Source organism: Oncorhynchus mykiss, chromosome 12 (genome assembly GCF_013265735.2).
Source record: "Oncorhynchus mykiss isolate Arlee chromosome 12, USDA_OmykA_1.1, whole genome shotgun sequence".
Lineage (NCBI taxonomy): Eukaryota > Metazoa > Chordata > Actinopteri > Salmoniformes > Salmonidae > Oncorhynchus > Oncorhynchus mykiss.
In genome coordinates, this window is record NC_048576.1 from 44,478,092 (window position 1) to 44,550,180 (window position 72,089).

General features: G+C 43.3%; 1 protein-coding gene across 2 annotated transcripts; it reads right to left on the reverse strand.

Annotated features, from left to right (window-relative positions):
• Window positions 1-1,751: 1,751 nt before the first annotated feature.
• Window positions 1,752-41,131, reverse strand: nova1 (NOVA alternative splicing regulator 1). 2 transcript variants are annotated; one of them, XM_036937630.1, is made up of 4 exons: window positions 41,054-41,131; window positions 33,251-33,394; window positions 15,552-15,718; window positions 1,752-10,381 (listed from the first exon to the last, which is right to left on the reverse strand). In XM_036937630.1, exons 3-4 carry the CDS (start codon window positions 15,630-15,632, stop codon window positions 9,362-9,364), a joined length of 1,101 nt encoding a protein of 366 aa, XP_036793525.1. In that variant the 5' UTR covers window positions 15,633-15,718; window positions 33,251-33,394; window positions 41,054-41,131; the 3' UTR covers window positions 1,752-9,361. The 2 variants fall into 2 exon arrangements, with proteins under 2 accessions (XP_036793525.1, XP_021479543.1); XM_021623868.2 differs by lacking the exon at window positions 41,054-41,131 and adding an exon at window positions 36,287-36,966.
• Between the last annotated feature and the right edge of the window lie 30,958 nt (window positions 41,132-72,089).

Here is a 72,089-nt window from a genome sequence, read left to right on the forward strand (position 1 = left end):
TTCCGTTTGTGACAAATCCCAAACGTCACTGAGTAAACATGTTTTGGAATATTTTTTATTCTATCCAGGCTTCCTTCTTTTCACTCTGTCAATTAGATTATTATTGTGGAGTAACTACAATGTTGTTGATCCATCCTCAGTTTTCTCCTATCACAGCCATTAAACTCCGCAGCTGTTTTAAAGTCACCATTGGCCTCATGGTGAAATCCCTGAGCAGTTTCTTTCCTCTCTGGCAACTGAGTTAGGAAGGACACCTGTATCTTTGTTGTGACTGGGTGTATTGATACACCATAAAAATAATAACTTCACCATGCTCAAAGGGATATTCAATGTGTGCTTTTTTTTTAACCCATTTACCAATAGGTGCCCCTCTTTGCAAGGCATTGCAAAACCTCCCTTGTCTTTATGGTTGAATTTGTTTTTGAAATTCACTGCTCGACTGATGGAGCTTACAGGTAATTGTGTGGGTACAAAGATGAGGAAGTCATTCAATAATAATGTTCAACACTATTATTGCACACAGAGTGAGTCCATGCAATTTATGTGACTTGTTAAGCAAATGTTTACTCCTGAACTTATTTAGGCTTGCCATAACATAGGGATTTAATACTTAGACTCAAGACATTTCAGTGTTTCCTTTTTAATGAATTATGTAACATTTCTAAAAACATAATTCCACTTTGACATTATGGGATATTGTGTGTAGGCCAGTGACACAACATCTAAATGTAATAAAATAAAAATTCACACTGTAACACAACAAAATGTGGAAAAAGTAAAGGGGTGTGAATACTTTCTAAAGGCACTGTAGATCAAGGTAACTTCAACAGATTCTGGCCTATTTGAAGAACTTCACAGGTTCACAAAACAGATACAGGTGTAGGATATACATTTTACCAGTTTCTCACAACAGGAAAATAATCCTGCATCAATAGAAAATGTGAATTATTGTGTGGATTATAATTCATGGAGATGTTTAGTTAGGGCAAATCAAGTCTGACATTTTGAAGTGGAAATGACTAACTTTAGAAGTCTTTTCAAACCTTGAATACACTACAAGTTTGCATTTCCTGCTGTGCAGGGAATTTCCTGCAACAACAGGGTGTTTAAATTAAGATCTCAGCTATATCTGTAATGCTCCAACATTCTGCCCACACACCACTGTACTAGAACTACCCACTGGGCACACAATGGTTGAATCAACATTGTCTCCACATAATTTCATTGAAATAGACGTTGAATAGATGTCTGTGCCAGGTAGACACTAATTAGCTTAGACGCTCACTTTGGCTTTCACCAAGACCTTGAACAACGATTAGGAACATGCACAATAAAACCACAGTTATGATTTGGAGATATAGAGTGGCTCAGCATTTAAAGGCACTGCATCACAGTGCCAGAGTCGTCACTACAGACCCTGGTTAGATTCCAGGCTGTTTCACAACCGGCCGTGATTGGGAGTCCCATAGGGCGGAGCGCAATTGGCCCAATGTCGTCCGGGTTAGGGTTTGCTTGGGGTAGGCCGTCATTGTAAATAAGAATTTGTTCTTAACTGACTTGCCTAGTTAAATAAAGGTTAAATAGAAATATGTACATTTTTCATGATCTACTTCATAAACGAAGTTTCAGCACTCCATTTAGAAAACAAACATGTCGGTGAGCATATTGCATGCAGTTTTATCAACTCAAGACCTTTCACTCCAATGAGGCAGAGAGTAGAGGTGGAGGAGAATAAAGGAACAGAAGACAAGTGATGCTAAAATGAACATTTATAATGACTCTTTGTTGCTGTTGCCGTCGCAAAAATAATCTTTAAAAAACAATTCAATATATTAACACTGAAATGCTGACTTCACTGGTAGTCCACGAGTCATAAAACACAACTCACAGATTTTTTTTTACAAACACAATACTACAGTTACATTATATAGTCATTACCCTTAAATCTATTAATGAATGATGTTCAGAATTTATAATAATAATTAAAAAAAGTTCACAAAAATGACACTTTAAAAATCCTTTCATTCCCTTTTCATAGTTGCTGTTGTCATTAATCAACAGTGTATCGTTATAAAAGGAACTGCTTCTGAGATGTTTCACTGAGGAAAGCAGTAAATAGACTGGCAGCATATAAAAATAGTGGCATGTCATGTCAAATGTCAAACAATGAAGTGTTTTCTGGGAGAAATGGGATTGGGAAGTGAACCATCCCAGTGCTACCACAGCTTCAGTGTGTAGGCTGGCTGGCTTTTGGCTTAATGGAGATTTCATTTGGCACTCGTATTGGCAAATATCTCGATTAAAAAGCTCCCATACGTACTTCACTGAAATGGCTCAAGGAAAGACAGTATTGCCCTTGCATCTTTCAGATTGAGACTGTGTCTGTGTAAAGGCATCCAAGCAAATGCTTAAGTCAAAGGACAAGTGAGGCCTAAACTTTCAAATGGTATCTTCTCTGTCTTAATATAGAGACACTAGTCATTCAGATTGACAAAACTCTTTTTTGTTTTGAATAACATTTAACTTATGCTGACAGTCCATTTCTTGAAATGGAAAAACAAAGAGTTTTACAAAATTAAAAACCTAACCCAAAATAATATTTGCAATGGAGCCAAAGAGGTGTGCAAGGCATTGTCATGCTTTTTTCAATCAACATTTTAGTTAACTTTCAACCCTTCAGAATGATCCGGATGACAAGAAAACAAACAAACAAAATGAAAATTCATACAGTTGTAGTCTCAGCAAAGTTTGGCAATAAACCTGGGGTCAAAATAATAAAAACACACAAAGGGTGGATAAGGTCAACTACGTTCATGGGAGGGTCAAAAAAGGGTCAAAGATAAGGTGCCAGACAACACCACACATAATCGTAATGTCATGTAGGCTGAAAAGATGATGAAGAGAGTTGAGGAGAAGCGGGGGCAAGCAGCCTGAACCGTCTTAGTCCTGTGTCTGATAGTTCAAAGGAATCCCCCCCGAGGAGGAACATTGGGAGGGTTAGGTGAATATCCAGATGATTATTTGTTTTAAATAATATATATATATTTTTTAAATGTTTGGAATGGTGTTGACTTAGTTTGGCACTCAGTAGTGGAGAGGTTAGAACATTGGTGGGGGTTAGTAGGCGTGTATGACAGAAGAATGAGACAGACACTCAAATCATGCATGTGGTAAATTAGTTAGGCCATCTTAGGTTACATAGGGTTCTAAAAATGTTGTTGTCGTCAAATACACCAACACTGACAGCGGTATGACCGAAGCGATCACATTTTTCCGGTGCTGTATTTGTCTCTGATCTAATATTATATCAGCGAGACCTTGGGATAGCATTCTGTAACGTAACAAACATGGACTCTGATAACAGAACATAGAGACATTGTATGAGGTTTACCATGCTTTCAATGCCAATTTGTTCATAAAAATACTCCCATCGCTAGATTTCAAGTGAGCAGAATACAACATGACAAGGTGGAACAGTTCCACTCTTAAGTTCCCTCTCCCTCTTTTAAATCTAGAATCCTTCATTGAAAAAATGACAAAGCTGAGGGATGGGCCTGGAGAAATGTAACAACTCAAATTCATAGACAGAGCAATGGATGCAAGGACCGACCATGCATGATATTAACATTTTAGTTTTAACCATGTTTTGAGGCCATAACGCGTTTGTTTACATCTACATTGTTAACAAATGTAGATGGAGTAAAACAAGCGCATATTTGGGGTTCTGCTGTGATACGACAGTTGAACTAAGCTTATGAGGCATGTATAAGTTATATTCTTCAAGGATCAATGGGTATATATTATTAATTTATAAGTAAAAAAAATGTATGTAGCAACAAAGGATTCTATCTTCAAAGAGAGATTTGCTCATTGCGATTAACACAAATCTTTGCTAAAAGGAAATGAGAATCGATATTGTGAGGACTCGGGTGCCAACTTTTCAGAGAAGTCTGATACACAAAACCCTCTCATCATTCACAAAAAGTTTCATTTTTTTGTTTGTTTGTTTGTTTTTTTACTAAAACAATAACATCAGAGCAACAGCAAAGAATGACAAAAACGGCAGAAAATGAACATGGTTTGCTTTGTTTCACATCCAATAATAGGAGATGTAATTTGTAAAAAGTAAAGTGCATTTATGCAACACCAAACATACAGGATAATGTTTACAGCGAATCTGAAGTGTTGTTGAAACATATCTGGATTATGACTATGGCCATGTCAGGCCTACCTGACTATAGCTGAAATTGGTTCTTGACACAATATGTTAACGCTACATGTAGTTGACATTCCAGCCTTGAATTCACATTTAAAGACTGATAAACATTCAACAGAAATAATGAGCAAATGGTAGTACATTCATAGATTAGATCTGGGAATTCAAGCTGTAGTATAAAAAATCGTAAAAAATATTACGCAGGTTTTGTGAGGTTTAACCTGATCCTAAAAAAATGCATGCCTGGTATTCTAGAAAGCAAAACACAAGAATAACACTGACTAACATTTTTCGCATTTGTAATACTCCTCATGGTACCTTAAGAAAACAAAATCATATCTGTAATAATATAAAGAGATGGACTGTATGAGAATTTGATCTGAAATATGTTGTATTTGGACCAACATGACAATAATAGAACCCCTCCCAACTTACGACAATAAACCATTTTTTAAATATGAGGCGGTTTTAACGTAAGTGCTCTACAACTGATTGCATGCAACGTTATGTCTTTGAATGTTGCGAGAACACATTTTTTTTGCATTCATTTTTTCCCCCTCCATATTTCACTTTGATACCATGCAATAGAAGACGTGCAAAAAGATAACACCTAACTCCACGAAACACATTTTGTCTGATAATGGCTGGCTATGTTATGAATGCTTATAACATGTTATGCTAAGTCCATGCTGGCCTATAGAGACATTTGTGAAAAACAGCAGTGCTTAAGCCACAGGTCAAATGAACACACAGGGGATGCATGGAGTGTAAAACAACATGGATCCATAAAAATCACAATCTTTAGCTCTTACTCTATGTAGCTATGGGGTAAAACAATGCACAAAACAGTTATCCATCCTTTGTTTTCTTAAGTAATGTATTTGATTATCTTTTCTTAACTTAAAAACATTGTTTGATTGGCACCTGATCAGCACTTCTAAACAAGTTATTAATATCTAACATTTGATTGCACATCTACAATTTCAAAAGCTGCAGAAGTCTAGTTTGGCACAGGTTGTACTATAGAGTCTATTATTACTGTTACTATCTTACCAATACTGTATAGTATTCTATACACCTAATTGTATGCCCTGTCTTTTAGAGCATGTTTCTAATCAACAGACCAGACATCTTTTCAACTAAAATGTTTTGTATATTTTACTTATCAAATAGCAGCATTTTCATAATTTACAAAAAGTACATGTAAACCTATTAATTCAAAATCTTAGTAATTTCAAAGGTTCATACGACAAACATAACCAAAACACAAAACAGGACAACATGCTACTATATTGCTTCCAATATTCTTTACATTTTTCTTACGGTCAAACTAAATGACAGAAATATGGACGCCATATGATGAGTCATCGTAATGCACAAACAAATAGCGAAGCTAATCTTACTCAGGCTTAGTTGGCACTCTTCATCATCCACACAAAGATAACATAGAGTTTCACATTGTATTGACGAGACGCTGGACTGCATTTGGACTACAAACTAGAATAGCTACAATAACATACATATACATCATGTTGACATGACATATTCCACAGAAATTAATTTCTAGTCATTTTTCAGATAAGAGGATATGCATAAAGGATGTCACTGTTTCAGCATGAGGTCACGAACGAGTTCCCATCTTTCTCTTGCGCTCTATCATGAACTTTTTTTGAAATAAACTCCTGTTAAAAGGCTGAAAAATAAGTTATGTTTGGTCAACCAACAGACATTTGCTCATTGAACAAAGATTTGCTTACTTATTTTGCTTTCCAGTAGAAAAAAATACATAACCTCTCCTGTTCCCCTAAAAGGTCATATATTACAATATAAGCCTGTCTAAATCCTACTTGTTCCTCTTTTAGTAGGGAATTTGATACCGTAGTTTGAACCAATGTTGCTTGTTGGTCTTGTGGGGTGTCACAGTTTGGAGGCAGTTGTTATCTGTGCATTTTTGCCTGGTGAACTCTATGGGCTGTGAAAATATTTGCATACCCTTATGACCTATAGTGCATAACTGCTATCGATCACTTCGGCACTCCCTGCAACCCCAGACATCAGCGCCTATGAGTAGACAGAAAAAAGGAGAGAGAGGGCGAGCAGAGTGGAGGAGAGAGAGAAGGGAATCTGGATATAGGAGCGTTCTAAAATATTCTAAAAATACCAAATGAAGGGTGGGAGAAATGCCGAAGTAAGTAATGTAATGAACGTAAAAAGAGGACAATGTATAGATCAGACAGCTCTAGAGTAGTCCTCTAAACCAAGTCTAGTTGCATTGCTTATATTACTAAATTCACCTTGATTTGTGCTTGTATTTTAAATCACGTAAACATTTTGTGAGGTTAGGGGCTAAAATATGAAGGTTTCTGAACCCCACGGGTGGAAGTTACAGATATTTTAACTGGAGTGCCATTTCAAATAACCAGTGCACCATTGAGTACTGTTATAAGTCACAGCACATCCCTTCAGAAATACAATGAAAGGGAAACGTGTATTCAGTGAGTCAAGGTAATGGGGCTCGTGGCTAGTGCCATGCCATGCGGAGTGCTCAAACACATAGTTGATAGTAAGATGAGGTAAAGGTAACTTCTTTCTCGAGCAAACATTCCTTAGGATAACTATTGAGTAGGTAGGTATGGTGGAGGAGGGGCGTTGTCATTTCACTCATAAAAAGGGAGTGTTGCTTTTTCTTTGATTCTCTGCTGCTATCCCTTCCGGTCCTGTATTACTGAAAGCCAATCACAGAGCTCTGGTTACATAAGGATAAACGTGTGAAATGGAAAAGAGGGTCAGAATAAGATTCAGGGACTGCTGTGCAGGAAAATAAATGTATTAGGAGTCATTTGGGTTAATAAAAGACAATATGGTTGACTGATGACTCTGGACTCATCAGTAGAAGAGACTTCCATTAATATGAATGTGTAGCAGCTCTCTGCTGTGCAATATTATTGGTAAACCAAAACATCTCCAAGACATCACATTATGGATGTTCTTGTGGAGATGTTCCTTATCTCACTGCTCGGCTGGTTTTGCTCTAGAACATGCAATGCGTGTGTGTCAGCTGTAGGCCTATTTCTTGGATATGTACATCAAAATATGAACACTTGGCTCAAGAAGGGACAGGCACACTGCGTTGTGTCTTCGTTGTGTCTCACAGTGCAGTCATAATAGACCCAGTGTACTCGGATGAAAACCAATGTATAGCAGCGCAGAAGCAAGCAAGGGTAATCTTTGTTTGTTTGAGAATTTTCTAGGAGACAATTAACCCCCCCCCCCCCCCCCCTGCAATTATCCTTACAGAATGTCAGCAAAATGTTTCAGCAATGCATTATGCACTACTGCCAACATAAGCTAGTGTCAATGTCTGCTTTAGGCTAGATAACAAGTTCGACTGACCAACTGCATAAACTGTTTGACTCCATATTGGTATTTACTCTGATTGGGAAGAATGGTTCACAACAAACTCCAAATGGTTTCAGTCCAAATGTGTTTCATGGTGACTCCATTTCTTTCTCATTATTGTCTCTCTTGACTACCAGCCACCCTAAATCTAAAGCAATCGTCTTCTTGTTCACAGATAAGGTTCAAACTGCTTTTCTTAACAAAACTGCTTTGTAGTGCTTCGTTCCCTTGGGGGACTCTTCTGGTTAGATGTTTCTTCAATTGAAAAGATAATGTAACATACCTCAAGCTGTGTATAGTGCCGTCTTCCCTTTCGGATACAATGCTCCTTCCCATGGGGGTTTAATCATATTTCTACATACTGTCGGAGTATGTCGCAAGGAGCAATATCGTCTGGCAAACTCAAAGTACAGGGCCAATTTATGACAATAGTATAAAATGATTGGTTTTAAACCAGTAACTACGTTATTTGGATCTAAACTGCCCATGATGGTACAAGAAACAGTTTGCCATGGCAACTAAAGGACAACTGATTTACTGGGGTAAAATATTAAGACTGACAGTCGTAGCATGAAATCCAGTCTTACTTTACTCACATAAAGGCAGAACTAAATCCCGTAAACTATAGATGAGTGGACAACGCTTGGCATCTCAAAAGGGATTTTCAATTTAGGTAATACAGGAGATATAAGCCTATCTGTAGTTATGTTTTCGTAGCACCAAAAGTGGTGTGTATGTGGGTGGCGGTCTACATGTATGAATGATTGTCTATGTGTGTTCCTGTGTATGTGTGTGTACATTCCTGTGTGTCTCATCTATCCTCTCACATTGAACATTTGACCCCTGATCTACACTCATATATAGTTACTGTGCAGTTCTGGGTTAAAACTATACATATCTGTCACTGCAACTCAAAATGTGATCCTCGTTAATAAAAAAACAACAATAATACTGTCTTTACATTCATATCAACCCGAATTCACAGGTTAAAATAATCTATACGTGTTTGAATGAGACCATATTTCAATAAATAATTGATGAAAATAAAAATTATAACAACCAAAGTGTTAAAATCTTAATCTTGATATGAATCATACAGTGGCATGTCATTAACAATGTGATATCCGTTAAGAATTTAGAATAAAATGGATGCTTAATGGTCTTGGACGACCTCTGGTGAGCATCATTTAACCGCTCTCATGTAGACAAAGACTTTTTTGCTTTGTTCACATGGAGCAAGGTTAACATCAAAGGAAAAAGGCATGAGCAAACATCCATCTCTGCTCTTTTAGCTTGTCTGGAACCTCAACTGACTCTCAACTCACCTGGAGCGGAGGTCTGCAACTGAAGCTGAAAAACCCACACAATGATAGAAGAGTGAAACGAAAGAGAACGAAACCCAAAACAAACCCAGCTATGAGGTTTCTGAATGGGGGTGAACTCATGTGCTCACCCCTGGATCTGCAGCTTGGCAGTGGACCAGTTCAGCTTTACTCTAATCGCCATCATCAAAAGGACTCCTCACAACTTTTTAAAAACATCAGGACCTCGGTCCTAAAAACACAATCACATATCACACAAACTTATCTTGGTTTTCTCCCCACCTCTTCCTCCTTTGTGATCTTCTCTTTTTAATACTGAAATATTGAACGGATATTTTGACATTTTTTTCCCCTCGCCGTGACCCTCGATTCCCTTTTATTTTCTCTGTCTCCATCCTTCCTTTATTTTACCATTTTTTCCCATTTAGCCCACCTTCTGTGGGTTGGTGGCACGCACACCCTGCTCATACGTGATCCGCTGGCTGATCAGATACTGGGCAGCTTGTGTTGCCGCGGGCGACCCTGTTATGGTAACTTTACGGTTTCGCGTGCCGGGGATGAACTCTCCCTTTTTGGAGATCTGGATGCGGGCGCCTGTCAGCTCCTGGTACTCCACCAGCGTTTTACCACCTTTCCCCAGGATGGCGCCCACCAGATTCTCGGGCACGGCAATCTCCACCACGTCCTTGGCCCCGTCTCCCAGCTTCTCTGTGGCCAGCAGGGAAGAGGCCATCAGTGGGGATGAGGCGTTCAGGTAGCCGTTGGAGGCCCCTGTGGCGGCAGCCAGCGAGCCCAGGGAGAAGCCGCCCAGGCCGACAGCGGGGTGGCCAGAGCCGCCGGAGGCATCGCTGGCATAGGAGGCCAGGAGGTTAGCGGCGGCAGCAGCGGCTGGGTTAGCGCTAGCAGCCACGGCGGCCAGGACCCCAGAGGCGGCAGCGGGGTTGAGGCCCAGACCCAGGGTGTTGGTGTTGTAGCCATAGCTGGCCAGAGTGTTGAGGGCCGAGGTGATGGCCAGCAGGTCATTGCCAGAGAAGCTGGACATGGTGCCCGGGAAGCCGCCCATTCCTGCCAGGCCGGCCTGGCCCAGAAGGCTGGAGGCAGTGGCGGCAGCTGCGGCTGCGTTGGGGAGGACCTCGGCTGAGTTGGCGTAGGGGGAACCGGTGGGGTTGGAGTTGGCCACGGGGCCTGAGATGTTGGAGTAGCTGATGTTGAGGCAGCTGCTGCTCTGAGGGTCCTCCTGGATCTTCTGCACGATGATCTCCACGGCTTTGCAGTTCTGCTCGGGTTCCCCGCTGATGGTGACCACACGCTCCTGCAGGTTGATGCCTTCAGGCTTCTGGGACAGCTGCACCCAGGCACCCGACTGCTCCATCACCGCCTTGACCGTGGCCCCGCCCTTACCGATGATCAGCCCAGCCGTGCTGTTGGGCACAATCAATTTAGCCTGCAGAGGAATGTTGGGAGCCAGAGGGAGGAGGGGAGGAAGCAAGGGAGAGAGAGAGTGAGTGATTGTTAAGTAGGAAAGAGAGGTAGATAAATATATCTCTCACAGAGTCATTCTACTATCCCAGCCCCCCTGCTTTACTCAGCAATGTGTTAATCCCAGGGGTTAAGGCTACAGCTGTCGTCCAGCTCTGTGGCAGTGTGGAGGACCTAGTGGGCGGTTGGCCGTTAAAAATAACCCATTGCCTTCACATGTTCCTGACCCTGTCAGGACTCGGGTTGTGGGGCAGGTAACCGGTAAGAAGGCTCGCCCCTGTCAGAAAAGGTGTGCGGCAAGTGTGACTGTGTTCTTGCCATGTGCTGACCATGTGTCCTTATGACCAGGTTTGCCATGTCCAAGGTTTTCCATCCAAATTGGGCTACTTTGAAAACGATGTTGTGGGTAAAAATGTTTTGGTGGCGGGCTGCGGGTTTTTGGGCTACTTCTAAGTTGCACTGCGACCTCCATTGCATTTCTCTTTATAAACAAAAATGTATTTCAAAGTGACCTAATGACTGTGAGGCAGGCCGTTGCTGAGTGAGTGAGTGGTGGGGAGGGCCGGAGGGGTATTTGTTGAGCGAGCGCAGCAGCAGGCAGCTGAGTCCACTATTGGCTGAGTTTACATGAGTGAGAGGATACATAGGAGCAGACGCGCATGTCATGACAACTTTTTTACCAGTTGTAGGTTATTTATTTATTTTCAACCTTTTTTCCATAAAACTTTAATATGCTAGAACTGATGCGCATCAAGAAATAACACAAGCACTGGAAAACGACTTTGGGCACATTAGATAAAAAATTTGCTTGGAGGTAGTTTAAAGTCCATTCTAAATGTCAACTTTGCTTATGGAAAACCATATCAAACTAAGTGTTTTATGCATGTTCAGTTCTTGGGTCTCGAAGGCTGCGCGAGTGGAAATCTGAAATGGAAGTTATGGATCCCCCTCCTGTGCTTCTGTTATGGGGAAGTCCTCAATGGTACTGACATTTAAATGTGGAGAATGATATCTGTTGGCCATCAAGTAGCCTATTAATTTATCTGCCATTGTAGGCTACTGTAGTCTACCATTTGATACAATAAATATGTTAAAATGTCGATATCACTGGAGTCATTACAAATCAATTAGTGCCACTTGTGTAGCCTACCTGGAGCTGGCAAACCAATTTAATAAATAGCCTATAACTTCAGTTTATTGTTATTGTAGCCTTGCGTTATTATGCAGTTATTAATTCATTAAATTGGAAGTTATCAAAGCTCTATCGCAATTGATGATTAGTAGTTAGAATGCATTTTATTTGATTGACGGTAACAGTAGTCAGATTAGGCTAAAGAGAAAAAAAACACTGTCTGTTGTTGACAAGCATATTCAGGTCATATCCATATTCTTAATATTTGGTTCAGTGATTGAAAGTATTACCCCATCCTCAGTAGCCTATTCCAGCAGGCTATTGGGCAGCACAAGCACTTCTTACCTCGAAATCACCTCGCTATTCATGTTGAATAAATTAGTCTGTCAATTTGAACGAAGCAAGCCGCTAAATCATTCTGCTTACATCTTGCCTACATCTTGGCTAGGCTACTGTAGGCTATCTGAAATTAGATGTAGGCCTATCAGGGCTATAGGCTACCTGCATATAGCTAAGATCCTCCTGATTCCTGCTTACAAGCAAAAATTAAAGCAGGAAGCACCAGTGACTTGGTCTATAAAAAAGTGGTCGGATGAAGCAGATGCTAAACTACAAGACTGTTTTGCTATCACAGACTGGAACATGTTCCGGGATTCTTCCGATGTACTTGAGTATATCACATCAGTCACTGGCTTTATCAATAAGTGCATCGAGGATGTCGTCCCCACAGTTACTGTACGTACATACCCCAACCAGAAGCCATGGATTACACGTAAAATTTGCACTGAGCTAAAGGGCCACTTTCAAGGTGTTGGACTCTAACCCGGAAGCTTACAAGAAATCCTGCTATGCCCTGCGACAAACCATAAAACAGGCAAAGCGTCAATACAGGGCTAAGATTGAATCATACTACACCGGCTCCGACGCTCGTCCTATTACAGATTCTAAAGGGAAGCACAGCCGCGAGCTGCCCAGTGACATGAGCCTACCAGATGAGCAAAATCACTTCTATGCTCACTTCGAGGCAAGCAACACTGAGGCATGCATGAGAGCATCAGCTGTTCCGGACGACTGTGTGATCACGCTCTCCGTAGCCAACGTGAGTGAGAACTTTAGACACAAGGCTGCGGGGCCAGACGAATTACCAGGACGTATGCTCCGGGCATGTGCTGACCAACTGGCAGGTGTCTTCACTAACATTTTCAACATGACCCTGATTGAGCCTGTAATAGCAACATGTTTCAAGCAGACCACCATGGTCCCTGTGCCCAAGAACAGAAAGGCAACCTGCCTAAATGACTCACTCACATCCGTAGCCATGAAGTGCTTTGAAAGGCTGGTCATGGCTCACATCAACACCATTAACCCAGAAACCCTAGATCCACTCCAATTTGCATACCGCCCAAACAGATCCACAGATGATGCAATCTCTATTGCACTCCACACTGCCCTTTCCCACCTGGACAAAAGGAACACTTACGTGAGAATGCTATTCATTGACTACAGCTCAGCGTTCAACACCATAGTAACCTCAAAGCTCATCACTAAGCTAAGGATCCTGGGACTAAACACCTCCCTCTGCAACTGGATCCTGGACTTCCTGACAGGCTGCCCCAAGGTGGTGAGGGTAGGTAGCAACACATCTGCCACGCTTTTCATCAACCTTGGAGCCCCCCTGGTGTGCGTGCTCAGTCCCCTCATATACTCCCTGTTCACCCACGACTGCATGGCCAGGCAAGACTCCAACACCATCATTAAGTTTGCTGACGACACACGATGATCACCGACAACGATGAGACGGCCTATAGGGAGGAGGTCAGAGACCTGGTCGGGTGGTGCCAGAATAACAACCTATCCCTCAACGTAACCAAGACTAAGGAGATGATTGTGGACTACAGGAAAAGGAGGACCGAGTACGCACCTATTCTCCTCGACGGGGCTGTAGAGGAGCAGATTGAGAGCTTCAAGTTCCTTGGTGTCCACATCACCAACAAACTAGTATAGTCCAAACACATCAAGACAGTCGTGAAGAGGGCACGAGAAAGCCGATTCACCCTCAGGAAACTAAAAAGATTTGGCATGGGTCCTGAGATCCTCAAAAGGTTCTACAGCTACAACATCAAGAAAATCCTGACTGGTTGCATCACTGCCTGGTACGGCAATTGCTCTGCCTCCCACTGCAAGGCACTACAGAGAGTAGTGCGTACGGCTCAGTACTTCACTGGGGCTAAGCTGCCTGGACCTCCAGGACCTCTACACCAGGCGCTATCAGAGGAAGGCCCTAAAAATGGTCAAATTGCCACCCCAGTCACAGACTGTTCTCTTTACTACCACATGACAAGCGGTGCCCGGAGAGCCAAGTCTAGGACAAAAAGTCTTCAACAGTTTTTACCCCCAAGCCAAAAGACTCCTTAACAGGTAATCAAATGACTACCCGGACTATTTGCATTGTGCCCCCCCCCCTGCCAACCCCCCTCTTTTACGCTGCTGCTACTCTCTGTTTATCATATGTGGACAGTCGCTTTAACCATACATTCATGTACATATGTACATACTACCTCAATTGGCCCGACCAACCAGTGCTCCCGCACATTGGCTAACCGGGACATCTGCATTGTGTCCCGCCACCCACCAACCCCTCTTTACGCTACTGCTACTCTCTGTTCTTCATATATGCATAGTCACTTTAACCATATCTACATGTACATACTACCTCAATCAGCCTGACTAACCGGTGTCTGTATGTAGCCTCGCTACTGTTATAGCCTCACTGCTGTATATAGCCTCGCTACTGTTTTTCACTGTCTTTTTACTGTTGCTTTTATTTCTTTACCTACCTATCGTTCACCTAATACCTTTTTTGCACTATTGGTTGGAGCCTGTAAATAAGCATTTCACTGTAAGATCTACACCTGTTGTATTCGGCGCACGTGACAAATAAAACCAAGGCAAAGTTGAATTGCAATCATAAACCCAGATTTTAGTCTGTAGCCTATGCCTATTGAAATGACAAGACAATCTCGCAAATGGGCCATTTATAACGGTTTGTAGTCTTAACATCTGACATAATAACGACATAATTGCCAGTTTTTTTAAGTGTTTTTTGCGCAGACTTTGAAATCCTCTGTCCAACTTTCATCACTCAAACTCTCCTGTCTGATATATTTATAGTTATGCACATGCGCAAAAGGGATTTATTTACAATTATAGACTGGGTGGTTCGAGCCCTGAATGCTGATTGAATGACAGCTGTGGTATATCAGACCGTATACCACGGGTATGACAAAACATTTATTTTCACTGCTCTAATTACATTGGTAACCAGTTTATAATCGCAATAAGGCACCTTGGGTGTTTGTGGTATATGGCCAATATACAACTGCTCAGGGCTGTATCCAGACACTCCGCGATTTGCTTAAGAACAGCCTTTAGCCGTCGTATATTGGCCATATACCATACCCTCTTGCCATATTGCTTAAGTATGCCACGGGTATGACAAAAAAAGTTTTACTGTTCTAATTACGTTGGTAACCAGTTTACTGTGTAATAGCAATAAGGAACCTCTGGGGTTTGTGGTATATGGCCAATACACGGCGAATGGCTCTATCCAGACATTCTTGCAATTTATTCAAATTCCTTTATTACGTCACGTCATAGCTCGCATTTATTATTTTGATGAAAACCAGATGCAGCTTCTAATGTCATTACAAGTTAAGTCGATATTTCTTCTTAATTGGCCCGATAACGTTATGGAAAAAGGGTTTATTGCATAAATGTGTCAAATCCTCTCGTTGCAGAAAAAATGTTGGCTACTTTTCAGGCTTTCTGTACGTACGGGTTTTGAGTGGTCACTGGGTTAGACATTTTAGTTAGACCTGGAAACCCTGCTTATGACATGTCAATATTGTAGACAATCAGACAGATCATCAGGGAAGGAACATGCTTTGATCTGTCTAGTATGATGGTTGGTCAGGGCTGGCTGACTGAGTGGACCGTGCCTCACCTGTTTGACGCGGTCGGGGTTGACAGTGGTCTGTGGTTGCAGTATGCTGACTGGCTCTGTTTTCTGGGCGCTCTGAGGCATCTCACGGACTTTCTCCGCGATGAAGCTGTGGACACTATTCAGCGCCTCGACTGTACCCTGTATCAGACATACACGCTCTGTGGTTCCTGTGTGGAGAGAACAGAAAACATATACATCTCGGTGTATCAATACTACTTTCTTTGGGATCGCAGCCTTATGAGAACATAGATTCTTGTGCCTTGGGGTCAGCGTCTGCTATCGCTGTAGTATATCACTTGCAAGAGACTTCCTTGTTTAATTTAAGGAACAGGATTTCTTGGATAAAACATGTTTTTATCAAGTACCTGTTTTACTAAAACTAGTACTTAGTGTTGCAAAGCAACCTCATTTATAACTTAATAGCCACTTATGCAGTGACACTTTGCAGAAAATAATGGATGCTCAAGGTTTGATATCACAGTTTCTTTATGCAGTGGTGCTAATTGCTAACCTATTCCATAATATTCCACCCCCCAAGTAGGCGCTCAAAAATAGAGCAGCTAAAAGAGTATGATTCCTCCTAAATTATGTAACTCTTCCAGGGCCCTGGAATGCAAGGCCTTTCCTTTCCCCACTGCCCCGTGCATAGTCTCCACACACCCTTCCCTCTTGCAAGTTTCTTTCTACACCCCCGTTGTCGGGCCTACCGGAATTCCGTTGCCATGGTTAAGGAGCTGCGCTGTGGAAACAGGTGATGTAACAGCATGTCCTTTCTACAGCCTGCTTCTCTTCCTTTGACTCCTTCTCTTTCTCTCCCTCTCTTACTCCCCTCGTCTGCCTTGCTTTATTTCTCTCCTTCCTTCGCACAGATTCACATTCAAGGCAAACATAAATACGTTTTACCTCATTTCTACCAGCATGTCACATGTGGAACCAGAGGGGGAAAAAAACTCGAGACCACCTTTACTCCACACACAGAGACGCATAAAAAGCCCTCCATTTGGCAAATCTGACCATAATTAAATCCTCCTGATTCCTGCTTACAAGCTAAAACTAAAGCAGGAAGTACCAGTGACTCATACATACCCAACCAGAAGCCATGGATTACAGGCAACATCTGCACCGAGCTAAAGGCTAGCGCTGTCGCTTTCAAGGAGCTGGATCCGGACGCTTACAATAAATCCCGCTATGCCTTCAGATGAACCATCAAACAGGCAAAGCGTCAATACAGGACTAAGATTGAATCCTACTACACCGGCTCTGATGCTCGTCGGATGTTGCAGGGCTTGAAAACTATTACGGACTACAAAGGGAAACCCAGCCACGAGCTGCCCAGTGGCGTGCTCCTACCAGACGAGCTAACTGCCTTTTATGCTCGCTTCGAGGCAAGCAAAACTGAAGCATGCATGAGAGCATCAGCTGTTCTGGATGACTGTGCAATCACACTCTTCCGTAGCCAATGTGAGCAAGATCTTTAAACAGGCCAACATTCACAAAGCCGCAGGGCCAGACGGATTACCAGGATGTGTACTCAAAGCATGTGCGGACCAACTGGCAAGTGTCTTCAAACATTTTCAACCTCTCCCTGACCGAGTCTGTAATACACCCACATGTTTCAAACAGACCACCATAGTCCCTGTGCCCAAGAAAGCGAAGTTAACCTGCCGATTACCGCCCTGTAGCAATCACGTTGGTAGCCATGAAGTGCTTTGAAAGGCTGGTCATGGCTCACATTAACACCATCAAAGCTCATCACTCAGCTAAGGACCCTGGGACTTAACAACTCCCTCTGCAACTGGATCCTGAACTTCCTGACAGGCCACCCCCAGGTGGTAAGAGTAGGCAACAACACATCTGACACGTTGATCCTCAACACTGGGGCCCCTCAGGGGTGCGTGCTTAGTCCCCTCTTGTACTCCCTGTTCACCCATGACTGCGTGGCCAAGCATGAATCCAACACCATCATAAAGTTTTCTGACGACACAACAATCCGACAACGATGATATAGCCTATAGGGAGGAGGTCACAGTCCTGGCAGTGTGGTGCCAGGACAACAACTTTTCCCTCAATGTGAGCAAGCAAGGCAGTAATGTAGCGGGTTGAGAGTTTCAAGCTCCTTGGTGTCCATAATACCAACGAACTATCACGGTCCAAACACACCAAGACAGTTGTGCCCTCTTCACGACACCTTTTCCCCCTCAGGAGACTGAAAAGATTTGGCATGGGTTCCCAGATCCTTAAAAAGTTCTACAGCTCCATTATCGAGAGCATCCTGACCGGTTGCATCACCGCCTGGTATGGCAACTGCTCAGCATCTGAACATAAAGCACAATATAGGGTAGTGCATATGTCCCATCACTGGGGATTAAGCTTCCTGCCATCCAGGACCTATATATTTAACATTTTTATTAACCTTTATTTAACCAGGAAGGGCTCATTGAGATTTGAAATATCTTTTTCAACAGCTTCCTGGCCAAGATAGGCAGCACCAAGTTATTACACAATTACAGACAGACAACATGAAAAACTACAAGTAATGTAGTAAAAAAAACAGAGAATTCACAAGAGGATAACAATCATAAAACAGCAAATTAAAAACATTGACAGGTCAGGGAATCTGACTCAAAATCCTTCATCAATGATTTAAAAACACCAATCGGTTCTTCCAGTTGAAAAGTATTTTGTAAGGCGCTCCAAGCCGATGGCGCAGAGTACATAAAAGCCATTTTACCAAATTCAGTTCGGACATTTGGAACAGTTAGCAGGATAAAGTCCTGCGAACAAAGAGAGTACCCACAACATTTCTGAACAATATAAAAATGCCTTTTTTTTGTTAGTTGTTGAGTATGCAATTTAAAAGAGAGGCCATCATCAATTCAAATTCTAAGATATTTATATGAGGTTACAGTCTCAATCTCATTGCCCTGACAGGTAGTAATAGGTGAAAGGTTCAGAGGTCTATTTCTTGCTTTAGAAAACACCATTCGTTTAGTTTTGTCAATATTGAGGATAAGCTTCAATTGACACAAGGTATGTTGAACAGTATAAAAAGCAGTTTGCAAGTTCTGGAAAGCTTTTGTGAGAAGACGAGTCACAACTATAAATAACAGTATCATCAACATAAAAGTGAAGTTGCGCATTTTGCACATTTGTCTAAATTATTTATATAAATAGTGAATAAGAGGGGACCAAGTACAAAGCCCTGGGACACACCATTACAGACAGACAATTTAACAGACATGAGTCCATCAAATTGAGTTCTATCAGAGATAGTTAGCAAACAATGCAACTGAATGCTCTGAAAGACCTAGGCTCGACAATCTCTGACTCAGCATAGCATGATCAACTGTATCAAAAGCCTTAGAGAAGTCAAGGACTTCAGTGATATCATTTAAAACCTTAATGGCTGCTGTAATTGTCTTATGCTTCTTCCTGAAGCCCGATTGGTACGTTGATAAAATAGAGTTAGTATATAAAAAGGTTTCAAATATTTTTGCCAGGGGTGACAGCTTTTAGATTGGCCTATAATTAGAGTGGGATCTCCCCCTTTTATTAAAAGTGGTAGGACAAATGCTGATTTCCAGATCTTTGGAATTTCATTACATCCCAGGGTTAGATTTAACAGATATTATGTAAGTGGTTCAGCTATGAAATCAGCTGCCAGTTTGAAAAAGCAGGGATCAAGAAGATCAGGACCTGCAGGCTTTCTCTGATCTAAGGATTTCAGGGCTTTATTTACTCCTGCACTGAGAATGGCAAAAAGCTAGAAGTTGGACCAGCTCTCACTGGTTCATCCACACAGGGTTGTACAGAGACAGAGGATACTGAATCAAACAGCCTACCAGATGACACAAAGTGCTCATTGAAACAATTCAGCATTTCAGTTGTCATATTCAACCACGGAGTCCTTCAATACACATGACAGTAATTCATTAACATTAGCAGACATAGACTTAATAGCCTTCCAAAACTTTCTAGGGTCATTCTTGTTATCAGTGGTAAAATACATAAAATATTCTGACCTGGCCTTACTGAGAAGAAAATAACACTTGTTTCGTAGCTGCCTAAAAAGAAGCCAATCAGCATCAGAACATGATTTCCTTGCTTTAGCCCAGGCTAGATTACGTTTGTGAATAATACAAGACAGCTCAGAAGAAAACTCTGGATTATCCCGCCCTTTAACTCTGAACTGCGGAATGGGACATGTTATTTACTATTTGGATTAAAAAGAACATCCTGACAGAATTTCCAGGCAGTTTCATCAGGAATAACATCAGGAATAAACTCAATCTTGCTCCAGTCAAAATAAAACAAATCATGAAAGAAAGCCTGCTCATTAAAACTCTTTAAATGTCTTACGAATAAAGCGTGGGTTTGTTTTAGGAACCTTCGTATTTCTAACAGCAACAAAAGCACAATGGTCACTTAAATCATTACAGAAAACACCAACCGCAGAATATATATGTGGAACATTTGTCAATATCAAATCAATCAGGGTAGATTTCTCTGGACATTTGAGATGTGGGTGAGTTAATCAACTGGGTATGGTAAGATTCATAGAATTACAATACATTTTATAATCATCAGAGACCGACTTTAACCAACACCAGTTGAGATCACCAATCAAGATCATTTCACTGTAAAGAAGTTTAGATATAAGGTGCATCAGAGAAGAAAATACATCAACGAGAGCAGCCAATAACAGCCAATCAAAGTTATAGAGAGCAGAGGGGGGTCTATAACAGCCAATCAAAGTTATAGAGAGACCCTTTGAAACCTCAAGATTCAAAGCAAGAAATTCCAACTGTTTACAAATAGTTTCAGACTTTGCCACACTTACAAGGAATTTAGTTTTTACATATATAGCCCTCCCCCCACCTTCCTTAACTTGATCAGTGCGATACACATTGTAACCATTTATACAAATATCCTTTACAAGTAAAGACTTTTTGAGCCAGGTTTCAGAAAACACAATTACATCAGAATCAGTTGATTAAGCCCAAATCCTAACCCCATCAATTTTTTGACAACAGTACATTTAAATGAAAACTACCAAAACCAGATCTAGATTTAAAATCAGAGGGAGTTTGGAGACATTGCATATCAGGGCCAGGTTTAGGATGCACGTTCCCTGATATCAACAAAATTAGAATAACTAGGCACCTCTGTTTAATAACCTTCCACGGCTTCTCTTTTTTAATAGACTTACTGCAAGCAAATTATACAAGTGAGTTTCCAGACAATACAAAACAGTCATTTAAAACCATTAGACTTTGGTAGTGACACAAGTTCGTACTGTTCGCATCATGCCACAAATGCATCGGCACTTGGACGAGTGGACCGAGTGAAAAATAGCAAATTCCCGCAGACAAAATGTCTAATGGACGGGAGAGCACATTGTCAGATGTACTCACCCAGCGACAATGTATGTTTTCTCCAGAGTTCAGTAAAGTCAGTACACAAAGCAATACTACGAAAATTGTCATTTTCTCTGAGATATGTAAAAAGAAATAGAGGCCAAGGAAAGGTAAGGGGAGAGAGGGACTGTGTGTATGTATGAGTATGTATGTGAGTGTGTGAGTAGATTGGGTGTGGGGGTTGATTGAGAGAACGGGTTGGGGATTGTTGAGCTGCCTCTGATAGCCAGGCGGAGAGTGAAGAGGAGCATCTTGGACGAGACACTCCGCAGAGGGAAAGCTGAAGATAGAACCCAGGCCAGCCATAGAGAGAGTTACTTTGGTAAACTTCAAGTAAATAAGTGCAAATAGCTAAAAAAAAATAATATCAGAGTTGAGGAAGACCCGCGATCTTTGCAATAGCAAAACAAAATAGTTTGCACTACACAACAAGGAAATTGTAGATTTGCTCCACCATAAATGAATAGGTTATTAGTAGGTTAAAAACTACTAGTCACAGACAAACGACTTGACATGCTGCCATCTTGGATTGACCTATATATTGTCCCTAGAATTTCTAAGCAAACAGCTGGAGGCAGAGCTTTTTCCTATAGAGCTCAATTTTTATGGAATGGTCTGCCTATCCATGTGAGAGACGCATACTCAGTCTTGACCTTTAAGTCTTTATTGAAGACTCATCTCTTCAGTAGGTCCTATGATTGAGTGTAGTCTGGCCCAGGGGTTTGAAGGTGAACAGAAAGGCACTGGAGTGACCCTTGCTGTCTCTGCCTGGCCGGTTCCCCTCTCTCCCCTGGGATTCTCTGCCTCTAACCCTATTACGGGGGCTGAGTCACTGGCTTACTGGTCCTCTTCCATGCCGTCCCGAGGAGGGGTGCGTCACTTGAGTGGGTTGAGACACTAACGTGATCTTCCTGTCTGGCTTGGCGCCCCCCTCGGGTTCGTGCATTGGGGGAGATCTTCGTGGGCTGTACTCAGCCTTGTCTCAGGATAGTAAGTTGGTGGTTTGAAGATATCCCCCTAGTGGTGTGGGGGCTGTGCTTTGGCAAAGTGGGTGGGGTTATATCCTGCCAGTGTCTCCCAACCCCTCCTGTCTTAGCTTCCAGTATTTATGCTGCAATAGTTTATGTGTTGGGGGGCTAGGGTCAGTCTGTTATATCTGGAGTATTTCTCCTGTCAAATCCGGTGTCCTGTGTGAATTTAATAATGCTCCCTCTAACTCTCTCTTTCTTTTCTCTCTTCTCTTGGAGGACCTGAGCCCTAGGACCATGCCTCAGGACTACCTGGCTTGATGACTACATGCTGTCCCCAGTCAACCTGGTCCTGCTGCTGCTCAAGTTTCAACTATTGTGCCTGCAGCTATGGAACCCTGACCTGTTCACCGGACGTGCAACCTTGTTCCGGACCTGCTGTTTTTGACTCTCTCTCTCTATCACACCTGTTGTCTCTAACTCTGAATGATCGGCTATGAAAAGCCAACTGACATTTACTCCTGAGGTGCTGACCTGTTGAACCCTCCACAACCACTGTGATTATTATTATTTGACCCTGCTGGTCATCTATGAATGTTTGAACATCTTGGCCATGTACTTTTATATTCTCTACCCAGCACAGCCAGAAGAGGACTGGCCACCCCTCAGAGCCTGGTTCCTCTCGAGGTTTCCTCCTAGGGAGTTTTTCCTAGCCACCGTGCTTCTACATCTGCATTGCTTGCTGTTTGGGTTTTTAGGCTGGGTTTCTGTACAGCACTTTGTGACATCGGCTGATGTAAAAAGGGCTTTATACATACATTTTCTGATTGATTGATTGATTGATTGATTGATTGATTGATAGATAGATAGATAGATAGATAGATAGATAGATAGATAGATAGATAGATAGATAGATAGATAGATATACTAGGTGGTTTCAGAGGAAGGCCCCAAAAATTGTCAAAGACATCAGTCACCTTAGTCATAGACTGTTCTCTCTGCTACCGCACGGCAAGCAGTACCGGAGTGCCAAGTCTAGGTCCAAAAGGTTCCTTAACAGCTTCTACACCCAAGCCATAAGAATGCTGAACCATTAATCAAATGGCCACCCGGACTACTTACTTTGTTTTTACACTGCTGCTACTTGCTGTTTATTATCTATGCATAGTCACTCTTCAAATGACCTTGACTAAACTGTACCTCCGCACATTGACTCGGTACTGGTACCTCCTGTATATTGCCTCATTATTGTTATGTAATTTTCTTGTATTACTTTTAGATATCATTTTTTTACTTTACTTTATTTAGTAAATATTTTCTTAATTAACTTCATTTCTTGAACTGCATTGTTGGTTAAGGGCTTATAACTAAGCATTTCATGTATTCAGCGCATGTGACAAATAAAATATGATTTGAAATACTTCTACACCCACATCATTCATTCAATCTCACACCACCAGCTTTACAGTAAGCACTACATTGTGTTATATCTATCAAAATACAAATAAATGAATCGACTGTTGAAATGACTTGCTGGTTAACAGAAATCTGATCAAATACAACAATCCAATTAGTGAAAAATGTATTCAATACTAGTGACAATACCTTTTATATGGGGGGGGGGGGGGGGTCTCTGTTAGCGACGAGAGTCATCCTAACCTTCTAATAGGAGTTTTCTCCTATCAGGAAGACCGGCTGGTTGAAACAGGCCTGCTACTTTTGCGGGTTGACACCACTCCACTCTAGCCAGTCCGGGCCATTTGTGTTCCATTCCTTTTAACGTGAGTTCATCTCCCCTTACAGAATTGGGTGACACACATCTGCCCTTAGAAGAACTTGTCAACATTCAGGAAATGTCCGTCAAAGTTATCAAAACACACAGCCCACACAGTCTGGTGACGGGACAGGATCTCACTCAAACTCGATCCAACTCTGGCTGGTTGCTACTGTTCCCATTTTAGAGTCCGAAGTAAAGACATTCAACCATGTTGTCTTTCAGTAGTTATGCTGTGTGGCATGGACAGAGTATAGTCCCTATGGGGCTACTACTGTAGGTTGCATCATGGGTTTACGTATACTTGTGCCTGTACCTCAAAGTGCTGTCATACATTGACTGAGACTGGTTAAGAACCGCAATGGTTTCTTTCCAAGTCATTTGGGTGGGATTGAGGTTCTCTGGGAGCTTGGTTTACTTGACAGCGTTATTAGGAGCAGTTATAATATAGGTTCTGATATGTGTGTAATAAAAATTTGAGTAACAGTATGTTTAATCTTAGAGGGAGGTCTGGCACACAGGGCAGCAGTTCCAAAGGCAGAATGAATTAGGACCTTGAATCTGGAGTCCAGTGGCTTCAGTAAAAGCCTGCAATTTTTTAACTGCAGAGGGCTATAAAGCAGTAACAACTATCTGCGTTTCACTCGGAATACTAAAAGGCTGTCTTCAAAGCATTTCAATGAGGTTACTTAACTATGTAACATGCTTTTTGATCAAACTACCTCACTCAAAATGGACTGACATGGTGTTGTTTTTCAGGGTGAGGTCAGTCTTTCTGTTTTTCGGCTAATCCAAAACATCCGCACCATATTCCTATGACATAACTATTTTATCTGTTAGTGAAGCACATTGTGTAACTTTATATGCTAGCTGAACTGACGGCTAGCTGCACAAAGCAGGGAGCCTGGATTGTTGGTTCTTTGCGCCCTTACCAAGAACTCTCAGCTTAACTTAATTTGCAGCTGTGAAATTTGTGTGTGTGTGTGTGTGTGTGTGTGTGTGTGTGTGTGTGTGTGTGTGCGTGTACATTTGTGCGTATATACATTAATGCGTGCACGTGTGTACAGTATGAGTGAACAGTATGTTGTTCAAATACTTGGGTATGTGTAATTCTGTCAGTTATGGTTGAAGTAAGGTTGCGATTGAATGACAAAAAGAGGGCAGGGGCTGTTCGTTACTAGGCAAACATGCAAACAAAACTCTGTAGAGACGGCACAATGCCATCTAATCTGGATAAAACTTCCAAACTATTAAGAACAAGTGCTATGAAAAACCAGGCTCAGGAGGGAGAGAGAGAGGGGAAGAGGAAAATTGGCGTAGTGAGAGAGCAGTTTGGGTACAGCTGGGACTCGGTCACTTCCAAGGAGAGAGAGATTGAAACAGGCTATTTCTGGGACTGCCCCCCTTTCCCCTCCCCTCACAAACAATCATGCATCATTCACACCCTTCACTATCTCCAGTCATCTATGTCAGGCCACCACAGCAGGGCCCAGTAGGACAGTTCCCATTCCCATCAAGGCCTTCCCCCATTCATGGTTTCATGTCTTACAGTGCATTTGGAAAGTATTCAGACCCCATGACTTTTTGAAAATGTTCTTATGTTACATCCTTATTCTAAAATTGATTACCACTCCCCACATCAATCTACACACAATACCCCATAATGACAAAGCAAAAACGTATTATTATTTAATTTTTTGTAAATGTATATTTTTTTTTTATATAACTGATCACACTTACATAAGTATTCAGACCCTTTACTCAGTACTTTTTGAAGCACCTTTGGCAGTGATTACAGCCTCGAGTCTTCTTGGGTATGAAGCTACAAGCTTGGCACACATGTATTTCGGGAGTTTCTCCCATTCTTCTCTGGAGATCCTCTCAAGCTCTGTCAGGTTAGATGGAGGGCGTTGCTGCACAGCTATTTTCAGGTCTCTCCAATGATGTTAGATCGGGTTCAAGTCCAGGCTCTGGCTGGGCCATTCAAGGACATTCAGAATCCACTCCTGGTTGTCTTGGCTGTATGCTTAGGGTCAGTGTCCTATTGGAAGGTGAACCTTCGCCCAAGTCTGAGGTCCTGAGCGCTCTGGAGCAGGCTTTCATTAATGATCTCTCTGTACCCTCCCTCAATCCTGACATTTTTTGGCACCCTTCCCCAGATCTGTGCCTCGACACCATCCCTGTCCCAGAGCTCTACGGACAATTCCTTCGACCTCATGGCTTGGTTTTTGCTCTGACATGCACTGTCAGGGTGCAGCTGTAGGACCTTATATAGTGTGTGTGCCTTTCCAAATCATGTCCAATCAATTGAATTGACTGCAGGTGGACTCTCAAGGATGTTCAATGCGAACATTATGCACCTGAGATCAATTTAGAGTCTCATAGCAAAGGGTCTGAATACTTATGTAAATAAGGTATTTCTGTTTTTATTTTTAATACATTTGCAAATATTTCTAAAAACCTGTTTTTTGCTTTGTCATTATAGGGTATTGTGTGTAGACTGATGAGGGAAAAAAATATTTAATCAATTTTAGAATAAGAATAAGTGTTACAGATTAAGGGGTGATCTGTGCATATTGGTATGAACATGACATGTCAACATAGGCCTCTCATAGCTCAACACAGAATGGAGATAGACCAACTGTCAAGTATCTTCACTGACATTTTCAAACTCTCCCTGACGGAGTCTGTAATACCTAACAGACCACTACAGTCCCTGTGCCCAAGGAAGCGAAGGTAACCTGCCTAAATGATTACCGCCCCGTAGCACTCACGTCAGTAGCCATGAAGTGCTTTGAAAGGCTGGTCATGGCTCACATCAACAGCATCCTCCCGGACACCCTAGACCCACTCCAATTCGCATACCGCCCCAACAGATCCACAGATGACGCAATCTCAATTGCACTACACACTGCCCTTTCCCACCTGGACAAAAGGAACACCTATGTGAGAATGCTGTTCATTGAACGCTGAGCTGTAGTCGACACCATAGTGCCCACGAAGCTCATCACTAAGCTAAGGATCCTGGGATTAAACACCTCCCTCTGCAACTGGATCCTGGACTTCCTGACGGGCCGCCCCCAGGTGGTAAGAGTAGGCAAATACATGTCTGCCACGCTGATCCTCAACACAGGCCCCTCAGGGTTGTGTCCCCTCCTGTACTCCCTGTTCACCCACGACTGCGTGGCCAAACCTGACTCCAACACCATCATTAAGTTTGCTGACGACACAACAGTGCTCGGCCTGATCACCGACAACGATGAGACGGCCTATAGGGAGGAGGTCAGAGAACTATCAGTGTGGTGCCAGGACAACAACCTTTCCCTCAATATGAAAAAGACAAAGGAGCTGATCGTAGACAATAGGAAAAGGTGGGCCAAACAGGCCCCCATTAACATCGACGGGGCTGTAGTGGAGTGGGTCGAGAGTTTCAAGTTCCTTGGTGTCCACATCACCAACAAACTATCATGGTCCAAACATACCAAGACAGTCATGAAGAGGGCACGACAAAACCTTTTCCCCCACAGGAGACTGAAAAGATTTGACATGGGTCCCCAGATCCCCAAAAGGTTCTACAGCTGCACCATTGAGAGCATCATGACTGGTTGCATCACCGCCTGGTATGGCAACTGCTCGGCAACTGACCGCAAGGCGCTACAGAGGGTAGTGCGTACGGCCCAGTACATCACTGGGGCCAAGCTTCCTGCCATCCAGGACCTATATACTAGGCGGTGCCAGAGGAAAGCCCATAAAATTGTCAGAGACTCCAGTCACCCAAGTAATAGACTCTCTCTGCTACCGCACGGCAAGCGGTACCAGAGAGCCAAGTCTAGGACCAAAAGGCTCCTCAACAGCTTCTACCCCCAAGCCATAAGACTGCTGAACGATTAATAAAATCGCCACTAGACTACTTACATTTCCCCCCCCCCCCCCCTTTTTATACACTGCTGCTTCTCGCTGTTTATTATATATGCAGAGTCACTTCACCCCTACCTACATGTACAAAAAAACTCAACTAACCTGTACCTCCGCACACTAACTCGGTACCCCCTCTGTATATAGCCTCGTTATTGTTATTCTTATTGTGTTACTTTTTATTATTATTTTTTACTTTAGTCTATTTATTTCTATTCTTAACTCTTCTTGAACTGTACTGTTGGTTAAGAGCTTATAAGTAAGTACAATCAATCCTTATCCCAGTCTGCTGTTCCCACATGCTTCAAGAGGGCCACCATTGTTCCTGTTCCCAAGAAAGCTAAGGTAACTGAGCTAAACGACTACCGCCCCGTAGCACTCACTTCCGTCATCATGAAGTGCTTTGAGAGACTAGTCAAGGACCATATCACCTCCACCCTACCTGACACTCTAGACCCACTCCAATTTGCTTACCGCCCCAATAGGTCCACAGACGACGCAATCGCAACCACACTGCACACTGCCCTAACCCATCGGGACAAGAGGAATACCTATGTGAGAATGCTGTTCATCGACTACAGCTCAGCATTTAACACCATAGTACCCTCCAAACTCGTCATCAAGCTCGAGACCCTGGGTCTCGACCCTGCCCTGTGCAACTGGGTACTGGACTTCCTGACAGGCCGCCCCCAGGTTGTGAGGGTAGGTAACAACATCTCCACCCCGCTGATCCTCAACACTGGGGCCCCACAAGGGTGCGTTCTGAGCCCTCTCCTGTACTCCCTGTTCACCCACGACTGCGTGGCCATGCACGCCTCCAACTCAATAATCAACTTTGCGGACGACACTACAGTGGTAGGCTTGATTACCAACAACAACGAGACGGCCTACAGGGAGGAGGTGAGGGCCCTCGGAGTGTGGTGTCAGGAAAATAACCTCACACTCAACGTCAACAAAACAAAGGAGATGATTGTGGACTTCAGGAAACAGCAGAGGGAGCACCCCCCTATCCACATCGACAGGACAGTAGTGGAGAGGGTAGTAAGTTTTAAGTTCCTCGGCGTACACATCACGGACAAACTGAATTGGTCCACGCACACAGACATCGTTGTGAAGAAGGCGCAGCCGCGCCTCTCCAACCTCAGGAGGCTGAAGAAATTTGGCTTGTCACCAAAAGCACTCAACTTCTACAGATGCACAATCGAGAGCATCCTGTCGGGCTGTATCACCGCCTGGTACGGCAACTACTCCGCCCACAACCGTAAGGCTCTCCAGAGGGTAGTGATGTCTGCACAACGCATCACCGGGGGCAAACTACCTGCCCTCCAGGACACCTACACCACCCGATGTCACAGGAAGGCCATAAAGATCATCAAGGACAACAACCACCCGAGCCAGTGCCTGTTCACCCCGCTATCATCCAGAAGGCGATGTCAGTAACATTGAGTGGATGCTGCCAACATACTGACTCCAGCTCACTTTAATAATGGAAATTTATGTAAAAATTGTATCACTAGCCACTTTAAACAATGCCACTTAATATAATGTTTACATACCCTACATTACTCCTCATATGTATATGTATATACTGTACGCTATATCATCTACTGCATCTTTTTGTAATACATGTATCACTAGCCACTAAACTATGCCACTTTGTTTACATACCCTACATTACTCATCTCATATGTATATACTGTACTCGATACCATCTACTGCATCTTGCCTATGCCGTTCTGTACCATCACTCATTCATATATCTTTATGTACATATTCTTTATCCCTTTACACCTGTGTGTATAAGGTAGTAGCTGTGGAATTGTTAGGTTAGATTATTCTTGGTTATTACTGCATTGTCGGAACTTGAAGCACAAGCATTTCGCTACACTCGCATTAACATCTGCTAACCATGTGTATGTGACAAATAACATTTGATTTGAAGTAAGGTCTGATTTGATTTGAAAAGTCATTGCTATGGTATAGCCTACCTGTTTGTCATTAAAAACAAGTTTGATAAAATATTGCAGCAGAATTTACAACATGTTGCACTAAGCTCAGTAGGGAATAAATCACGAAAGGTAGAACGAAAATGAAAGGTTACAGACTTGCGATGAGGAACAAGGTAGTCAAATTAAAATGCAATTGATTAGCTTTGTTTCTTGTCTTTGAATTCCTCAGTAAAAAATAACAGCTGCAAACTTTGAACAGGTGCAAAAGCCTTGTATATTTGGTCATATAAGTGTACATTGAATACATGCAGACTTTCTGGAAGAGTTCCGGCCCATTGTGTGAGATGGTGTAGTAGTTTAATTTTACTTTGGGGACCCTAGCAGTAACCAATGACATCGCTGCCAGCACCCTCTCCCTGAACTCCTCACAACACGATGGGGATGGGGAGGAGCAGAGCAGGTGGTGCTCTATCGACACATTCACCACCCAGCGAGAGGAAGAGGATACAAAAGCACAACTGCATCAAAGTGTGTTTTCGATGTAGACAAACAAAGTAGTAGTGTTGCACGGTATACCTCTTCTTTTTCTCTTCACTTTCGGTACTTCTGTCAAACGTGTCTCACGTCATCTACTGGTTGAGAGAGGATCAAGTCTGTCTATCAGCACAGCCAATGTCCTCTTATAGCACGAGAGCACAGTGCCTGTTGCACTTACTCATTACTAGCTCTAGCCTGTCCTGAAGAACCACTACTCTCACTGCGAGTCTGGGCTGCATCACCACTTATGCTGCACAGAAGTTATTAACACACTTGAATAATGCAACATGGCATGTAGCAATTTTGAAACTAGCAACGCGCATGCCCCGCCCAGCTGATGATCTGTCTTTCAGCCATCTATTTCCTGTGTTTGAGGGGCGCTAAATCCGCTTGTTACTTAAATCTCGCTGGATTGATTGCTTTAATTTTACTCCTGCGACTTATTTCACACTTTTGCTTGTGTCTGTCAATTTTCTTTCCATGAACGTTACGACCGCTGAAATGCTTGTAATGACCTGTCAACGCTTCATCAGAGATTGAACTCACCGTCTCGCCACATCACAAGAAAGAGAAGAAAAAAAACGTTATTTTGATGGGTGTTCATTTTTTGTGTACTTGAAAAAAAGTAAGAATCTAACAGTTGAAATTTTTATAAATTAGATGAGCTGAAATGAAAGCAACTTTCAAAAATGAGCTCTCGGATTACAGTGATATTATGTATGATCTCGTAAACATTGTAAAGTATGTTTATGTGACTGCAGTTAGGGTAGACTGAGAAAGTGTTTGGTGGTTGCAGCCTTGTTCCTCCCTTTGCGTTAATGTATTCATATATGCAACAACAAAAAACTGGATTATAAAAATTCCAACATTTTGGAGTATCTTAATTCATTGTTCAAATGTGCATGTATTAGAATTGTTTTTAAAACCTTTTAACAATTTCGATGACCGTTGCTATAGAATCATTTCTGTTCACAAAAGAAAGCTTACAGCAGAAGCTAACATCAATTGACTACCCTAGTACCTTGTTTGTAATCATATGCAAACCATAATGCAAAATGCTGATGATTGTCACCCAAAAACTTTATTCATTCACTTCATCTCCCCTGCCTCACATCTCTCCCAAGATCACATTTGCTCAAGCCTAGAACTTAGTGTGTATATGTCGTCATGGGTCTTAAAGAGACAGCACGCACTTTTACAAAATAATAGATTGCTTCTTCTATGCAAATAATAAAATAAGCCCCAAATGGAAGGTAAACATTGTTTTTCATCTGTAGCCCCATGAATTCAGCCAAAACAAGCTCAATAACTCATTGTATTCACCTGTATAGTAAATAGACCTAGGCTGCATCTTGATTCACCCAGTTTATCAATAGACTTGAGATTGACCATTCAAATAATTTGCATACTTGTATAATTGTTTTCTTAATGCATTCATTCAAACATCTACAATTTCAAATGTAATAATATTGAACTCAAAAGAACTGTCTGGATCGAGTGCCATTCTGTGACTGGCTAATACGCCTTCTTTTTTCCCTTGGTATCGTTTGCTATAGTTTTGGTATCGAGCATTGTGATGCTGACCCTGGTATCGATATCAAAGTCAAAATTCTGATATCGTGACAACACTACAAAGGAGTGCTGCTACATTGTATGCAAAAGTAAGCCATTACTATAGTTCATTTTCAGGGTGTCATGGTGACGATCGATGAATCCAGTTTTTCAGATAGTGCAGTAGTGGGAACAGGAGATACCCTAAAAGGGAAATATTATTGTACTTCTATTCTTTGCCGAGGTTCAATAATTATTGGTAACACTTTATATATGGATAGTCAATCTGTAGATGCTCTACAGACTCAGTAACATTTAATGTAACTAACACTAACCTTAACCCTTATCCTAACCCTAAACTTAACCCTAACCCTTATTCTAAACCTAACCGTAGCAAGCAGTTGCTTATCAACAGATCGTTTGTTGAGAGTATGACAACCTGTAGAGCATCTACAGATGGACTATCCAAATAAAGTGTGACCTAATATTTTGCCAAGGTTTAGTCCAAGTGCAGTATATCACAACTTCCGCGTGTCAGAACATAGCCCATATTTGAGCCATATTGCCATTTTTGTTCAATCAGTTAGAGGTGAGCCAGCAACTGGAGCGTTGCCAGTTCTAATCCAGTGTCCGACAAGAAAAAATCTGTCTGAAAGTGACCTGGCAACTGGAAGGTTGCTGGTATCAATTCCTAGATGCCATTACCTGCTGTTGTGCCCTTGAGCAAGGCACATAACCCCCCACAACAACAGGTGCCCAGAGTGGCAGCCCCTTGCACCTCTCCAAAAACCTGTATGTGTGTCTTTCGGATGGGTTGGATTAAAAGCGGAAGTCAAATTTGTGTGCAATTGGCTAATAAAGTAATCTTAATCAACAGCGAGCCGCCCGACACCTGTTATTTTCCAGAAGGTTGAAGCTTCCTCAGCCATGAAGGACAAACGCATACACTTTACTGCGGCTCTCACATTTCCTGCTCCGAAGACAAGATGTTTCAGCACCAACCAGAGAGTGCAGTGACCTCCATCAGTGTGGGGTCATTGGGAAAACATGAGCATCTTTTTCCATGTTGACATGTTTTTAAGAACAAGGCCCTTATGGGCGACTACTGCTTCCAGTGTACCTTACATGTCCTCGACATTGGATAATGTGCTCTCTCCATCTTGGAGTAAAATGGCAGCCAGGCAGCTAAGCGGGGAATTGATTAAATGCAGTCTTTGCATTGTAGCAGAATGAAGAATGATAGTACTTCTGGGGACTACAGACTTTTCACAGAAATTGGATCAGCTCCCTGCTAAGAGCACAGCCAAATTGAAAGAGCAATTGCTTGTATCTATAAATGCTATTCCTGAGTCAGAAGCAGCTGTAGCATCTGAATAGGTCTTTTGTCTGGGTAAAAATACTGTGCATTTGGAAGGCTGGATCAAACTCATTGGGCTCCCCAGTTGGAATTCAAATTCCAGTGTAACCAACAAATAACATCTTGTACTGATCTTGAATTGAGAGAGTCCGATGATTTTGGGGGCTCTTACTTGGGTGTACGCCGTTATATTTGGATAATTTGATCAGGGACATAGTGGGATCCAATTACCTGGGTAGAAGTCTTTGGATTTGGACAGCTTGATGGTGGCGCCCGTCTCTTTCTGCAGCTGTACGATGGTCTGGCCGCCCTTGCCAATTATGGAGCCGGCCGCATAGCTGGGGATCAGCACCTTCAGGAAGTACTCACCCTCCTCTGGAAGGACATAGAGAGAGAGAGACGAACAGACAGGAGAGGGTCAGAGCTAGTAAAGAAGCTGTAGTCTACACACATATACACCATACTGCAAGTAAGATCAGATGCAAACAGTTGAATAGGTAGCTAGCCACATATATTCTTGTCAGACTGACACTTTGGTAGGAAGGTATCTAGAGGTATTTTTCATTTCGGAGTGTGATTCTTTTGTAGCCTCTAGTCCCATATTTCATCAGAGTTTGGTGACACGTTCTGTGTTCTGTCCCAGATTTCCTGTGGAGTAAATGCTGACCTCCTTTCCAGTTTGCAGAGGTCTAATTTTAACTGTTTTCAAGGAGTTTTAGTATCCTTTATCAGAATCTTCTGACAAAATATCTAATTCATGGTTCAAACCAAGCCAAGACCTACAATGTAAACTTTTTTATTTTTTTTAATCTCAAACCCGAGAGACAAAGGGGAGCATAAACATCATCGGAATGGTGAAAATTACAGGATGTATTAACATTACTCAGAATATTACTCACACAGGACTATGTCGAAACATATAAATCATATGCTTGCGGTGCATGAAATCCAACCCATTGTGATCCAGAGTAATAACTGTTAGAGATGCTAGCATAAGGAAACAAAATCCCTGCCAAAAAGACAGACTTTTAAAACGTTTAAAAGGGGGTTCAGTGGCTTATAACACTGTCTTGTATCAGTCAGTGATTGATATCATGTCAGCTCAAAGAATTCACCGATCAAACCTTCTGTTCTTCATCCTTTTAATCGAGAATGTTCCACTCCACATACTGGCTAATCAAGAAGATTTAATCATCACCCAGGTGAGCAGTGTGTATCACTCCAAACAAATCCAGATTGGGTAGCAATTGGGTAGAGCAATCAATCCAATGTTGGGATTGGACTGCGAATACCAACCCAAAGATGGTGGATTGGTCAAAGAACAGGTCTGCTTAAGGGGTGGCTGTCCCATAGATACCAATGCAATAGCAGCTGGGTCTGGTCAGCTTAGTTCATTAACTGTAGATTAACCAGAAAAAAATTGCGGCTGGGATGTCTCACTTCCTCTTCCGTCTCTGTACCAACCAACACCTGGTTGTGCTATTCCAGACATAAGTAATCAACATGGGAGACAGACATGCGATCAATATATGAACCTGTGAGAAAAATTACTACTCAATGTCACCCCAGAAATCAATTAGATAATAATAGCCTAAATAATTCTTCAAACATCTGTGCTGGTATGACCCAAAAAAGTATCTAGTATGGTTTTCAGATATCAACTACTAGTTTTAACATTCCTTTTCAATTAATGACTTCAATTTGGGACTTCTTCAATGCTTCATCAGCAAGGGTGACGTCACTCTGGCAAGAACGTACATTCAAAGAACTGTTTATATCAGTGAACAAACGTTTTTTTAATACAGACCAGCACAAAAAAAGATAATGACGATATCAAACCGTAGTTGTTCGTTTTAATGGTGATTTTGGTTGACAACGCCAAGATGCGTGTTTGCCTGTGTCGTCGTTGTATAGCTTCATGCAGGGGGATGGATCTGCAAGCTCGTCCAGGGAAGACGGATGGATGGAGGTCTGCACACATCGATGTCACTGTTCTAAGACTGACCTTCTGTTTGCCTCTTAAATGGGCTCATTAGATCCTGATCACAATGAATGTGGCACTGTGACATCTAGGGATTTCAGTCACTCTACATGTCACCTCTCTACTGATTCTTTTAACATGCCCCGCATGTTCCATTTGGATTTTGATAGGTCTCTCAATAAAGTCATGACACGTTGATATCTAAAATCCAAAGTAAATTCTGTTAACTCAGACTAAAGGACCTTCCTTACTGGTCACACATTAGACTACTAGAACCAACATTTATATGAAAATACACACCATCTTCACATGTCTAGTCCGTCAACATTTATATTGTAAATCACACCAATGAATGATAGAGCCTTTCTGAAAACATCCATTAGTCCTCTATCAATCGGAGAGAAACCATTATGACAATCTGACACAAACCATACTCCTTTAGCCAAGGCACTTTTTCTGCTTGGATTTCTGCTTTCTACTCCATTAATCTTCCCCTTTCAGAGAAAAAAAGTTTTCCCTTCCAGGAGAAAAATAATAATAGATGACCTTGATGAAAAAGTAAAAACCATGGCTTAGACATTGACATTGTCTTCATGGAAGTACAGACTTTTCTACTGTCAGTCAGAGGACACATGTTATTACAACTCTCCACACAGGATAAACTGAACAATAGGAATGGAAATGTCCTCTATTAGACCTGTGTTGGCAGGGGTGTACAAGTTCCCGTTTCTATGTGTCTTAAAACCAGGGTGAACCCAGCAGGGGAGAGCATGCCATTGAGATTCACTCCATTGCCCTCACAGGCAGCGTTTACAGTCATTAGTCAATAATTCATTTCGTCCTAGCGTCTGAAAAATCACACTAACAGGTTTCAATGGCGTCATGTAGTAGAGTAAACATGGCAATCTGTTGCTGCAATCCGTCAGGGGAATGGGAGCAGTATGGGGCAGGTTGGGAAGCTAAGCCAGTCGGGGCTGTTGAGTTCAAACCCCATGCATCCAATACTGGAGGGATGGCTTGAAGGAGAGACACGGACACTCAGCCAAACGTGTTTAGTGAAGTCACTCAAGGGGGGTGGGTCAGGAGGAAATGCCTTGTGACCACCCCCCACTCCCTCCAAATACCCACTCTGCATGTCAATGGACCAACCTGGCGCTGACAGGCAGCAAGAACGATGGATCAAAATGGGCAATAATGAGCAGAATATATTTTACGTAGTCAAGTATTAAGAGTTGAGTGTGATAAATGAATTCAACAAGTCATGACAAAAACAGTTTGGCTCTTACCCATTCTGAGATCTGCTGGTAAAATCCTCTGTCAGATCGCCATCAATACCGGGGTACAATCTTGTAAGGGTACCTTAACGTTAGGCTAGTCATAGGTGCAATGGTGGCGTTGAGGAATGCGGCCAGTCAACCTTTTTCACAGAGGTCTAATACATCAGTGGGTGCAAAAAAAAGATTTCACCGCAACATCCAAGCCATGCCTGCAGCTGGCCAGAGCCTCAATTGTATGAGAAAATGCTAATGCAGGCTCTCAGTATTTTCAGTGAAAGACGCCACGCATTGTTCAAGCCTGCACCGGTTTGAAGGGGGGGGTCTTCCCTGCCGCATCACCCTTTTCACTGCTCTCATCCATATTCATCGAGTGGCCTGTCCGTCTGCAGCAGCGTGGCGACTGACACCTGCCCTGGCCAATCGGCAGTCTCCTCCCTAGCACGTCATTCCCCAAACACCCCCCACAATGCCTGTCCCCGAAAAAAAATATTTTCTTCCACACTCCGCCTCTTTTGACGCAGCACTATAAAGCATAGCGACCCATTCACTTTCTTTTTCCGTGAAAAATTACAAACTGGTTTGTGCGTTTCATTGGAGAGAACATGGGGTGACCTTGAGCGATGGCTGAAAAGGTGTGTGGTTGCGGTGAGTGGAGGAGGAGAGGACTGATCTGATAGTGTGTGCCGTACACCCCATCTCATCCACCCCTCTTCCCTCAAACGGCCATGTTTGAGTGGGAGGGGGCCCTCATCAACCACTGCAAATGGCAGTGCCGCAGAATGGTGAAGGGGGGAAGGGGTGGGGGACAACGAAGCCAATCACTACGTCTATAAATCTTGTAGACTATAGAGTGAGGTATCCTACGTGTGTGTGAGTGTGTGTGTCTTTGTGTATCTATGTGTGAGAGAGTCTGTGTGTGTGAGGGGAGGGGGGTTGGCTCCGCTCAATAGTAATTTCCAGGGAACCTCTAGAAACACTAGTACCATTTGCATAGTCTCTTTGTTCCTTTTCTAGATTCATTTCCAATGTATTTAAATCACAGAGCAAACTGAAGTAATAACTGAGGCACATAAGCATCTGGCAAACGTCTTACTGTAAATTCTACCGATGAACCGTTCATTGTGTCACCCGGACTCACTGGTGTACATAAGCATTGTCTCTCTGTAGGCTCCCTCCTCTCTTCCTCTGCCACCTGGCAAATTCATAGTCCGCTCACGTCACATCTCTCTGCAAGGGCACCTGTGTCCTTCTCACAAAAAAAACCACCAGCTCACATTCCTGTGCCAACCTTTCCATTAGCAACATTACCATATCATACATAATCCTTCAACTACACAGGCTTAGGAAAGGCACCCGATCCAGTAAAAGGGTCTCGGGACATGGGAAATTACAGGCTAAATTAGCATGAGCGATGAATGAAAGAGGAGAGGGGTGTTGCTGATAAAAGAAGCAATAGGCTACCTCTTCCTCGAGTTGGGCAGTAATTCGCCAGCAAACCTAAATGCACAATAGGCACACGGCAGTAAAAAAAACAGCAGAGCCTTACTCCTTTGTTATGGTAACTGCCAGTCATGTTAATGATCAACAGGAATGATGTAAACAATATCAGACACAAATTGTAATGTAATGACCACAATGGCTGAGGACCATCAAGCAGTGTCACCAGAAAAATACTTATTACATATGTATTATATACGGTGCCCTCAGAAAGTATTCACACCCCTTCACTTTTTCCAAATGTTGTTGTTATAGCCCAAATTTAAAATTGATTCAATTCAGATTTTGTGTCACTGGCTACACACTGGCTACCCCATAACGTCAAGGTGGAATTATGTTTTTAGAGATTTGTACAAATTAATACAAAATTAAAAGCTGAAATGTCTTCAGTTAATAAGTATTCAACCTGGGGCAGCAGGTAGCCTAATGGTTAGTGTTGGGCCAGTAACCGAAAGGTTGCTAGATCAAATCCCCGAGCTGACAAGGTAAAGGTAAAAATCTGTTGTTCTGCCCCTGAACAAGGCAGTTAACCCACTGTTCCTAGGCTGTCACGTTCTGACCTTAGTTTATTTTTTATGTCTTTATGTTAGGTTGGTCAGGGGGGGAGTTGGGGTGGGGTGGGTTGTCTATGTTCTTTTTTCTATGTTATATTTTCTCCGTGTTTGGCCTAGTATGGTTCTCAATCAGAGGCAGGTGTCGTTCGTTGTCTCTGATTGAGAATCATACTTAGGTAGCCTTTTCCCACCTGTGTTTTGTGGGTGATTATTTTCTGTTTAGTGTTTTCTGCATCTTACAGGACGTTGTTATTTTGTATTTCAGTGTTCAGTAAATAAAACATCATGAACACGTACCATGCTGCGCATTGGTCCGATATTTCATACTCGTCAGACGACGAAGACAACCGTTATAGAATCACCCACCCCAACCGGACCAAGCAGCGTGGTAATCAGGAGCAGAGGGTTCTGGACTCCTGGACATAGGAGGAGATTTTGGATGGAAAGGGACCCTGGGCACAGGCTGGGGAATATCGCCGCCCCCGGGAAGAGCTGGAGGCAGCCAAAGCCGAGAGGCGGCATTATGAGGAGCTAGCACGGCAGCGCAACAGGGACGAGAGGCAGCCCCAAAAACTTATGTGTGTGGCTAAGTCAGGTAGGAGACCTGAGCCAACTCCCCGTGCTTACTGTGGAGAGAGGTGGACCGGGCAGGCACCATGTTATGCCATGAGGCGCACGGTGTCCCCAGTGCCAGGCATAGCCCGGTGCACTACATCGCAGCGCCTCGTATCGGCCGGGCTAGAGTGGGCATCAAGCCAGGTGCTATGAAGCAGGCTCAGCGCATCTGGTCTCCAGTGCGTCTCCTCGGCCCGGGGTATATGGCACCAGCCCTACGTACGGTGTCCCCGGTTCACCAGCACAGCCCAGTGCGGTCTGTTCCACCTTGCCGCACTGGCCGGGCAACGGTGAGTATCCAGCCAGGACAGGTTGTACAGGCTCGGTGCTCGAGACCTCCAGTGCGCCTCCATGGTCCGGTCCATCCGGTGCCTCCTCCACGCACCAGGCTGTCTCTCTGTCTCCTCCCTCCGGGTGCTCCCTCTTGTCCAGCGCTTCCAGGTGCTCCCGCCTGTCCAGCGCTTCCAGAGTCTCCCTCCTGTCCAGAGCTGCCAGAGCCCCCAGTCTGTCCTGAGCTGCCAGAGCCGCCCGTCTGTCCTGAGCTGCCAGAGCCGCCCGTCAGTCAGGAGCTGCCAGAGTCGCCCGTCAGTCAGGAGCTGCCAGAGCCGCCCGTCAGTCAGGAGCTGCCAGAGCCGCCCGTCAGTCAGGAGCTGCCAGAGCAGCCCGTCACGAACGACGAACGGCCCTTCACGCTGGCGCTGCCGGAATCTCCCGCCTGTCCGGTGCTGCCGGAATCTCCCGTCCATTCGGGGCCCGCTGCAAGGGTCCCCAGTCCGAGGTGGGCGGCGAGGGTCGCCGCTCCAAAGGCGCCACTTAAGCGGGCAAAGACTATGATGGAGTGGGGTCCACGTCCCGCGGAAGAGCCACCACCGCGGACAGACGCCCACCCAAACCCTCACCTATATGTTCAGGTTTTGCGGCTGAAGTCCTCACCTTTGGGGGGGGGGGGGGTACTGTCACGTTCTGACCTTAGTTTCTTTTTTATGTCTTTGTGTTAGGTTGGTCAAGGCGTGAGTTGGGGTGGGTTGTCTATGTTCTTTTTTCTATGTTATATTTTCTCTGTGTTTGGCCTAGTATGGTTCTCAATCAGAAGCAGGTGTCGTTCGTTATCTCTGAGAATCATACTTAGGTAAACTTTTCCCACCTGTGTTCCCTTTGAGCTTGGTGTAATTAATAATTACACTTTGGATGGTGTATGAATACACCCAGTCACTGCAAAGATACAGGCATCCTTAAATGTGGAAGACACATTTCAGTTGAATGCATTCAGTTGTACAACTGACTAGGTATCCCCCTTTCCTTCCCATTCCTAACTCAGTTGCCGTAGAGTAACGAAACAACTCAGGGATTTCACCATGAGACCAATGGTGACTTTAAAACAGTTACAAACTTTCAATGGCTGTGATAGGAGGAATCTGAGGATGGATCAACAAAATTGTAGTTACTCCACCATACTAACCTAAATAACAGAGTGAAAAGAAGGAAGCCTGTACAGAATACAAATATTCCTAAATTTGAATCCTGTTTGCAATAAGAGACAAAAGTAAAACCGCAAACAAATTGGCAAACAAATGAACTATGTCCTGAATACAAATAGTTATTTGGGGCAAATCCAGCACAACACATCACTGAGTACCACTCTTCATATTTTCAAGCATATTGGATAAGGATGATAAGAAACGAAAGGACATGATTTGTGACACAACGTTCATCCTGTTAAGACATGTTCCCTCCAAGCTATGGTGATCATCTACCTCTAGAAAATGATTACATTGCTGCAATAGAGAACATTATTTCTTCAAGTTGAGTTAAATCACATACTTTTTATTATGGGAGTGCAAGAGATGATTGACAACATTATATATTCCCTGCAGTCTGGGGATGACACATGAATACATTTGTCCAACCAAATAAGGATTGGAACGGTCCCCCATCTGAACTGTCCAAATGGTCATCATGGGGGACACCTTCCAGGGGTTGCTGGCTATCAATGATCCAGGTCAACAAGTAGTGTTTAACATGATTTGTGAGGATTGGAACGGTCCCCCATTTGCTGGCTATCAATGATCCAGGTCAATAACTACCCCAGCTCATCTGTCTCTGGTCTTACCAGTCTTGATACGCTCCTACGAGCAACAGCACTCGTCTTCTTTAAGTAGATTATTATGTTTTCCACAGGACCTTAGAAAGACAAAACAATATAGAAATGTCATTAGTAATTGTGTATGATTTTGCTTGTGTTACATTTCTGTGACACAAATACATTTAAGAGCCACTGTGTTGTTACACATTTCATTCTGTACGGAGCAGACGTGGAGAGAAGAGAGAACACGCACATCGAGAGGGATTAGATAGCAGTTGCTTCGCGTGCCTGAAATTATATAATCTAAGTGATTGATAGTTGGTATTCAGTAGTCATAAAAGTATGCCTTATCTACATTAAATGCACTATGCATTATGTGGGTTTAATGCTGTAACACTGCATAAAACAATTAATAAAAGTCACGTGATGGTAGTTACTGCCCATTACTGCTTATCACTTATTCACATTACTTTAATTTAATAAAATATTTGTTTTATTTTATGGTAAGACTGATGTTGCCAGTGGTTTGCAGATATCAAGAATGATGCTTACGGTGACCAAATATTATCAGAGGAATTTTCCTACTGAATGGATGGGGAATCCATTTAGACAACAGCTGACAAGTGCTGCGATACCATCGTTTTCTCCCTTCACAACAAAACGTAAGCTTGTCGATTATTGGTAACATAACATTAGCTGGTCGAGGTAAATTAGATAGCAAAAGTTACAGTTCTGTATTGAACTCTGAAAGCCATCAGCTAAATCATATAGCTAGCTATCTTTTGGATATACACTTTTAATACATTTTGCCTATGCCATGGTAGGTCACCACCATACTGGTAGCTACCTTCAGCAGAGTAAACATGCTTGTCTGTTCATTCTATCTTTGACTAATGTTAGCAAATAATAGTAACTCAATCAGGTAGCAATCTATTTCACCCTTTTCTGGAAAACACTCTGTTACTAAAAATAGAATTGTCAATATAGCTAACTCACTCTCTGTGTGTTGGTAGTAATGCTGAATGTGTATAAATTGTCTATGATTGGTTTGTTGATTCTCAGCTGTTATGGGGCACAACATGATTTTGGGACAAAAATGAGCAAGGGACACTGAAAAGGTATAAAATCAAGACTACAACAGTAATGACACAACCACCTCATTCTCTTTGCAGATTGTTGTGGTGTTTTGGTTATGCTTAGAGACAGTAAATGTATTGTTGTGTATGAGAACAATTGAAAGGTACCATTTCTCCTCTATGTACCATACACAACAATACATACTGTGTAAGAACTGCCTTCCAAAGACTTCCACGCCTTTTGCAGCCCCCCAGCCCATTCACTTTGTTGACTGATCTTTCTTCTCAAACGCAGCTCCCAATGTCCATCATTGTCCCTTAACAATACACTAGTCTGTCTCTAAACACTTAGCTCCCAATCAGTTGACACCTTTACCAACAAAGGCATGTTGATGTTCGTCCCTTCCACAAAAAGTATAACAACTCAACCATGTCTATAACAACTCAACCACGTCTCCAGGAGACGTGCAGCACTAGTAAATCTTCTGCAAGAGGTCAAAACAGTTGGTGGTATCACATTTTAGGGAAGACCAAGATGCAGACAGTGTCAAAGTAACAAAAGTGTATTACTAGAACAGGGGGCCGGCAAACAACAGGTCAAGGGCAGGCAGAGTTCAGTAATCCAGATCAGAATCCAAAAGGTACAGAACGGCAGGCAGTCTCAGGATCAGGGCAGACAGAGGTCAATAATCCAGTGTGGTAGGACTTGGTACAGGATGGCAGGCAGGCTCAGGGCAGGTAGAATGATCAAAACTAGAAAACAGGAACTAGAAACAGATAGGAGCAAGGGGAAAACCACTGGTAGGCTTGACAAACAAAACAAACTGGCAACAGACAGAGAACACAGGTATAAATACACATGGGGTAACGAGGGGAGATGGGAGACACCTGATGGGGTGTGGAGACAAGCACAAAGATACAGTGGGGCGAAAAAGTATTTAGTCAGCCACCAATTGTGCAAGTTCTCCCACTTAAAAAGATGAGAGAGGCCTGTAATTTTCATCATAGGTACTCTTTAACTATGACAGACAAAATGAGAAAAAAAATCCTGAAATCACATTGTAAGATTTTTAATGAATTTATTTGCAAATTATGGTTGAAAATAAGTATTTGGTCAATAACAAAAGTTTACCTCAATACTTTGTTATATACCCTTTGTTGGCAATGACAGAGGTCAAACGTTTACTGTAAGTCTTCACAAGGTTTTCACACACTGTTACTGGTTTTTGGCCGATTCCTCCATGCAGATCTCCTCTAGAGCCGTGATGTTTTGGGGCTGTTGCTGGGCAACACGGACTTTCAACTCCCTCCAAAGATTTTCTATGGGATTGAGATCTGGAGACTGGCTAGGCCACTCCAGGACCTTGAAATGCTTCTTACGAAGCCACTCCTTCGTTGCCCGGGCGGTGTGTTTGTCATCATTGTCATGCTGAAAGACCCAGCCACTTTTCATCTTCAATGCCCTTGCTGATGGAAGGTTTTCACTCAAAATCTCACGATGCATGGCCCCATTCATTCTTTCCTTTACACGGCTCAGTCGTCCTGGTCCCTTTTCAGAAAAACAGCCCCAAAGCATGATGTTTCCAACCCCATGCTTCACAGTAGGTATGGTGTTCTTTGGATGCAACTCAGCATTCTTTGTCCTCCAAACACGACGAGTTGAGTTTTTACCAAAAAGTTATATTTTGGTTTCATCTGACCATATGACATTCTCCCAATCTTCTTCTGGATCATCCAAATGCTCTCTAGCAAACTTCAGATGGGCCTGGACATGTACTGGCTTAAGCAGGGGGACACATCTGGCACTGCAGGATTTGAGTCCCTGGCGGCGTAGTGTGTTACTGATGGTAGGCTTTGTTACTTTTGTCCCAGCTCTCTGCAGGTCATTCACTAGGTCCCCCCGTGTGGTTCTGGGATTTTTGCTCACCGTTCTTGTGATCATTTTGACCCCACAGGGTGAGATCTTGCGTGGAGCCCCAGAGCGTGGGAGATTATCAGTGGTTTTGTATATCTTCCATTTCCTAATAATTGCTCCCACAGTTGATTTCTTCAAACCAAGCTGCTTACCTATTGCACATTCAGTCTTCCCAGCCTGGTGTAGGTCTACAATTTTGTTTCTGGTGTCCTTTGACAGCTCTTTGGTCTTGCCCATAGTGGAGTTTGGAGTGTGACTGTTTGAGGTTGTGGACAGGTGTCTTTTATACTGATAACAAGTTCAAGTTCACAGGTGGTTAAGGTCTACGAACCCTAAACCACTTCCGGCAGTCTTATCCAGCTGGCCGTACACCGCAGACGGGACAAGACCATTCACCACAAGCACTCATCTTCCACAGCCCACCATGCCAAACACCTTTGCCAGTGTGCCCTATAAAGGACTATAAAATAAATATGGATCTTTTCAATCAATCCTCAAAATTCGTCTGCCTATATGGATTCACAGAATATATTTACACAATCTGTACAGGGCTCTGTAGCAACAAACAGATGTTAGACATTCAGATATATCTAAATATCAAATCGGATTTATCACGTGTCACGCCCTGGTCGAGGTATTTTGTGTTTATCTTCATTTATTTGGTCAGGCCAGGGTGTGGCATGGGTTTTTGTATGTGGTGTGTTTTGTCCTGGGGATTTGTTAGGTATTGGGTTTGTGGTTTAGTGGGGTTCTCTAGCAAAGTCTATGGCTGTCTGAATTGGTTCTCAATCAGAGGCAGGTGATTATCGTTGTCTCTGATTAGGAGCCATATTTAGTCAGCCATATTCTTTGAGTGTCCTTAGTGTCCTTGTTCCTGTCTTTGTTAGTTTACACAAGTATAGGCTGTTTCGGTTTTCGTTTCGTTCATTACGTTCTTTTGTTTTGTAGTGTTTGTATTAATTAATGTTTACGTTTGTTAATTAAACATGGATCGCAATCTACACGCTGCATTTTGGTCCGATCCTTGTTCCACCTCTTCGTCAGAGGAGGAGATAGAAGAAAGCCGTTACAGAATCACCCACCACAACTGGACCAAGCGGCGTGGTAACAGGCAACAACAGCAGCAGGAGTTGCGTAATAAGGATTTCTGGACATGGGAGGAAATCCTCGACGGGAGAGGACCCTGGGCTAAACCAGGGGAGTGTAGCCGCCCAAAGGTGCAGCAGGAGAAAAAGCCCGGGAGTCAGCCCCAAAAATTTATTGGGGGGGGGCTAACAGGGTGTATGGCTACGCCAGGTAGGAGACCTGCGCAAACTCCCTGTGCTTACCGGGGGGCTAGAGAGACCGGGCAGGCACCGTGTTATGCTGTGGTGCACACGGTGTCTCCAGTCATGAAGCCGGCTCTACGCATCTGGTCCCCAGTGCGTCTCCTTGGGCCGGCTTACATGGCACCAGCTTTGCGCACGGTGTCTCCGGTTCGCCTGTATAGCCCAGTGCGGGCTATTCCACCTTGCCGCACTGGCAGGGCGACCGGGACCATTCAACCAGGTAAGGTTGGGCAGGCTCGGTGCTCAAGAGCTCCATTGCGCCTGCACGGTCCGGTCTATCCAGTACCACCTCCACACCCCAGCCCTCCGGTAGCAGCTCCCCGCACCAGGCTTCCTGTGCGTGTCCTCGGCCCAGTACCACCAGTGCCAGCACCACGCATCAGGCCTACAGTGCGCCTCGCCTGTCCAGCGCTGCCAGAGCCCTCCTCCTCTTCAACGCTGCCGGAGTCTCCCGCCTGTTTAGCGCTGCCAGAGCCTTCCGCCTCTACAGCGCTGCCGGAGTCTCCCGCCTGTTCAGAACTGCCAGTCTGCAAGGAGCTGCCAGTCTGCATGGAGCTGCCAGTCTGCATAGAGCTGCCAGTCTGCATTGAGCTGCCAGTCTGCATTGAGCTGCCAGTCTGCATTGAGCTGCCAGTCTGCAAGGAGCTGCCAGAGCTGCCAGTCTGCAGGATGCCGCCAAAGCTGCCAGTTTGCAAGGAGCCGCCAGAGCTGCCAGTCTGCAAGGAGCCGCCAGAGCTGCCAGTCTGCAAGGAGCCGCCAGAGCTGCCAGTCTGCAAGGAGCCGCCAGAGCTGCCAGTCTGCAAGGAGCCGCCAGAGCTGCCAGTCTGCAAGGAGCCGCCAGGGCCGCCAGTCTGCATGAAGCAGCCAGGGCCGCCAGTCTGCATGAAGCAGCCAGGGCCGCCAGTCAGCATGGAGCAGCCAGAGCCGCCAGTCAGCATGGAGCAGCCAGAGCCGCCAGTCTGCATTGAGCTGCCAGTCTGCAAGGAGCTGCCAGAGCTGCCAGTCTGCAGGTTGCCGCCAAAGCTGCCAGTCTGCAAGGAGCCGCCAGAGCTGCCAGTCTGCAAGGAGCCGCCAGAGCTGCCAGTCTGCAAGGAGCCGCCAGAGCTGCCAGTCTGCAAGGAGCCGCCAGAGCTGCCAGTCTGCAAGGAGCAGCCAGAGCCGCCAGTCTGCATGAAGCAGCCAGGGCCGCCAGTCTGCATGGAGCAGCCAGGGCCACCAGTCAGCATGGAGCAGCCAGAGCCGCCAGTCAGCATGGAGCAGCCAGAGCCGCCAGTCAGCATGGAGCAGCCAGAGCCGCCAGTCAGCATGGAGTAGCCAGAGCAGCCAGTCAGCATGGAGCAGCCAGTCAGCATGGAGCAGCCAGAGCAGCCAGTCAGCATGGAGCAACCAGAGCTGCCAGTCAGCATGGAGCAGCCAGTCAGCATGGAGCAGCCAGTCAGCATGGAGCAGCCAGAACTGCCAGTCAGCCAGACTCTTCCAGATCTGCCGGTCAGCCAGACTCTTCCAGATCTGCCGGTCAGCCAGACTCTTCCAGATCTGCCGGTCAGCCAGACTCTTCCAGATCTGCCGGTCAACCAGACTCTTCCAGATCTGCCGGTCAACCAGACTCTTCCAGATCTGCCGGTCAACCAGACTCTTCCAGATCTGCCGGTCAACCAGACTCTTCCAGATCTGCCGGTCAACCAGACTCTTCCAGATCTGCCGGTCAACCAGACTCTTCCAGATCTGCCGGTCAACCAGACTCTTCCAGATCTGCCGGTCAACCAGACTCTTCCAGATCTGCCGGTCAACCAGACTCTTCCAGATCTGCCGGTCAACCAGACTCTTCCAGATCCGCCAGTCAACCAGACTCTTCCAGATCCGCCAGTCAACCAGACTCTTCCAGATCCGCCAGTCAACCAGACTCTTCCAGATCCGCCAGTCAACCAGACTCTTCCAGATCCGCCAGTCAGCCAGACTCTTCCAGATCCGCCAGTCAGCCAGGATCTGCCAGAACCACCAGCCAGCCAGGATCTGCCAGATCCAACTACCTGCCTGAGCTTCCTCTCAGTGCTGAGCTTCCTCTCAGTGCTGAGCTTCCTCTCAGTCCCGAGCTACCCCTCAGTCCCGAGCTACCCCTCAGTCCTGAGCTACCTCAGTCCTGAGCTGTCCCTCAGTCGCGAGCTGCCCCTCAGTCCAGTGGGGTTCTGGGTGAGGACTACTAGGCCATGGTCGGCGGCGAGGGTGGACTATCCAGGGACGCGAGGAGGGACTAAGACATTGATAGAGTGGGGTCCACATCCCGCGCCGGAGCCGCCACCATGGACAGACGCCCACCCGGACCCTCCCTATTGTTTTGATGTGCGTCCGGGAGTCCGCACCTTGGGGGGGGGGGGGGGGGGGGGGGGGTTCTGTCACGCCCTGGTCGAGGTATTTTGTGTTTATCTTCATTTATTTGGTCAGGCCAGGGTGTGGCATGGGTTTTTGTATGTGGTGTGTTTTGTCCTGGGGTTTTGTTAGGTATTGGGTTTGTGGTTTAGTGGGGTTCTCTAGCAAAGTCTATGGCTGTCTGAATTGGTTCTCAATCAGAGGCAGGTGATTATCGTTGTCTCTGATTGGGAGCCATATTTAGTCAGCCATATTCTTTGAGTGTTTCGTGGGTGATTGTTCATGTCACTGTGTTCGTTTGCACAAGATAGGCTGTTTCGGTTTTCACGTTATGTTTATTGTTTTTGTATAGTTCGTGTTTTTGTCTTCATTAAAGATGTATCGAACAAACCACGCTGCATTTTGGTCCGATCCTTGTTCCACCTCTTCGTCAGAGGAGGAGATAGAAGAAAGCCGTTACAACATGCTACGAATACAACAGGTGTAAACCTCAGAGCGAAATGCCCTTAACCAACAATGCTTTAAGAAGACTTAAATAATAAATAAAAGTAACACGTGGTTATACTGCAGCAGTAAAATAACAATATTGAGGCAATATACAGGGGGTACAGAGTCAATGTGCGGGGGCACCGGTTAGTCGACGAAATTGAGGTAATATGTACATGTAGGTTGAGTTAAAGTGACTATGCATAGATAATAAACAGAGAGTAACAGCAGCGTAAAAGAGGGGTCTGGGTAGCCCTTTGATTAGCTGTAGAAGTTGTTAAGAAGTCTTTTGGGCCAAGACTTGGCGCTCCGGTACAGCTTGCTGTGCGGTAGCAGAGAGAACAGTCTATGACTAGGGTGGATGGAGTCTTTGACAAAGGCCTTCCTCTGACACCGCCTGGTATAGAGGTCCTGCATGGCAGGAAGCTTGGCCCCAGTAATGTCTGGGCCGTACACACTACCCTCTGTAGTGCCCTGCGGTCAGAGGCCGAGCAATTGCCATACCAGGCAGTGATGCAATGAGTCAGGATGCTCTCGATGGTGCAGCTGTAGAACCTTTTGAGGATCTGAGGACCCATGCCAAATCTTTTCAGTCTACTGAGGGGGAATAGGCTTTGTCGTGCCCTCATTACGACTGTCTTAGTGTGTTTGGAGCATGATGATGTGAACACCAATGAACTTGAAGCTCTCAACCTGCTCCACTACAGCCCCATCAATGAGAATGGGGGCGTGATCGGTCCTCCTTTTCCTGTAATCCACAATCATCTAATTTGTCTTGATCACGTTGAGGGAGAGGTTGTTGTCCTGGCACCACACGGCCAGGTCTCTGACCGCCTCCCTATATGCTGTCTCATCGTTGTCGATGATCAGAACTACCACTGTTGTGTCATCTGCAAACTTGATGAGGGTGTTGGAGTCGTGCCTGGCCGTGCAGTCATGAGTGAACAGGGAGTACAGGAGGGGACAGAGCATGCACCCCTGGGGGAACCCCGTGTTGAGGATAAGCGTCAAGGATGTTTTGCTACCTACTCTTCCCACCTCGGGTGGCCCTTCTGGATGCCCAGGATCCAGTTGCAGATGGAGGTGTTCAGTCCCAGGGTCGTTAGTTTAGCAATTGGTTTGTGTTGCTATTACTCTACAGATTGCGATTATTGTTGTTGTTTAGCTGGCTAGCTAGCTAGCTAAATTACAAACACCCCAAATTAAAGCGTGATGTTAGCTGACGTTAGATGGCTGGCTAGCTAGCTAACATTACGTGTATGAACTGTGTGTAAATTAGTGATATTTTCTCAGAATACCATTTTGCATTGTCAGTTATCACCTAATGTTAGCTACAGTTGAAGTCGGACGTTTACATACACCTTATAGAATTGAGGTCAGGGCTTTGTGATGGCCACTCCAATACCTTGACTTTGTTGTCCTTAAGCCATTTTGCCACAACTTTGGAAGTATGCTTGGGGTCATTGTCCATTTGGAAGACCCATTTGCGACCAAGCTTTAACTTGTCTTGAGATGTTGCTTCAATATATCCACATCATTTTCCTGTCTCATGATGCCATCTATTTTCTGAAGTGCACCAGTCCCTGCTGCAGCAAAGCACCCCCACAACATGATGCTGCCACCGCCGTGCTTCAAGGTTGGGATGGTGTTCTTCGGCTTGCAAGCCTCCCCCTTTTTCCTACAAACATAACGATGGTCATTATGTCCAAATCGTTCTATTTTTATTTTATTTTTTTATTTCAAATTTATTGAACCAGGTAGGCTAGTTGAGAACAAGTTCTCATTTACAACTGAGACCTGGCCAAGATAAAGCATAGCAGTGTGAACAGACAACACAGAGTTACACATGGAGTAAACAATTAACAAGTCAATAACGCAGTAGAAAAAAAAAGAAAAAAAAGAGAGTCTATATACATTGTGTGCAAAAGGCATGAGGAGGTAGGCGAATAATTACAATTTTGCAGATTAACACTGGAGTGATAAATGATCAGATGGTCATGTACAGGTAGAGATACTGGTGTGCGGAATAGAAAGCCGACTCTAGATTTGATTTTAGATTGGAGATGTTTGATATGAGTCTGGAAGGAGAGTTTACAGTCTAGCCAGACACCTAGGTACTTATAGATGTCCACATATTCTAGGTCGGAACCATCCAGGGTGGTGATGCTAGTCGGGCGTGCGGGTGCAGGCAGCGAACGGTTGAAAAGCATGCATTTGGTTTTACTAGCGTTTAAGAGCAGTTGGAGGCCACGGAAGGAGTGTTGTATGGCGTTGAAGCTCGTTTGGAGGTTAGATAGCACAGTGTCCAAGGAAGGGCCGGAAGTATACAGAATGGTGTCGTCTGCGTAGAGGTGGATCAGGGAATCGCCCACAGCAAGAGCAACATCATTGATATATACAGAGAAAAGAGTCAGCCCGAGAATTGAACCCTGTGGTACCCCCATAGAGACTGCCAGAGGACCGGACAACATGCCCTCCGATTTTTTCGTTTTGTTTGATCAGACCAAATAACATTTCTCCAAAAAGTATGATCTTTGTCCCCATGTGCTGTTGCAAACCGTAGTCTGGCTTTGTTTATGGCGGTTTTGGAGCAGTGGCTTCTTCCTTGCTGAGCGGCCTTTCAGGTTATGTCAATATAGGACTTGTTTTACTGTGGATATAGAAACTTTTGTACCTGTTTCCTCCAGCATCTTCACAAGGTCCTTTGCTGTTGTTCAGGGATTGATTTGCAATTTTCGCACCAAAGTACGTTCATCTCTAGGAGACAGAACACGTCTCTTTCGTGAGCAGTATGACAGCTGCGTGGTCCCATGGTGTTTATACTTGTGGTCTATTGTTTGCACAGGTGAACGTGGTACCTTCAGGCATTTGGAAATTGTTCCCAGGGATGAACCAGACTTGTGGAGGTCTACAATTTGTTTTCTGGGGTATTGGCTGATTCCTTTTGATTTTCCCATGATGTCAAGCAAAGGGGCACTGAGTTTGAAGGTAGGCCTTGAAATACATCCACAGGTACACCTCCAATTGACTCAAATGATGTCAATTAGCTTATCAGAAGCTTCTAAAGCCATGACATATTTTTCTGGAATTTCCCAAGCTGTTTAAAGGCACAGTCAACTTAGTGTATGTAAACTTCTGACCCACTGGGATTGTGATACAGTGAATTATATGTGAAATAATCTGTCTGTAAACAATTGTTGGAAAAATTACTTGTGTCATACATAAAGTAGATGTCCTAACAGACTTGCCAAAACTATAGTTTGTTAACAAGAAATTTGTGGAGTGGTTGAAAAACAAGTTTTAATGACTCCAACCTAAGCGTATGTAAACTTCCGACTTCAACTGTAGCTAATATTGAACCTATTTGGTTAACTTTAGCTTGCTATGACAATCGGTTTGTATTGCTAGTACTCTATGGATTGGGATTATGGTTCATTGTTTAGCTGGCAAACTAGCTATCTACATGTCTAAACAAAAGACCCCAAGTAAAGCTTGCTGACTTTATAGTAGATTGCTGGCTTGCTAGCTAAAATTACATTTATGAACTGTGTGTGGCGATATCTCAGAATGCCGTTTTGCATCTATAGTATAATAATGCTAAAATATTTTTACCTGGAATGTGTCTTTCAGCATAAGTAGAACATGCCTGGCTCTCCTCCACCAGTCATACAAGGAGAATGGTCTAATGCCTCCAATCAAAAAGAGAGCTGGCCAAAGCAAGCACAGGTTACACCTGAAGCACAAGACCTTGCAGCGAGTGGTGAGCTTCATCAACAACTACGCAGAGAATAATGCAATAGTATTACCAGAACACCACCCAGGACAAATACTTTGGTGGAAAGCTGCTGCCATCTCATGTGACAAAAGCAGCAGTGTGGCGTCTCCACAAGAAATTGATGACAACACTTGGTATGTAAAGCATAAACACGTTTTGATTATTTAATTGACCTCCAACATGAATGGCACTACTTTTATTGATCTCACATGATTTCTGTATTTTCCAGAGGGACGTGTAGTCAGGCTGTCTTCCTTCAAGAATCTGATGCCCCACATCTCAAGCACCAAGCCCAGGACAGACCTGTGCTGGCAGTGCAATGTGAACAACTATGAGGTCTTCTGATCTGCCAATCTGCCAGAAGCTGTTAAGTCAGCCAAGCTGAAGAAGCAATAGCAGCATCTCATGCTTGTTCAGTCAGTGGTCTGTCTACCAGAAGATGGTTGCTATCTGCAAAACCACCTGTCAAGACCTGCAGATGTCTCTGGTGGCCCCTACTGAACCAGCAAGCAAATACATCAGGATGCATTACAGATTTGATTTTGCTCAACAAGTAAGCAACATGTTCTCCTTTATACTGATTAAGGCCATGGATGGATAGATCAAAAAAAGAAAAAAATGTTTTATAAACTCAGCAAAAAAAGAAACGTCCTCTCACTGTCAACTCACTGGCAGCAAACTTAACATGTATAAATATTTTTATGAACATAACAGGATTTAACAACTAAGAAATAAACTGAACAAGTTCCAAAAACATGTGACTAACAGAAATGTAATAATGTGGCCCTGAACAAAGGGGGGGGCAAAATCAACAGTAACAGTCACTATCTGGCCTCCAGCTGCATTAAGTACTGCTGTGCATCTCCTCCTTACGGTCTGCACCAGATTTGCCAGTTCTTGCTGTGAGATGTTACCCCGCTCTTCCACCAAGGCACCCGTAAGTTCCCGGATATTCTGGGGGGAATGGCCCTGGCCCTAGGCCTCACCCTCCGATCCCAGACGTGCACAATGGGATTGAGGTCCGGGTTCTTCGCTGGCCATGGCAGAACATTGACATTCCTGTCTTGCAGGAAATCACGCTCAGAACGAGCAATATGGCTGGTGGCATTCTCATGCTGGAGGATCATGTCAGGATGAGCCTGCAGGAAGGGTACCACATGAGGGATGAGGATGTCTTCCCTGTAACGCACAGCATTGATATTGCCTACAATGACAACAAGCTCAGTCCGACCATGACGGACACTCCACCTCCAAATCGATCCCGCTCCAAAGTACAGGCCTCATTCCTTCGACGATAAACGTGAATCCGACCATTACACCCGGTGAGACAAAACCGCAACTCGTCAGTGAAGAGCACTTTTTGCCAGTCCTGTCTGGTCCAGCGACGGTGGGTTTGTGCCAATAGGCAATGTTGTTGCCGGTGATGTCTGTGAGGACCTGTCTTTACAACAGGCCTACAAGCCCTGAGTCCAGCCTCTCTCAGCCTATTGCGGACAGTCTGAGCACTGATGGAGGGATTGTGCGTTCCTGGTGTAACTCGGGCAGTTGTTGTTGCCATCCTGTACCTGTCCCGTAGGTGTGATGTTCGGATGTACCGATCCTGTGCAGGTGTTGTTTAATCTAGTCTGCAACTGCGAGGACGATCAGCTGTCCGTCCTGTCTCCCTGTAGCACTGTCTTAGGCGTCAACACAGTACGGACATTGCAATTTATTGCCCTGGCCACATCTGCAGCCCTCATGCCTCCTTGCAGCATGCCTAAGGCATGCTCACGCAAATGAGCAGGGATCCTGGCCATCTTTCTTTTGGTGTTTTTCAGAGTCAGTAGAAAGGCCTCTTTAGTGTCCTAAGTTTTCATAACTGTGACCTTAATTGCCTGCCGTCTGTAAGCTGTTAGTGTCTTAACGACAGTTCCACAGGTGCATGTTCATTAATTCTTCATGAGAATCAGTGTTTAAACTCTTTATAATGAAGATCTGTGAAGTTACTTGGATTTTTACGAATTATCTTTGAAAGACAGGGTCCTGAAAAAGGGCTGTTTCTTTTTTTGCTGAGTTAGTATACACTACAGTTCAAAAGTTTATGTTCGCACAGCTGAAAACTGTAGTGCTGATTAAAGATGCAATAAAACTGGCCTTTAGACTAGTTGAGTATCTGGAGCATCAGCATTTGTGGGTTCGATTACAGGCTCAAAATGGCCAGAAACAAATAACTTTCTTCTGAAACTCGTCAGTCTATTCTTGTTCTGAGAAATGAAGGCTATTCCATGCGAAAAATTGCCAAGAAACTGAAGATCTCGTACAACTCTGTGTACTACTCCCTTCACAGAACAGCACAATCTGGCTCTAGCCAGAATAGAAAGAGGAGTGGGAGGCCCCAGTGCACAACTGACCAAGAGGACAAGTACATTAGAGTGTCTAGTTTGAGAAACAGACGTCTCACAAGTCCTCAACTGGCAGCTTCATTGAAAAGTACCCGCAAAACACCAGTCTCAACGTCAACAGTGAAGAGGCAACCCTGGGTTGCTGACCTTGGCAGAGTTGCAAAGAAAAAGCCATATCTCAGACTGGCCAATAAAAATAAAATATTAAGATGGGCAAAAGAACACAGACACTGGACAGAGGAACTCTGGCTCGAAAGCCAGCATCCCGGAGTCGCCTCTTCACTGTTGACGTTGAGACTGGTGTTTTGCGGGTACTATTTAATGAAACTGCCAGTTGGGGACTTGTGAGGAGTCTGTTTCTCTTTAATTCAGGGCCGTTCCTTACTTTCTTCCCCTTCTACTTGCCTCTTCCATTTTTGCGGTAATGCTGCAATTAGTTGGATTTAATTTTGAGTACATACATTTTTAGCTTGATATTGTTTGTTAAGTTAGCAAACGGTTCCATTGTATCACTCATTAGTGGACAGAACGGTTAGCTAAAATTAGCTAGCAAATTATCTAACTATCTAGCTAGCTAACATTAAGCCACAGAGAACAAACTAGCCAAGTTATTTAGCTGGCTAGCCACAAACTTGCAACCTTCGGCAACACAAAACCGTTACCAACTAGTTACAGGCTTGCTCGTTAGCATTACATTCCTCCTGTTAGTAGTCTCTTTGCTTCGAGAGACAGGTGTGTATTCATTAGAGAAACCATTTACCACTTTAGAACCAAACAGAAGCAAACAAGAAACACAACGAAACGGGGAGGGACCTACCTGAATTTTTCGCATAGAAACTCTCATTTGTGTTTGTAGTGAACGGTTTCTGTTGCAAGACATTTTGCAACAGATGACACATTTTGCAACAGAATCAGCTTAATGATAACACCCCAAGTCTCCCGGAGGCTACCCTGTTAGCTGACATTGCCAATAGTAGTTTTTCCTGTCAGCGAACACATCTAGTTTTTAAAAGTTGTGATGTTAGCAACCTGGCCAGTTATTTAACTATATAGCTATGTATGACTATGCCAGAAATACTCATATCTGGCTATACATTGCTTTGACCAACTAGTTAACATTATCAACCAGAGAGACATTCAGGTCTTAGCTACGATTCCTAGCTAGTTGTATAATGCTAGCTGTAAACAGCTGAGTTGACTTCCTATTTTAAAATGCCTAGATGAGTGGAATAGATATATCTTTTTACTTCGACCAATCAGGAAGAAGATCAGCAATGATCCACAATGGACGTCACCAACAATGCGAGGTAGGCTACACCTAAAGTCAGACTGTTACTAGGATGGTGTGTGTGTATGTGGGTGGTGTTTCTTTATCTCATCTCTCAATGATAATTTCTGTCATGCCCTGATCTCTCATTCCGCTTCTCTCTCCCTCCCCTTTCTATATTTCTCTCTCCCCCTCTCCTTCTCTCTCCCAGTGTGAAGGCTGTGTGTAATGAGCTCCACAACACTCTCATGGCCATAAATCAGAAGGACAAACTGCGCTGGTGGAAGAACATCCATAGACCAGGCATACTCACTGACTCACCTCAGTTCCAGGTGCAACACACACACACACACAGCGGGCTAATGGAAGTTAATGGGGCCTAATGGAGTATACTGTAATATGGGATGATGTAGACTTCAGCCCCTTTGATATTAGTCTAATGTATTGAACAGTGTTACAAGCTAATGTAGCAGACTGTTTAACAGTAATGTATGGTCCAAAAATGTTACCATTATTAGAGACTGCTGGAGGGTAAGACTTTATACAATCTGCCTTGTTGTTCAATGGAGTCGAATGAAACCCCTTTCAGGAGCGGGCACCAAAAAAGAAAAGCAAAAAAGGGGAAAAAATAGGTAGAGGCACAACAAGGCACAATAGAGGGGATGGGTATTTTAAATGGATACTTCAGTATTTTAGCAATATCTACTTCCCCAGACGAACTCATGGATACCATTAGTATATCTCTGCATCCAGTATGAATGAAGTTAGAGGTAGTTTCATGAGCCAATGCTAACTAGCGTTAGTGCAATGACTGGGTGTAAATGGTATCTACTAGCATGATAGCAATTACCATAGACTTCCAGTCATTGCGCTAACACTAGTTAGCAAATTCCTTCAAACTGCACGCAGAAATACAAATGGTATCCACAAGTTCATCTGACTCTGGGGAAGTAGATAAAGGGACAAAATACCCATCACATTACAAATTTAGTAAGGACAGCACTTTCTCCCCAAACTATACGTTTTTCGAGTGATTGGATTTTGAAATCTCCCAAAGGCAAATTGACAGTCGCAACCAACAATAGACATGTAATCCATAGATGGCAGTTCTCATTCAAGTCAAGACTGATTCAGATTCAGTGTTTAATAGTCATATGTACAGGGTTGCAGGTGTGATTGCAGGGTACAGTAAAAATCTTAGGCTTTGAGCCCCAACATGCAGGACTAAGTGAAATAAAATAGTTAAAATGGTAATAAAAAACAACAATACAAATAGCACTATATACCAGTGGAGGCTCCTCAGAGGAGGAAGGGGAGGACCATAAAAATAAAAATTCTGAAACAAAAAATGTAATCATTTTTAGATAAAAGTATTCTTAATATATTCATATATCTCCAAATAATTTATTAAAACACACTGTTTTGCAATCAATGTCTACTGTAGCCTCAACAGCACTCTGTAGGGTAACACTATGGTGTAGCCGGAAAACAGCTAGCTTCCGTCCTCCTTTGGGTACATACAAAACCTAGGAGGCTCATGGTTCTCACCCCTAGCTAGCACAACAGGGTATAAAATGTGGTAAGTAGTTGACTCAAAGAGAGAGAAAGACAAGCCTAGGTCATTGGGGGGTTTAGCTCTACCAAATTTTCAGACATACTACTGGGCTGCAAAGTTCAGAGCCCTCCTGTACTGGCTGCAGACTGACCCTACTGGCCCTAGACCACTATGGGTCCCGATGGAGTCTGAATCGTGTAAACCTGCAGCACTCTCCTCTGTGTTGTGCTCGTCTCTCCCAGTGTCCCTAGGCAAGAGGTGTGTCAACCCAATTGTAAAGCAGTCTCTTAAAATTTGGAATCAGTTCCGTTTAGCCTTTAGCCTCCGAGGCTTTTCTCTATCAGCCCCAATAACATTTTATTTCCTCCATCTTTGAATAATCAGGCTTTTGGCATTTGGCACTCACTAGGCCTCTCCTCGCTAGCCCAATTATTCTTTGATGATACATTTGCCTCTTTTTCTCAGCTGCAGGAAAAGTTCAATCTCCCCCAATCCCACTTTTTCCACTATCTCCAGACGAGAAACTTTGTCAGAGCTAACACACCTGGATTTCCCCATAGGCCTGCGAATACAGCTATAGAGAGCATCTTGGAGTTGAAAAAGCTTCCTAGGGGCGCAATTTCAGATGTATATGCAATCATTCATGACTTACAGAACCCTTCTTTGGTGCCTTTAAAGACTCGATGGGAACTTGGGGAAGACACCTGGGAATCTGTGCTGCACAGGGTGCACTCGTCCTCTTTTAGCACTAGACACAGCCTCATTCAATTCAAGGTGGTTCATCGTATCCACTGGTCGGGGGCCAAACTTGGAAGAATTTTCTCAGATTTTGATCCTACCTGTGTCAGATGTAAAGTGGAACCAGCCACACTGTTGCATATGTTTTGGGGCTGTCATAAACTGTCAGGTTTCTGGGAATTTCATATTTAAATGTTTCTCTGATATATATGACACTGTTATAGATCCGTCTCCCCTTACAGACCTTTTTGGAGTACTGCCCATAGGTACCCCTCTATCAAGAATCCAGTTGGACACTGTTGCTTATACAACTCTTTTAGCTAGACGGCTAATACTACAGAATTGGAAGATGGCAGCTCCCCCATCTTATAAATATTGGGTGAGAGATGTGTTGTGCTCTCTGAAACTAGAATTGTTTTAATTCAATTAAACAGTCCATCCTCTGATGGCATTCCAATTAAAACAAAAATAAGTCTGTATTTGACCCCCCTGTGACTTAAGGGTTGGAGGAGCTTCTCTGTGTGTTTTTGCTGGGGGGGCATTAAGGTCCATGTGCTTATTGATTGTGACCTGTGGATGCCTTGTTCATCTTGCCCGGGCAGAGACTGAAGTGTGAGCTTGTTTTTCACAGTTATTTTTACATTTTGTTCACGCTTACATAAATAATCATTATATTTTTTTTATTTTAAAGCATTGTAAACTTTATTTTTGGTCCAGTGGATGGTCGGTCACATGCAACCATGTGAGTGGTTGCATTTCTCCACCCTTAGCCCTTGACTGTTTACAGGAACAATGGTGAGGTGTTTGCTCTGTCCCTGTACTATAGATTGCCCTTTAACCTCTGTAGCCTTCTGCCGGGTGTGTTTAACTTGTCTAAAGTATGGTATCTTTAAGGCAATTTTTTTATTTGTATTTATTAATTTTTTTCTATTTTTTTATCTAGTTGAGTATATTGTTTATATTGCTTTGTGTTGTCTTGTCTGTGTGTGTGTGTGTGTAAAACTTAATAAACAAAGTTTTTCTTTAAAAGAGAGAGAAAGACAATAGTTGAATAGTTTTGAACAAAATTAATGTCTTCAAAAATTAAGGAGAAACAAGAGAGTGAGAGAGGGCTACCTACAGTTAAAGTCAGAAGTTTACATACACTTAGGTTGGAATCATTAAAACTTGTTTTTCAACCACCACAAATTTCTTGTTATTAACAAACTATAGTTTGGCAAGTCGGTTGGGACATCCACTTTGTGCATGACACAAGTAACTTTTATTTCACTGTATCACAATTCCAGTAGCTCAGAAGTTTACATACACTAAGTTGACTGTGCCTTTAAACAGCTTGGAAAATCCAGAAAATGATGTCATGGCTTTGGAAGCTTCTGATAGGCTAATTGACATAATTTGAGTCAATTGGAGGTGTACGTGTGGATGTAAGTGCAAATCAATCCCAGCAAAGGACCTTGTGAAGATGCTGGAGGAAACAGGTACAATGTATCTATATCCACAGTAAAACAAGTCCTATATCGACATAACCTGAAAGGCCGCTCCAAAACCGCCATAAAATAGCCAGACTACGGTTTGCAACAGCACATGGGGACAAAGACCATACTTTATGGAGAAATGTCCTCTCGTCTGATGAAACAAAATTAGAACTCTTTGGCCATATTGACCATCGTTATGTTTGTAGGAAAAAGGGGGAGGCTTGCAAGCCGAAGAACACCATCCCAACTGTGAAGCATGGGGGTGGCAGCATCATGTTGTGGGGGTGCTTTGCTGCAGGAGGGACTGGTGCACTTCACAAAATAGATGGCATCATGAGGTAGGAAAATTATGTTGATATATTGAAGCAACATCTCAAGACATCAGTTACACAAGTTAAAGCTTGGTCGCAAATGGGTCTTCCAAATGGACAATGACCCCAAGCATACTTCCAAAGTTGTGGCAAAATGGCTTAAGGACAACAAAGTCAAGGTATTGGAGTGGCCATCACAAAGCCCTGACCTCAATCCCATAGAAAATTTGTGGGCAGAACTGTAAAAGCGTGTGCGAGCAAGGAGGCCTAGAAACCTGACTCAGTTACACCAGCTCTGTCAGGAGGAATGGGACAAAATTCACCCAACTTATTGTGGGAAGCTTGTGGAAGGCTACCTGAAACGTTTGACCTAAGTTAAACTATTTAATGGCAATGCTACCAAATACTAATTGAGTGTATGTAAACTTCTGACCCACTGGGAATGTGATGAAAGAAATAAAAGCTGAAAAAAATAATTATCTCTACTATTATTATGACATTTCACATTCTTAAAATAAAGTGGTGATCCTAACTGACCTAAGACAGGGATTTGTTACTAGGATCAATGGGAAAACTGAGTTTAAATGTATTTGGCTAAGGTGTATGTAAACTTCCGACTTCAACTGTATATGTCACATTTGTTTCACTTTTACTAACTTAGCTAGCCAATGAAGCTAGCTAGTTTAGCCTACTCAAACACCCAGCTCAAACAGATAGGGATGCTATGGTACCTAGCTGGCTATGGCTATCCAACACTGGAACTCTTCCAAGTCAAGGTAAGGTATTGGTTTTATTAATTTATTGCCCCCGGGGCCCGCCGGTGTAACTGATAGACTGCTTAATAACTGTACACTGTCCTGCATGATTGTTGCGGGTTTACTAATGTGTTAATTCTAGTAGCTATGTTGACTTGACGTTAGCTAATATGGTGACAACAATGTAGGCTGTGTGCAGCGGTTAGCAGTTATAATATGACCGTTTGGCTTGGAAAGTTTTTTTTCACCTGGTCACAGAAAGCTGATACGTTGTGCACTGAAGTTCACAAGTGAAGGGAAAATGTGAGAGGAGGAGAGTGCATAGATTTGTATGTGGCTGTTATGAAAGTAAACTGTGTTTGCGTGTAATCAGGGGTGTATTCATTTCACAGATTCTGTGGAAAAAGGTTTAAACAGAAGCAAACGGAATAAAACAGGGATAAACATACCTGAAATTAACGAATAGAAACTATTGTTTGCAACTTTTGGACTAATGATTACACCCTAGATCAGCAGGCAAGAGTTTACAAGACAGTACTAATTTGTCACTTACTGTCTGTCATCTTTATTACTCAAATTTCTCTTTACCTGTGCACCTACGTTGTAAACTTTCATTCATAGGCTAGGTTGTTGCAACCTTATGATGGGTATAGGGACAATTTGAGTATCTTGTAATGGGGCCATAGGGGGAGTAATAGAGGGGGAGGGGGAGCTGGCTGCTGACTAGTGGTGGTCTGAGATTAGAAACTATTGGCTAGTGTTTGCCATGATGCTTCTGTTATGCCCGGATCCGAGTGATTTGAAGCGGGGAGTACAGGACATGGCTTGGGTGGCTGGGGTCCTTGATGATCTTCTTGGCCTTCCTGCAACACCTGGTGTTGTAGGTGTCCTGTAGGGCAGGCAGTGTGCACTCAATAGTGTGTTAGGCTGCACGTATCACCCTCTGAAGAGCCTTGCGGTCCGCGGGAGTGGGTTTCCGCACCTGGATTTGATGCAGTTCGACAGTATGTTCTCGATGGTGCTTCTGTGAGAGCCCTCGGGACAGGCCAAATTTATTCAGCATCCTGAGGTTGAAGAGTCAATCTCATGCATTCACTACAGTGTCCATGTGGTTAGACGATTTCAGCTTCTCTGAGATGTGTACGCCAAGGAATTTGAAGTTATTGACCATCTCCATGGCGGTCCCACTGATGAGGATGAGGACATGTCCAGCCTGGTTCCTCCTGAAGTCCACAATCAGCTATTTTCTTTTGTTATCGTTGAGGGAGTGCCTACCTCCTCCCTGTAGACAGCCCCGTCATTGTTGTTAATCAGGCCTACTACTGTCGTGTCGTCAGCGAACTTGATGATGGAGTTGGAACTGTGTGAGGCCACGCAGTCGTGGGTATACACGGAATACAGGAGGGGACAGAAGATGCACCCTTGTCAGCCCCCGTGTTGCGAATCAGTGTCAAAGAGGTAATGTTGCCTACCTTCACCACCTGGGTTGTCAGGAAGTCCAGGACCCAGTTGCATAGGGAGGATTTCAGACCCAGGGCCGTTAGCTTTCTAATGCGCTTATAAGGCACTATGGTATTGAAGGCAGAGCTGTAGTCAATGAACAGCATCCTCACATATGCATTCCTTTGGTCCAGGTGGGTAAGGGCAGTGTGCAGTGCAATGGTGATTGCGTCGTTCGTGGATCTTTCAGGACGGGAGGCTAATTGGAGAGGATCGAGATTGTCGGTGAGGGAGGAGGTGACTAGCCTCTCTAAGCACTTCATGATGACGGCAGTGAATGCTACTGGTCGGAAGTCATTCAGTTCGGTTACTTTCCATTTCTTGGGCACAGGATGATAGTGGACAACTTGAAGCAGGTGGGTATAGCAGCCTGAGCTAGGGAGAGATTGAAAATGTCTGAAAACACAACAGTCAGCTGGTCTGCACATACTCTGAGGGCACGGCTAGGCAGCCATTGCTAGTGTACCCATGAGTTTAACAGTCAAATTGCCAGGGTTAAAGGTTCCAAAACCCTTCTATGGATTATATGTCTATGGCCACAACGCAACAAGCTGTTCCACAGATAGAAAGAGCGATAGGAGGGGAAAAGGTGCATGTTCATTGACAAGCACACCAAAAACAGCATTAACGATAATTAATAAGATAAAGACGGCACTTCTAAATTGCTGCCAAAGCAGCAGCTACACTTCCTGGGGTCCAGCAAAATTAAGGCAGTTTATACAATTTTAAAAGCATTACAATACATTCACAGAATTCACAACACACTGTGTGCCCTACTCCACCACTTCCACACATCTACAGCACTAAATCCATGTGTCTGTGCCAATGTTTGTGTTGCTTCACAGTCGGCGGCTGTTCCATTAGGTGTTTTTTTAAATCAAATTGTACTGCTTGCGTCAGTTACTAGATGTGGAATAAAGTTCCATGTAATCATGGCTCTATGTAGTACTGTGTGCCTGCCATAGTCTGTTCTGGACTTGGGGACTGTGAAGAGACCTCTTGTGGCATGTCTTGTGGGGTATGCATCGGTGTCCGAGCTGTGTGCTAGTAGTTTAGACAGACAGCTCGGTGCATTCAACATGTCAATACCTCTCATAAATAAAAGTAGTGATGAAGTCAATCTCTCTTCCACTTTCAGCCAGGAGAGATTGACATGCATATTATTAATATTAGCTCTCTGTATACATCCAAGGGCCAGCCGTGCTGCCCTGTTCTGAGCCAATTGCAATTTTCCTAAGTCCTTTTTTGTGGCACCTGACCACACGACTGAACAACTGAGTAAAGGTGCGACAAAACTAGGGCCTGTAGGACCTGCCTTGTTATTAGTGTTGTTAAGAAGGCAGAACATCACATTATTATAGACATAAAGACTTATCCCCATCTTAGCCACTACTGCATCAATATGTTTTGACCATGACAGTTTACAATCTAGGGTTACTCCAAACAGTTTAGTCATCTCAATTTGCTCAATTTCCACATTACTTATTACAAGATATAGTTGAGGTTTAGGGTTTAGTGAGTGTTTCATTCCAAATACAATGCTTTTAGTTTTAGAAATATTTAGGGCTAAATTATTCCTTGCCACCTACTTTGAAATTAACTGCAGCTCTTTGTTGAGTGTTGCAGTCATTTCAGTCACTGTAGTAGCTAACGTGTATAGTGTTGAGTCATCCGCATACATAGACACTCAAGTCAGTGGCATGTCGTTAGTAAAAGTTGAAAAAAGCAAGGGGCCTAAACAGCCACCCTGGGGAATTCCTGATTCTAACTGGATTATATTTGAGAGGCTTCCATTAAAAAACACCCTCTGTGTTCTGTTAGACAAGTAACTCTTTATCCACATTATAGCAGGGGGTGTAAAGTCATAACACATACGTTTTTCCAGCAGCAAACTATTATCAATAATGTCAAAAGCTGCACTGAAGTCTAACAAGACAGCCCCCACAATAATTTTATCATCAGTTTCTCTCAGCCAATCATCAGTAATTTGTGTAGGTGCTGTGCTTGTTGAGTGTCCTTCCCTACAAGCATGTATACATTCTGTTGTCAATTTGTTTGCTGTGAAATAACATTTTATCTGGTCAAACACAATTTTTTCCAGAAGTTTACTAAAGGTTGGTAACAGGCTGATTGGTTGGCTATTTGAGCCAGTAAAGGGGGCTTTACTATTCTTAGGTAGTGGAATGCCTTTAGCTTCCCTCCATGCCTGAAGGCACATGCTCTCTAGTAGTGGATGTGATGTGGAAAATAGGAGTGGCAATATTGTCTGCTATGATCTTCAGTAATGTTCCATCTAGATTGTCAGACCCTGGTGGCTAGTCATTGTTGATAGACAATGTTTTTTTCACCTCTTCCACACGGACTTTATGGAATTCAAAAGTACAATTCTTGTCTTTCATAATTTGGTCCGATATTCTTGGATGTGTAGTGTCAGCGTTTGTTGCTGGCATATCATCCCTAAGTTTGCTTATCTTGCCAATGGAAAAAGTTATTAAAGTAGTTTGCAATATCAGTGGGCTTTGTGATGAATGAGCCATCTGATTAAATTAATGAAGGAGCCGAGTTGGCTTTTTTCCCCAAGATTTCATTTAAGGTGCCCCAAATCATTCTTTATATAATTTATCTTTGTTTCATAGTGTAGTTTCTTTTTCTTTAGTTTCATCACATGATTTCTTAATTTGCAGTACGTTTGCCAATCAGTTGGGCTGCCAGACTTAATTGCCATACATTTTGTCTCATCCATCTCAACCATACAATTTTTTTATTCTGAATTCTTAAAGTCTGAATACTTACATAAATAAGGTATTTCTGTTTAAATGTTAATTTTTAAACCTGTTTTTGCTTTTTCATTATGGGGTATACTGTGTATATTGCTGAGAATATATATTTTTACAAAATGTGGAAAAAGTAAATTGGTCTGAATAGTTTCCGAAGGCACTGTATGTTGAAGATTGAAACTTAGATAGGTGCTTATGGAATCAAATATAAATGTAATGAACAATGTTTTCAATATCCAACTTTATCCTCTTCAATACTTTTTACGGTGGGTAATAAGGTGTTGTCAGGTGGTCTTTACTAGGTTATGGTGAGGTCTTATTAACTATGACCCGTACATAAAATACCGGTAGCACATTATATAGTGATCAGAATTATGAACAGCTGATCAGATAGAGGTCACAATTAAGACAACCTTGCAGCATTGGGTAGGTTACTTTCTAAAGGTAATCTGTTACAGTTACTAGTTACCTGTCCAAAATGGTAATTAGTAACGTGACTTTGAATTACCCAAACTCAGTAACATAATCTGATTACATTCAGTTACTTTTAGATTACTTTCCCCTTAAAAGGCATTAGAAGAAGACTAAAATGTATGTTACCAATTGAACGACATCTATTGCAGGATAAATCAATGTTAAAGTTTACATAGCTGGCCATAAATAGATGTTAAATTATACTTTATGGGTTGGTTATGTAGGCTTCTTCTAACCCATTGCTTTCTACTACATATAATATTTAAATTATATCTTTACATTAAAAACCAAAGTCTATCAGAACTCCAGTCATTCCGATAAATGTTATACCCCTTGATCTTCAAGAATAGGACTTGGAAATATGGAAGTATAGATTAGCCTAATTGTTTTACCTGAGCATAACCCCAAAACTAAGGACTTATTAGCCAGCCCTACTCTATTGTTTATGATTTTGTTGTCATGGAGGACTGATTGTGCTCATTGAATCGAGTTGAAAAATAAATGCTGCGCTCATGGAATGGCATGCTTTGAGCACTACTGAAAAGTGATATTTACATGTGAAAAATGAATGCCATGTGCTGATTTTGCTATATGCCTATTGTGTACCTTTTTGTTGGTGGCACTTTGATATATTGATAATATTCAGCTGTTTAAAGGGTAAATCCACAAATGTAACAATGACAAAACAGCCGCCCCGCCTCTGTTCAGATGAATAGACAGAGCTATGTATGCAAGGACTGACCATCCATGACATCAAAAGTATTGTTGTAACCGTGTTATGAGGCTATACAGTGTTTGTTAACATTTACAATGTTTACAAACATTGGAGAAAAGCAAGCTTATATTTTGGGTTCTCATCGAGTTTGACAGTTGAACTAAGCTAATGAGGCATTTATTTATAAATTCTATTCTTCAATAATTAATGAATATATTATTAGCCCAAAAATTGATGTAGCAACTACAGATTGCCCCTTTCAGTCTATCAAAACTGTGCGAGTTTGAGCATGTGTCCATTAGGCCTATGGATTTTTTTTATCAGCATGAATTAAATTGAGCAATAAAAGCCTAACTTTTATTCCATAGGCTGGGATCCGCACTATGCAGCTGTTACAAGAGTGCATTTTCCACTGGCTGTCCACTGGTTTCAAAAACAAAGATTTATAGGCAGCTTAAACTTCTTGAATTATTGGGTTCAAATACACATTTGGATTTGTGAACAGCCATATCCGTAAGGCGCAAATAGGTAAATGAGAGGGCAGCAGTGTGATTCACATCAATGCGCTATGTAGATATCAATAATAAGTGATCGCCGTATCGCCGTAGCCTACACCACTACTGTCATTCTTACCTCCAAGCGGTTATTCAAGTTGTATAGTCTTTGGATGCTGACAGCAGTCACACCATTGGAAGGCATACCTTAGTCTGTAGCCTACAAAAGCTTATTCCTCCGCTTTTCCCGCGATCGATCAAACACATTTGGTGTGTCATCATAGTGGTCTCTGACTTGTGGTCAGACTCGCTCAGGTGGAACAAACTTAAATTTGCGCCTTTTTTCAATGCTGATTTGAATGTCATTGAGAAAAGAGAAGTGTCAAATATTTTTTTTAACGCAAATATCCTTTCTGAATGTAAAAGTAATTATCTCGTTTTTCAAAAGTATCATAATCTGATTACAATATTTTTGCTGATAATTTAACGGATTACAGTTTTTGTTTTTTGGAATCCCTTACATGTAATCCGTTACTCCCAAATCCTGCCAATTTGTCATGTGGTGGTATGAAACACTCCTCTGGTCAGTAAAAATATGTAAAAACCCTTATTTTTCAACCAGTTTGCTACCAGAATAAATCATAAAAATACTGATGTATTTTCAACCAGGTTTTGCCAATCTGGTAGGCAATAGGAATTTTAGATACATTGATGCAATGTGCTTTGAAATAGGCTACAAAAGTTGTATATGCCGAATCTTATGCATTAAAACATCAGACTACCGTAACTACATGGTTATGACATCTGAAATATTAGTCATAGATAAGAAGTTTCTAAATTATCTGTCTGTCAAATATATCTGGTTGACAAGTTACATTTACCGAGGCCCTGTTATATGAGTTGGCCTATTGCTTGACACACGCTCCAGACAATGTAGCCTATGGAGGGTGTGCATGAGGCACTAGGTCTTACCTCCCGTGTTTGTGCGCTTGGTACAACAGTCTTCCTCGGTCGGAGTTAGTGGTCGTTTACGAGAGTCTGGGGGAACCGACTCCATGTGGTACTGTTGACTGTGATAATGAGGTTTCAAGAATATCCCATTATGTTCAACTGCCATCATTAACCGACCAGTTTGTTGGAAAAAATCGTTATTCCACCGCGCTGGCACCACATGAATGGAAGCGAGTTGTTAAAAAATTATCCCAATCTTTCAGTTTTGATTTAAAATTACGTGTTCCTGTTTGAGAACACCAAAATAAACAGGCAAAACAGCGCATTCGGTGTTGCTTGTTCTTCACGAATCTGCTTGCAGTTGGCTGATAGAGCGTCACAGAAAGCTAAATATAAAAATCCATTGAGTGAACTGCATCCATTAGCGCGCTCCTGTCACTTCAAAACCTTTGTGTTGAGGAATTGTCATCTTGCCCGTGATTTACACGCAATAGTCAAGGTGACTTTAAATAATGCCTTTACGTCAGTAGTGACACTGATGAACGATCCTATCAAAAAGGTAACCATTTGAAAGATTTTATATATAAAAATATATATTTTTAAGTAATCTTCACGCCATCTTCTAGGATAAACATAGCCTACAGTAAGTCCACGGCAGTTCGGTCGTTGTAAGTGCAGCTGTTGTTATTGTTGTCTTTTAAGTGCAAGAGGAGGGAAATACTGTTTCAAAGCTGCAAGTAGGCCTAGACCACACTGCCGCTGACAGGTGAGAGTTTAAGCACAACGACCCACCAGGCCAGGGCATCTTCTTTTATTTTTTATGCATACAGTACCTAAGATACAGTTTTAAAGGGACATACAGGTCTGCTCTGACTTACTTTACACTGTTATTGTTCTATTTATTTATTAATACTTATTTCCAAGTGAGAAAGGAATGTGTGTGTATATATATATATATATATATATATATATATATATATAAAATTGTACTTTAGATTTTTTATGATTACTTTTCATATGCATCAGCTATTTTTACTTTAAGTTGACTTAAATGGTGATGATCTCGGTTCCTTATAGCTTATATTCACTGCTCCTACGTTTTTGACTCATCCGAAAGTTTATACTTTTATATTATCTTTGTTATTTTGTCTTTGTCTGTAGTTTATCTTAATGCTGGGGGGTTAAAAAACAATGTGAAGCGCAATGCCTTATTTTTATTTGCTAAACAACTTCAAACCTATTTTTTTTTTGTTTTTTTCAGGAGTCACACTCAATTTCTGCTGATGCCAACTTCTGAAAGTCACAATGGGGCAAAGATATTTGACTTCCCCATGGCTCTGAACGCATCCGCTGAGGTCATTACTGTAATATTCATATGTGTAAACATACTGAATTGTAATTGGATGCATTTTACCGCCATATCATACTGTGCTATGATTGGTTAAGACCACCCAAATGGTTAGGTCATGGGCAGTTTGATCCTGGTTGGCGATAGGTGAACATGCCAGTTATAGCTAGCTAATAAAGAGCTATGTTAAGAAATATCCTGTAGTGCTGCATTTCATTATTTTGTACAAATTGTGCAAAACAAGACTTGGTGTTAGAGTTAAAGGTCTTACAAGATGGATTTTTCTGGAGTTCCTTCACCTCGAATGGACTGGGAGTCTACAAACTTACCCGATGCATGGCGTAAGTACAAACAGCATGTGGAGCTAATGTTCACGGGTCCTCTGAAGGACAGAGGAGAAGAGGAAACATGCTCCTCTGGATCGGTGAAAAAGGGAGAGATATTTATAACACATGGACACTTACCGAGGCTGAATCAAAGGTACTGAAAACATACTACAATTGTTTTGAAGCATATGTTGTGCCGAAGACCAATACGATTTTTGCAAGGTACAAATTCGATGAGAAAGGACAGGGAGCTAGCGAGTCTTTTAAACAGTTTGTGACAGAGCTGTGTTTGCTTGTGAAAGACTGTGGTTATGCAAACAAGGATGAGATGGCCAGGGACTGTATTGTATTTGGAATACACTCACCGGAGTGAGAGAGAAACTTTTGAATGTTGGGTCTGAGGTAACGCTGGACAAAGCTATCGACATAGCCAGATCTCACGAGCTAGCACAGGCTCAGATGAAAACCATTTAGTGCGGCAGCATGAGCGCATCAGGTGAACAAACAGTGCACGCAGGCAGGCAGAAAACAAAGCACACCTCTGGTGCACAGAGAGCGCGTTTTAGAACGGAGAGAGACATAATGACACAGACTCAAAACGTCCCAAAACATGTGGATAATGTGGATACAAAGTGCATGGAGAACAAGGAAATTGCCCAGATAAAAGGTAAACAGTGTACAAAATGTGGAAAATGGAATCACTTTGCAAAAGTGTGCCGAGCTTACAGTGGAAAAACAGTACACGCAGTGAGTGAAGATGAAATGTCAATCAAAGAGTCAAACGCTGAGGAACTGTTTATTGATTCAGTGACACAGAAAAGTCAAATATCAGAGACAGAGCAAGCCTTTGCTGACGTTGAGATAGGAACACAAGGCACAGAGCTTAAGTTCAAACTAGACACTGGTGCACAAGTAAACATTATTCCTCTGAATAAGTACCACAGCTTGACATCTGAGTGCGAGCTACAGCCCACCACGTGCAGACTGACTAGTTATGGTGGTGAACAGCTCCCAGTTATAGGCACATGCACTTTCAAATGCAAATACAAGGAAAGTGACATGATGTTGGACTTTTATGTTGTTGACACTAGAGCACCTGCAGTGCTAGGTCTTAAAGCATGTTTAGACATGGACCTCATCAAGCTAGTTTTATCAGTGACAGCACCAGTAGCGGCAGACAATTTACTGGAGGAGTTTGCTGATGTTTTTACATTAATAGGATTATTCCCAGGAGAATGTACCATTCACCTTGACCCAGACGCAACCCCTGTGGTCTACCCACCGAGAAAGATTCCCCTTGCTCTCCGTGTCTGTCTGAAGAAGGAGTTGGAGAGCATGGAGCAATCTGACATAGTCACCAAGGTAACAGAACCGACTGACTGGGTGGACGCGTTAGTGGTGATGGAGAAACCACGCACAGGCAAGCTCCGAGTATGTCTCGACCCAAGAGACTTGAACAAGGCTATCAAATGCCCCCATTATCCTTTACCGACGCTAGATGGCATCACACACAAGCTAGCGGGAGCACACTACTTCAGTGTCATGGACGCTAGATCAGGCTACTGGGCTATCAAGCTCACAGAAGAGTAATCTAAGCTCACAATATTCAACACACCGTTTGGACGCTACAGGTTCCGTCGCCTGCCTTTTGGGATTATCTCAGCCCAAGACGAGTTTCAGCGAAAGATCGACGGAGTTGTGGCAATTGTGAACAACATCCTTGTCTATGGTCGAACCAAAGAGGAGCACGACCAAAACCTCTGCGCGATGCTGCAAAGGTCTCGCGAGAGAGGAGTCCGGCTTAACCCCGAGATGAGCACAGTCGGCGCTACAGAGGTCAGCTACTTCGGACATCTTCTCACAGCGACTGGAATCAAGCCAGATCCACAGAAGACCTCAGCCATAAAAGAAATGGAGCCACCAAAGAACCGTGCAGAGCTGGTAACAGTGCTTTGCATGGTCAACTACTTAGCCAAGTTTGCACCCAGCCTCTCCAATGCTAATGCACCCCTGCGTCAACTGCTAAAGCAGTCCAGTGAGTTTCTCTGGGACAAGCAACACGACATTGCTTTCCAGAATGTGAAAGACTTGATCACGAGAGAACCAGGACCAATCTTTGCCTACTACGACCCCGACAAAGAGCTCAGATTCCAAGTGGACGCGTCAAACTATTGACTAGGTGCAGTGCTACTGCAAGAAGGAAAGCCCATCAGCTACGCTTCCAAATCTCTCACAGACTGTGAAATCAACTATGCTCAAATCGAAAGGGAGCTCTACGCCATTCTGTTCGGATGTAAACGTTTCCATCAGTACACATATGGACGACAAGTCATTGTGGAATCCGACCACAAGCCCCTTGAGTCAATTATGAGGAAACCACTAGCCACAGCCCCGCCAAGGCTACAGAGAATGATCCTTCAACTACAAAAATACGACTTCACAATCACTCACCGTTCAGGCAAAGACATCCCTGTCGCAGACACACTCTCCAGGAAGTTTCTTACCTATAAGGACAGCAGCCTCAGTGAAGGCATGGACATGCAAGTGCACACTGTGTACAGTAACTTACCAGTTAGTGACACAAAACTGAAGGAGATCCAAGCAGAAACAGAAAAGGACTCAACTCGCACAGCTGAGGAATGTCATACAGGATGGATGGATGGCCTGAGGAGAGGAGAAAATGCCCTCACAGCGTCTCAGGATTCTGATTCTGATGAACTATCACAGATCAACAGAATAATTTTCAAAGTAGAGAAAATCATTATTCCTACCAGTCTCAGAGAAGAGATTTTGACAAAAATCCATGCTGGACACATGGGCATGGAAAAGTGCAAACAGAGAGCATGGGACATTTTGTTTTGGCCCGGAATGTGCAAACAAATAGAGGACATTGTTGGTAAATGCACCATATGTCTTGAACGACGCCCCTCAAACACCAAAGAGCCAATGTTACCTCACTGTATCCCAGACCGACCTTGGCAGGCCGTGGCAAATGATCTGTTCACCTGGAACAACGAGGACTGCATCGTAACAGTGGACTACTACAGCA

Excerpts from the sequence above, each read along its gene's own strand:
- nova1 (XM_021623868.2), bottom strand. Across the intron at positions 15,719-33,250 it reads ATCCAAAGACTTCTACCCAG|GAACCACAGAGCGTGTATGT; the intron begins GTAATTGGATCC and ends CTCTCCACACAG. Across the intron at positions 10,382-15,551 it reads ACCCCGACCGCGTCAAACAG|GCTAAATTGATTGTGCCCAA; the intron begins GTGAGGCACGGT and ends ATTCCTCTGCAG.